This window comes from Mustela nigripes, chromosome 7 (genome assembly GCF_022355385.1).
Source record: "Mustela nigripes isolate SB6536 chromosome 7, MUSNIG.SB6536, whole genome shotgun sequence".
Classification (NCBI taxonomy): domain Eukaryota; kingdom Metazoa; phylum Chordata; class Mammalia; order Carnivora; family Mustelidae; genus Mustela; species Mustela nigripes.
This window is the reverse complement of record NC_081563.1, coordinates 139,815,833-139,882,649: the sequence shown is the minus strand read 5'-3', so window position 1 is coordinate 139,882,649 and position 66,817 is coordinate 139,815,833. Positions and strand designations below refer to the sequence as shown.

The 66,817-nt window shown below is 65.5% G+C and overlaps 3 protein-coding genes and 1 long non-coding RNA gene across 11 annotated transcripts; 2 read left to right on the top strand and 2 right to left on the bottom strand.

The window, feature by feature from the left end:
- Window positions 1-1,953: 1,953 nt before the first annotated feature.
- CHRNA4 (cholinergic receptor nicotinic alpha 4 subunit) lies at window positions 1,954-15,268 on the top strand. The gene is made up of 6 exons (XM_059408037.1): window positions 1,954-2,118; window positions 3,479-3,630; window positions 6,366-6,410; window positions 6,504-6,613; window positions 10,594-11,962; window positions 14,809-15,268. The coding sequence occupies exons 1-6, from the start codon at window positions 2,037-2,039 to the stop codon at window positions 14,932-14,934; spliced, it is 1,884 nt and encodes a 627-aa protein (XP_059264020.1). The 5' UTR covers window positions 1,954-2,036; the 3' UTR covers window positions 14,935-15,268.
- A 6,916-nt stretch (window positions 15,269-22,184) lies between these two features.
- On the bottom strand, window positions 22,185-38,392 carry COL20A1 (collagen type XX alpha 1 chain). The gene is given in 23 exon segments (XM_059407716.1): window positions 22,185-22,312; window positions 22,866-22,995; window positions 23,956-24,009; window positions 24,608-24,684; window positions 25,232-25,270; window positions 25,273-25,312; window positions 25,397-25,555; window positions 25,963-26,072; window positions 26,270-26,412; window positions 27,612-27,750; window positions 29,681-29,810; window positions 29,983-30,239; window positions 30,947-31,100; window positions 31,214-31,419; window positions 31,785-31,943; window positions 32,134-32,298; window positions 32,747-32,866; window positions 33,192-33,350; window positions 34,235-34,243; window positions 34,584-34,716; window positions 34,820-34,962; window positions 36,126-36,236; window positions 38,311-38,392. Coding segments are annotated over 23 exon segments (2,847 nt in total).
- Window positions 38,393-43,336: 4,944 nt separating this feature from the next.
- Window positions 43,337-55,448, bottom strand: ARFGAP1 (ADP ribosylation factor GTPase activating protein 1). 8 transcript variants are annotated; one of them, XM_059407393.1, is made up of 14 exons: window positions 55,346-55,448; window positions 52,485-52,548; window positions 52,207-52,316; window positions 51,843-52,014; window positions 51,294-51,394; window positions 50,485-50,571; window positions 49,936-50,032; window positions 48,395-48,451; window positions 47,218-47,250; window positions 46,796-46,825; window positions 45,922-45,978; window positions 45,434-45,493; window positions 44,776-44,852; window positions 43,337-43,990 (listed from the first exon to the last, which is right to left on the bottom strand). In XM_059407393.1, the coding sequence occupies exons 2-14, from the start codon at window positions 52,542-52,544 to the stop codon at window positions 43,648-43,650; spliced, it is 1,284 nt and encodes a 427-aa protein (XP_059263376.1). In that variant the 5' UTR covers window positions 52,545-52,548; window positions 55,346-55,448; the 3' UTR covers window positions 43,337-43,647. The 8 variants fall into 8 exon arrangements, with proteins under 8 accessions (XP_059263376.1, XP_059263377.1, XP_059263379.1 ...); XM_059407394.1 differs by having other exon boundaries at window positions 44,776-44,846; XM_059407396.1 differs by lacking the exon at window positions 45,434-45,493.
- Window positions 55,449-59,790: 4,342 nt separating this feature from the next.
- Window positions 59,791-63,367, top strand: LOC132022839 (uncharacterized). Its single transcript, XR_009405756.1, has 3 exons — window positions 59,791-60,073; window positions 60,801-61,259; window positions 63,100-63,367. It is a non-coding gene; the product is annotated as an uncharacterized LOC132022839 (long non-coding RNA).
- Window positions 63,368-66,817: the final 3,450 nt, after the last annotated feature.

The following is a 66,817-nucleotide window of genomic DNA, read 5'->3' as shown; positions in this document are numbered from 1 at the left end:
CTTGGGGGCCTTCTAGTGCTTCACCCAGAGCTGCTTGGGGAAGGGCCCAGTAAACACCAGAGAAATCCGGAGTCTGGCACTGCTGGGGGCGTGGGAGGGAGGACAGAGGGGTGAGGGTCCTGCCTGCGGAAACAGGACTGGGTCTGTCTGGGGGGGTCGTCGGAAGGAGAGCCATGTGCTGGTCTGGGCAGGCCAGGTTTCCCGGAGGGCAGGCTTCCCGGGGCTCCAGGAAATGGCAGACCATGGGGGTGCCACCAGGAGGCCACCTCTGTAGAGACACAGGCCAGTCCTGGGACACGCTCTGCTCAAGGCCTGAAGCCAGGTGGGCTGGACTGGAACCCCCCTCCCTGCTGTGTGACCTTGGGCACATGACCTAACCTCTCTGTGCTAGCACCTCCTCACAGGCATGCAGGGAAGACAAGGGCCCAGTTAAAGGGGTGCTGCCGGCCCTGCCCAGACTGGCTAAGGGCCAGGGCCGAGCATTCTAAAAGCTCTGGTGGTAGGACAGCAGTGAGAGAAGCCCCTGGAGGTCTCAAAGCAGGTGTAGGAGGTGTGCAGAGCTCAACCTGGAGCCAGAGGGCAGGTGGGCGGGGGTGGGGGGGTGGGTGCAGGAGAGATGGGGAGGGGAGGGGCAGAGGGCGATGGGGGCGGGGGCAGGAGCGAGGGGGGGGGGGGGCGAGGGGGGGGGGGCGCGGGGGAGGTGGGGAGGGGGGATGGGTTGAGAGAAATGGGGAGGGGTCGGGGGCCCTTGGGACTGATGCCTGTCACCCGGGAACATCCCCGGGGTCTGTCCGGGTGCCGAGCGAGGCAGGGGGCTCCAGACCCACGTTCTGCCCCTTCAAGGGCGCGCACTAGGCCGGGGAGCTCAGTGAAGTCTGCAGCGTCTTCTCCGCTGCCACCCCGGCCCGAGGTCCCCGCGTGGGGGCTCTGGAAACCCGGCGCGCCGGGAAGGCCGCGGGTGCGTTTCTGCGCAGCCCTCCCCTCACTGCAGACCGCGGTTGCGAGCACAAAGCGGCCACTCCCAGCCCTCCTCGGAGCCCCTGCTGCGGGGTCAGCGGCCACCTTGACCCACCCGGGGCAGAGCCCCTGCCAGGGCACCGAGCACGGTCGCGCCAGGCATCCCAGTTGCGGCGGACATGAGGCGTCCGCCCGCGCCGCTGGGCGCTTGGTTCTCCAGCCGCCCGGGCCGAGACACTCCGCCGCCGCCCCTCGGGTCCCCGCGCGCCTTCCAGGCCGGAGCGGACGCCGCAGAGCCGCTGCGCCCGGGGCGGGGGCTGTAGGGTTCTCTCCCCGGGAGGGCGGCCGCGACGCCTGGGCTCCCCCCAGGACGCTTTCCGGTCCGCGGGGGACGGGCCGGTAGAGGGTGGTCTTTCCGGAACGCCTCCCGGGGAAGTCGACGAGGGGCTAGTGATTTCCCAACTGCGGAGCGGGGCGGGGCTGATGGAGTTAACCAGGCGCGTGCGGGCCGGCCCCCGGGTGCGCGGTCCCCATCCTGGCAGGCGGTGGGGCGCCAGGACTGGGGACGGGGGTGGAGGTCAGTGTGTCGCGCTCCGAAAACCAGCCCGGCGCCAGGATCCCCCAGTCGTACGCAGTGACTACGGGCCCCCACCCCTGGCTCGGGCTCGTCCCCCGCCCCGGGGAGGACGAGGGAAACTTTACCCCGGCGCCGGCCGAGCGCCCCCTCCGCGCCCCCTCCCGGCTGGTGGTCCGCCCCCGGCCCGCCCCGCCCTCCTCGCCTCGCGTCCTCGCCCGCTTTCCCCTCCTCCCCTCTCCCCCTCCTCCCCTCTCCCTCCTCCGTCTCCTCCTCGCCGGCTGGAGGCGGGCAGGGCCGGGCGGGGCCGCGCCGTGGAGCCCACAGCCCCGAGCTCCCGGCCGGGTCGCCGCCGCCGCGCCCCGCGGGAGGAGCGGCGGAACCAGGCCCAGTGGACGGAGCGGCCCGCGCGCCGCGGGGGCATGAAGTTGGGCGCGCGCGGGCCTGGGAGCGGGGGCGCGGCGGAGACGGGAGCCGCCCGCGTCTAGAGCCCGCTCGGTGCGCCATGGAGCTCGGGGGCCCCGGGGCGCCGCCGCCGCCGCTGCTGCCGCCGCTGCTGCTGCTGCTGGGGGCCGGCTTCCTACCCGGTGAGTTTCGGGGCGCTAGACGGGGCCCCCTTTCGTCCAGTTCAGGAGGATTTGGACCTCCGGAGCCAGAGGAGGGGAGGCTCCTGGCTGCGGTCCCGAGCCGCGGGTGCGCGCAACGGGGCAGCCGCGGAGGCTCCCCCACCCCAGACGCAAAGGCTGTCCTGCGGTGCGGACTGAGCGGGGCAAGGAAGGAGTTAACTCGCCTTCGAATGCGGGAAAGGGGTTTGGGGAGAGGTGGGGTGGGGGCTGCTGTTTTGGGAGCTGGACCCAGAAGCTCCAACTTGGGTAGAGAGAGGCGGGGCCCACCGATCTCCGTCTTTATCCATCGGCCAAATTTCCCTGCAGACCCCCCCCCCCCCGCGCCTGCTCCAGGTTTGGGGGAGCAGAGGGGTGACTTCCGCCCTTGGCCGCGCCCCATCTACACCTTTTCTGCTCCCCCAGACTCCCTGGGACAGAAGTCTTAACCCCCTCGACCTCCCCCTCCCCCATCCCGGCGGCCGCCCGCGCTGTTCGTCGGTTGGGGAGGGAATTGCAGCCCCTCGCCTCCGGGTGGGGAGTGGGCTAACCCTTCCCGGTGCAGCCGGCCCGGAAGCATAAGGTTGGGAGGGGTCCCCGGACTCAGAGTGAAAGGTCCCTGAGAGGAGAGGTCTAAGACTGACCCCAGGGTGTTGTGAATCCTCTCTTAACGTTCGGTCCAGGACATAACAGGCGAGCGGACTGAGCTGCCTGCAGGCAGTGGGTCCCTTGTTCCCTCCCCAAGTCCCCTTATGATACAGTGAGCCCAGTGCAGGGGCAGAGGGGGACAGAGGCCCTTAGCCCACAGACTGCTCGATGGGGCGGGATCAGAGCGGCCCCTCCTCAGGAAGCAGAGCCTGTGTTTGGCAGGGGGTCACCCTCGTCTCATGGAAGGCTGTCTGTCCACGGCCCCAGGGTGCTGGAGTCAGCAGGGTCTGGTGAGAACTCAGGGCGCTGGCAGCCGTGGGGAGCCAGCTCTCCATCCCCAGGACAGTCTACCCGGCTGTCCTGCTGTCCCGGAGTTCTGTGGGTTACCCTCACCTTGTGCGTTGGGGGAGGTTTCTGGAGCTCAGCGGATGTTGGAGATGAAGCCCCACCTCCGCAGCCAGCTATTACCCTTTGTTTTTGCTTGGGGTTCAGTGCCTGAGGGGTCTGGGAAGGCTTCCCTGAGAAAGCTTCAATCCAGAGGGTAGGAGAGAAACCGAGGCCAGAAGTGGGGCAGGATGTGCAAATGTCCTGAGGTGGCTGGAACTGGAGGAGACCAGGACCTGGTGGGAGGCCCGAGGGGGCAGCCTGGAGGACTGTGCCCTCCGCTCCTGAGCAGCCCACCTTCCTGTCCCCGCAGCAAGCAGCCCGGTGGAGACGCGGGCCCACGCAGAGGAACGGTTGCTGAAGACACTCTTCTCCGGCTACAACAAGTGGTCCCGGCCCGTGGCCAACATCTCGGACGTGGTTCTGGTCCACTTCGGGCTGTCCATCGCCCAGCTCATTGATGTGGTAGGTGCCCAGGGTGGGGAGGGGGAGCTCTGAGCCTTGGCCCATGGCACACAGCCTTGGAGGCTCCTGCTGGAGGGAGCGGGCCCATCCGAGGGCAGGCTGCAGAGCTGGGGGAGCCTGGAGGGGTGGGGAAGCTGCCATTGGCCCTCCCAGAGCCCAGAGGACAGGGAGGCCACCCCCGTGGGAAAACTCAGATGCCGGATTTTCACCAGGTCAGGGCTGTCTCCTTCAGGAGCAAAGAGCCGAAAATGCCTCTATGGAGTCCCAAGACCCTTGGAGACCCAGCTTTGGCCCGGCCAGGAAGGGCCTTGGGAGCTTGGTTCATGCCTGTGAGGAGGTCCCCGGCCTGCTGGGTGGGGGAGGGCCCAAGTGGTCCACACTAGGGTCCAGTCAGCCCTGGTTGCTGGGAGGGAGGTGGAATTCATCCGACTGTGGGGGGCTGTAGGTCTCCCCAAATGCCCACCTCGCTCCCCTGCCAGGATCCCAGGCTTGAGTCTGCTTTAGGAGTGGGGGAGCTGCCCGGGATGGGGCGTGGGGGCCTGGACGCCAGACGCTGCTGCACACAGCCACTGCCCATGACCCCCGGAGTTTCCACCTGTGAAATGTGCTGTCAGATCCGAGGGGAGCTTCGGGGGAGCTTTGGGAGGCGGGAGGGACATATGTGCATGGGGGCACTGGTCAGTCTCATCTGTCCTCGGTCACCTTCAGGTGTCCTGGAACTGGGCCTTGGGTTTTTCCCTCAAGCGCTCCCAGTGCTCCTGGAGGCTTGTGAGCCGTGGTGGGCAGTGGCAGCCCTGGGGGCCTGTGGGGGTCCGCGGCAGCGCACTGTCTGGCCTTCCTGGGCTTCCAGGATTGCTCACTGCCGGACATGCCCGCGCGACCCATTGGCCCAGGAGGCTGAGGCTGGGAGCACATAGGCTCTGGCGCCATGACCAGGGCCGTGCCCAAGGCCCTGGGGCCACAGCAGGAGGGAGAGAGAGGCTCCCAGGCTCGGCATTCTGCCCCGGACATGCCTGCACATGCGTGTGTGTGGATGAGCAGTCCTGCTGGTGTCCTGGGCAGGGGTCTGAGGTTGGGGGCCGCGTGTACGGGCAGAAGGAGCCGCGCGCCCCGTCTGCGCTCTGCCCTGCCCTCTCCGGGGCTCAGTGTCGGGGGGCAGGTTCCCGTGTGCGAGCTCACACAGGCAGGGGAGCCCGAGGTGTCCTGGGGCTTTCTGGGCTCTGCCCCTCAAAGCTCATTCTGAGCCTGGGAAGTGATGGAGGAGGCAGGAAAGGCTGTGGCCGGCGGGGGTGTCGTGGGCAAGCAGCATGGGGCAGGACTGGGTCGTGGAGGTCACTCTGTGTCCAGCACCAGCCGTAGGGCCAGCTCAGGTCATATTTACTCCTTGGCATCCTTTGGGGGTTGGCCTGCCCTCAGTGCCCCGGGGAGAGCAGGACCAAGGGCAGTGCCTGGTGGCGGCGAGAGGCCCGGTTCCCTGTCCTGAACTAGCCGATGGGCATCTTGTCTCCTGGGGGAGGCAGGAGGGCAGGTGCCCAGGCCTGTGCCTTTGGGGCACGAGACGCCTCCCTGACCCAGTGTTGGCCCAGGGTCCCCCTCTGTTCGAGGACCCCGTGGATGTCTTTGGCTTCAGTGGGTTTTGCCAATGGCCTGTGTGTTCCTGGTCCTGGGTGGCTGAGGGGAAAGGTTAGGCCACGTCGGGGTCAGATGCTGCCCCCAGCCCTGTCTGGCCTCCCTCCCCTCAGGGGCAGGGCCCCGCCTGTCCGGACCCCACGGGCAGCCTGCACTCTGAGGGAGCCTTCCCACCGGTGGCTCAGGGCTCCTCCCCAAACCCTGGGCAAAGCGTGCACCGAGGCGTGCCCCCTCTCCAGACGGTGCCAGGGGGCTGGGCTGTGGCTGTGGCTCCCAGAGGCTGGTGGGATGTGTGGGTCTTCCTGTCCCCCCAGACCCCTGCGTCCCCACCTGGAATGTGGTGCCCTTCTCAAAAGGCTCCAGCATGTCCTGCCGGCTGACTGCCCAGGGGACCTGTCTGGCTTCCCAGGGGAAACGTCAGCTGGCCCGTCCTCGTGAACCAGTAGGGGAGAAAGGGATGGCGTGGGGTTGGGGATAGTGGCTGGAAAGGGCTTCCTGGGGTGCGTGGTCCAGCCTCCTCACCGGACAGGTGGCCGTACAGTGACCTTGGGAGGGACCCAGCCAGGTCTCCTGCTCCCACCTCCCCTGTTCCAGCCCCTTACCTGTCCATCTCAAGGTGCTGAGACCCTGGTCCTAAAGGGGCCGTCGGTCCCCAGCCTAGGGAGTGAGTGGGACCTTGTGCACACCTGCGCAAGCCTGCGGACAGGCTGCTGTGACCAGCCGGGAGGGTCGATGCAGGCTGGTGGGGGACCCGGGAGGAGCTTCTGCTCCAGCAGCCTGGGAGCCCTCGGACATCCCCACACCTGGCCCTGGCCACCTGCCAAGCCAGACCAGCTTTGTCCCCATGCTCCTTCGGGAGAGGTTCAGGGGCCATGTCCCCATCTAATATCCTCAGGCTGACCACCCTGGCCTTAGTTGCCTCCGGGGATGAGATCCTCACTCCTCCCTGAGGTTACCTGCTTCCCTTGTCCATCTCAGGCCTGTCTTCGTGGGCCAGGAGACTCAGGGCCAAGAGAGAGCAAGGGAGGGACACACAGGCGCGCGCACACGTCCAAACCAAGTCTGTCCCCCGGAGGTCACAGCTGTTCTTTCCCTTTGTGTCCCAGGATGAGAAGAACCAGATGATGACAACGAACGTGTGGGTGAAGCAGGTGAGTGACGGGAGCCCGACCCCGGGGTCCTCCCCTGCGCCGCGCCCGCGCCCTCCTCGCCTCACTCGCCGCCTGTGGCTTCCTCCTCCCCAGGAATGGTATGACTACAAGCTGCGTTGGGACCCCGCGGACTACGAGAATGTCACCTCCATCCGCATTCCCTCCGAGCTCATCTGGCGGCCGGACATTGTCCTCTACAACAAGTGAGCCCCGGGAGGTCAGCGGGCAGGGGCGGCGGGCACCTGTGTCCAGGTGTGAGTGACCCGGGGGGTCCCGAGGTGAGCAGGACGCAGGGGCCTGTGTGGGCCTGTCCTCGGGAGCCAGTGCTGAAGCCTCTGGGAGGCAGAGGAGGGAACAGAGGCGGGGGTGGAGGGTCCGGGGGTAAGCAAAGCAGGGGACAGGGGCCCCGGGTACAGCGTGGGTCCCTCCCCACTTGGACCAGCCAGCCCCGTGCAGGCATCAGTCCCTCTCCCCACAGGGGCAAGGGGACCTCGGGCCTAGAGCGGCTCTCGTGTTTTCGGGATCAGCCCCTGACTGAGCAGGTGGTCCTCCCTGCCCTGGGGGCAGGAAGCCCCCAGACGCCTCACCCCATTCCTGCCCCATTCCTGCCCGCTGCCCTTGGCCCTTCCGTGCGTCTGCTCCTGGGCGCTCGGCCCCTCCCCAGCCCCGATGCCATCACAGTCCCAAGCCAGCAGCCTATGGGGCCGGACGCCGCCCGGGATCTGCTCACGGACGCCATCACTGTGCCGGAAGCCAGTGTTTGCAAGGCTTGGTGGTGGCAGAGATCAGGGTCCCAGCTGTCCTTCGCCGGGACCCTTGCTGGGGGCTCCTGAGCCCGGGGCAGCCTGACGTCCTCCCGGGTCCCCACGTCACTGCCGGGTCCCAGCTGGGATGTGGATTCCCGGTCTTAGGCTCAGCGGTGCCGCAGCTCCCGCAGTGTTTACAGATGAATCGAAGGGAAGCACTTAGCTCCCTGTGGACCCCTGCCCTCCCCATGCCAGACCCCGATGGGCTCTGGTACAAAGCCCCTTCCAGGGCCCCGGGCGCTGGGCCTGACCTATAAAACGTTGCTATTTGATTAAGGACGATTGGGCTCCTCTTCCAACTTAATTGATTCCAGTAATGGCAGCGGGAAGAGCTTGACGGTGTTCGGGGATGCATTAGGTGGGGGTCGGCTCCGTGAGCAGGAACTGGTGCTGCTGCTCTGCCCGCGGGGCAGGATCCCGGCTCTCCACAGCCAGCCCCGACTGAGCGACCAGCCCGGGGTTCCCGGGGTTCCCTGGCCTTCCTGGGGTCCGCACCCGGCTCCCCGTGACCCCACCGAGCTCGTCTCCTGGGCTATTTGATTCAGAGAACGTGTTGTCTGCTTCCTGGGTCCAGGGGAGCGTTTCTGTTGTGGGGACAGCTCTGTCCTCCCTGGGCAGGATGGTTCCAGCTGAGAAGCAGCTCCGGGGGCTGCTGTGCAGACCCCCCAGGACTGCGGCCGGGGAGCCTGGGGCCACTGCCTCAAAGTCTCTTCTCTCTCCTCTTCCAGGTCCTGGGGGAGGGGGCCTCTGGCCTCTTCGTGGGGCTGTGGTCGGCATAGAGGCTCTTTCAGGAAGGGGCCACGGGGTGCCTGATGCTGGCCATGGCGGTGTGTCCTGGAGTGGTCAGCCTGGGCTACTGGGCAAGGACGGAGATGGGCAGCTTTTCTCGTAGTTTTGGGGAGCCCCTGCCTGGGAGGCCGTGTGGTCCACTTGGGGGCTTCTCCATGGTGGCGTTTGGAGCGGAGGCCTCTCCCCCACACGGATGGGGATTCAGGGGGCCCCGCTGCTCTGCTCTGCTGGGGCCACAGCGCCGACGCGGCAAGGCCAGAGCGCACTCACCATCTGACCGTCGGGTCCCAACATCCGTCCGGAGCCCCCTGGCTTCCTGGAGGGGGGACATGGGGCAGGATATGGGGCGGTGCTTCCTCTCCCCTACACGGGGCCCTGCCCTTCACAGCCGGGGGGCCCGAGGCTGGGTTAGGGACTCCGCTCAGCTGCCTTCTGAGAGTCTCTGCCTCCTCGAGACCTGGGCTGTGGAAGTGAGAGTCTGCCTACGGGGACCTTGTCTGCCCGCAGGTCCAGACCCTGTGTCCCAAGGGGGCCTCCTGGGAGCCAGATCTGCGCCGGGCAAGGACACAGCAGACCCCAGGCGGGGGCACAGGGTGCAGTTGTGCCCAGCTATGGGGGGCCATGGTCTGTGCACCAGGACAACACTTGGACCCTGTTTGTGAGCATCAAAACCCGGAGGTCTGGCGCACACTCCTGGGCCCTGGGGCTGTTTTCCGTGAACTTCTGGAACATTCCCTGCACTTCCTGGGGGGTCAGGACCGCCCGGGCTCCTGCCGCTGACCAGAGCCTCAAACCTGCCTGCAGAGTGCTTCTGAGCCGTGTTTGCATGTGTGCTCGGTGCCTCCGAGGATGGGGCTCTGGGTTGTAGGTCGAGGTTGCTGAGGGAGGACAGCCCGGGCCACCCCGCCCCGGAGAAAGCCGCGGCCCCCGCTGGAGTCTAGGCCTTGGGTCCCACGTGCAGACCCCCACCACTCTCCTGGCAGATGTGTTTGTGGGTCTCCACCTGCTGCTGACCTTAGACATCGGCCCAGAAGGGTGCCTAGAGATCGTAGGACCGGACTGGCACCACCCGAGACCGTTGGGGGCCTCGGAGCTGGATGTCTGGGGGCTTTAGGCCCGGGTGGGTGTGGGCAGGCACAAAGGCCACGCTCTGAGCCCGGGGCGGGGCACCTGACTCAGCCCAGGGCCGGCGGCTTCTCTTACTCAGCTGCTGTGTCAGCTCGTTGTGCGGTGACCCTGTCCGCAGGGTCATGGTAGCATGGGGCCCATGGGTGCTGTCCCTGGGGCTCCGTGCGGCCGTGGGGAGGATGGGGCCAGCCACGGCCACCATCTGTCCATATAGTGGACAGCCCAGCCCGGGGGGAGACTGAGGCCCGGAGAGCAGTATGCACGCAGCTCAGGTTGCACCTGCTGGGGACCCGGGCCGGCATCCAGGGTCTTCCATCGGCATCCAGAGCACGGCCGACGCCAGGAGCCGCTGAGGGCTCAGGGTGGGGGCTGCTAGCCAGTGTCCCCGGGCTCCCACGGGCACGCTGCCTCACTCCACAGGGCACCAACGTGGCGCACCCCACGCACGTGCATCCTTGTGGAGACACCAGGGCGGATGTCGCTGTCTGGGAGTCCGGGGCCAGAGCCTGGACTTCGAGGCCAGTGGGTCTTCATTCCTTCACCCGCCCGGCCATGGACAGGTGCCAACACTCTTGAGGCTGAGGGCAAGGCCGGAGGACGGATGGCCAGGGGTGGGCCCTGTCCCCTCCTGCTCCGGTGGCCTGGGGTCCTCACCTGGGCAGGAAGGGGGATCCGTGCCTGTGAGTCGGGGTAACGGAGAGAAAGCAGTGACATGCTCCGTGGTATCGGCACACCCCTTCTTGGCAGGAGACAGTGGCTGGGCAGGCCCTCACCCCAAGTTTGGCCTGTCCCCCAGGGTCACCTTCAGGGGACTCAGCTTGGTCCCAGGAGGCCTTGCAGAATTCCGTGGTGTGGTGCCTGGCAGCCAGTGTCGCACCGTGCCCTTGTCCTTAGGGGAAGGACGGCCAGGTGCGCAGTGATGGGCCCAGCGGGGCTGCTTGGCCCTCAGTCCGCCTGTGTGCGGATCCGTGCGGGGTATGAGCGGGAGCTGGGACCATCCATCCCCTCCGCCCTCTGCTGTGGGCCCAGGGGCGGGAGAGCGTGGACCTCTGTTCTTCAGGGTCAGGCCCCACTTGCCTTCACACCACAGACTAGAGCTCCTGGCCTGGGGCCCCTGCAGCAACATGATCCCCTCCAGGCGGCCCGCTCACTCGCAGCACGGACGGCGCACAGCCGCAGGACCGAGCCGGACCTGGTGCCCCTCCCCCGGTGTGGGCAGGTGCGGGCCCCGGGTGATGGCCATCGTCACCAGGAAGTGTGCGTGTCAGGCCCGGCGTGGGCCGCTTGGAGGTCCTCCCAGCCGCGCGTCCCCCAGGGTAGGCACGCTGAGCTAAGGCAGATGAGTGACGCGCCCGGTGCCCGGCTGGGCCGCCCGCCCCTCTCTGCTCACCCGTGAGGCCAGACGCACCGGAGGGCCGCCGCGGTTCTGGTGGGTCTCACGCCCCTCTCTCCCCGCACAGTGCGGACGGGGACTTCGCGATCACCCACCTGACCAAGGCCCACCTCTTCCACGACGGGCGGGTCCAGTGGACGCCCCCCGCCATCTACAAGAGCTCGTGCAGCATCGACGTCACCTTCTTCCCGTTCGACCAGCAGAACTGCACCATGAAGTTCGGCTCCTGGACGTACGACAAGGCCAAGATCGACCTGGTGAGCATGCAGAGCCACGTGGACCAGCTGGGCCTGTGGGAGAGCGGCGAGTGGGTCATCGTGGACGCGGCGGGCACCTACAACACGCGCAAGTACGAGTGCTGCGCGGAGGTGTACCCTGACATCACCTACGCCTTCGTCATCCGCCGCCTGCCGCTCTTCTACACCATCAACCTCATCGTGCCCTGCCTGCTCATCTCCTGCCTCACCGTGCTCGTCTTCTACCTGCCGTCCGACTGCGGCGAGAAGGTCACGCTCTGCATCTCCGTGCTGCTCTCGCTCACCGTCTTCCTGCTGCTCATCACCGAGATCATCCCGTCCACCTCGCTGGTCATCCCGCTCATCGGCGAGTACCTGCTGTTCACGATGGTCTTCGTCACGCTGTCCATCGTCATCACCGTCTTCGTGCTCAACGTGCACCACCGCTCCCCGCGCACGCACACCATGCCCGCCTGGGTGCGCCGGGTCTTCCTGGACGTGGTGCCGCGCCTGCTGCTCATGAAGCGGCCCTCCGTGGTCAAGGACAACTGCAGGCGGCTCATCGAGTCCATGCACAAGGTGGCCAGCGCCCCCGGCTTCTGGCCCGAGCCCGAGGGGGAGCCTGGCGTCGTGGGCGGAGAGCGGAGCCGGGGCCCCTCGTGCTCCGCGTCCTTCCGCGGCCCCCGGGACGAGCCGGCCGAGCCCCAGCCGGCCTGCGCATCGCCCTCAGACCGGGTCCCTGCGCCGCAGCCCTCGGAGGGTGACCCCGGGAGCCCCTGTCCCTTGCCCGACTCCTGCCGCCCACCCCCCAGCACCCGGGCCCCGGGGCTCACTGAAGCCCGGTCCCTGAGCTTCCAGCACGTGTCTAGCGCGGCTGAAAGAGTGGAGGGCGGCGTTCGGTGCCGGTCTTGGAGCATCCAGGGCTGTGCTCCCCAAGACGAGGCTGCCTCCGTGGCCGGGGGCCCCGTGACCAGCTCCCCTGCCTTCCCGAAGGCCAGTGCCGCCGAGCTCCTGCCCCCAGACCAGCCCTCTCCATGCAGGTGCAGGTGCAGGAAGGAGCCGTCCCCAAATGCCGTGCGCAAAGCCTGTGGCACCCGAGTGCCGGCCCGGCACCTGCCCCTGTCTCCGGCCCTGGCGCGGGCGGTGGAGGGTGTCCAGTACATTGCTGACCATCTGAAAGCTGAGGACACGGACTTCTCGGTGAGTTTCTGCCCGCGGCTGGGCACGCTCTGATCGCTCCCCTTCTTCCCTCCCCGGAGGACGGGGTGGCTGGTGAAAAATCCAGAATCCAGGCCCCGGACCTGGGCCGCTGAGCTCTGCGGGGCACGCAGCCCCGTCCCTCCCCTGCGCTCTCTGCCGGAGCGCCTGGTTCTGGCAGGTGGCCGGAGTGGCGAGTGAGAGCGTACCGCAGGGGTGTCCTCTGTGTCGTCCGGGCGGCGGGAGCCCATAGGCGTCAGGGAGGCCTTCCCCGGGGAAGTCTGGGCTCTGCTGCTGGCCCCGGGGAAGGCCCAGGACTGGGGCCAGGAGTGGGCCTTGGCGGGGGGCCTGGGGGGCACTGGGCCCCGGTGCACGAGTGGAAGGGTGGTAAGAGGGACTGAAAGGCCTGATGGGGAGGGCAGGGTTGGGGTTTGGGGCGCAGCCCACATCTGTCAGGCAGGGAGAAGGAACAGGGAGTGGTGGGTGTCTGGGCAGTAATGCTTGCCCAGCCTCAGGGACCTGGGGACCCGGGAGCCGGTCCTCCTGTGGGGCTTCTGGGCCACCAGCAGGGATCAAAGGAGCCCGGACAGGGTCCCCAGTCTCCCGGCTGAGTGCTGAGACAGGAGCTCCTGCTCTTCCCGGGTCCTGGAGGAAAGGTCACCGGGCAGTGGGCAGTGGGCAGGGGACTGCCTGCCACTAAGGGAATGTCTTCCTTCCTTCTGCTGATGTCTGCCTGCCGGTCACAGGGTTGCGGTGGGGATGGGGGCCCCGAGGGCCAGGATTCCCAGCGCAGACTGGCGGACACTCAGGTCCCCATGGAGCCAGGAGAGAGAGAGGGGTGTCTACCAGGGTCCAGGCTGACGGGGGACCCTCAGGTCAGAGCACGGGTAGAAGTGGGGGTGGGGACTGTCCTCAGTCTGTGGGGCCGTCCCTTGCCGGCAGCCTGGGCCTGGCAGCTGTCCTGCAGCATCGCCCTTGCCCTTGCCCGCTGTGTCCTGCCTGGTGATGCCCGCTGCTGCTGCTGCTGTGGGCGTGGGTCCTCCCTGTCTCTCCTGCCTGCACCCTGGGTCATGGCCCCTGATTACCGGGGGGACACGTGTGGCCCCAGGACCACTGGGTTTGTGGCTGAGCGAGCCCTGGACGGGACGGGGGCCCTGGGCCCGTGCAACACACCCCTGAGAGGACCTCCTGTAGAATCCAGGCTGGGAAGCCATTCGGGAGGTTTCCGGAAGCTTCTGCCTGGGAGACCCTGCTCCTGGGACCCCATTTAGCCGCAGCAGACGGGTCCCTGACTCGACGTGTAGGTCTGAGCCCCGCTGAGGAGGGACAGACGCCCTTGGGAGTGTGCAGAGTCCTGACGGGCTCTGGCGGCCGTGCGCACCTGCCCGGCGGGGGCCCAGCCCCACGCTTGTCTGCGTGGCGTGATGGAGCACCACGACCTGGTTCTGGCTTCGGAGTGACGCCAGGCTCTGGGGGGCCCAGCTGCCTTGACGCGGGTGGACCTTGGATGCTCTGCGCGGCTTTGTCCGCGAGGCCTTTCATCCAGGATGGGGGACGCGCCCGGGGGATCAAAGACAAAGCAGGGAAAGAGGCCGCGGGCCGCTGCTCAGCCTTCCTGGAACGGAGGGTCCTGGAGGGACTTTTTATTTATAAGTGACCTTGCTTGCTCCCCGTTTTCAGTTTGGTTTAGAACCGTTGGAAAGCATCAGGGTGCCTGTGAGTTCTTGGGAAATCAGAGCAGAGAAGGACAGCAGGACAGCGGACAGCCCTCTGTACCCTTGACACACCCCCCGGGCGCGCTGGGCTTGCCCCCGCCTCGGCTGTCCTGCCTCGGTGCCCCGCTGGCTGGAACCTGCGGGCCACACCCTTTCCTGTCCCTCAGACATGGACGGGCTGCCCATCCAGGACGAGCTTGTGGCCACAGCCTCCACGCCGAGCCCGTGCCCTGGGGGAGCAGAGGAGGGGGTCGGGAGACAGGACGGCAGTGCGGCCGGCCTGGGCTGGGAGCTGGGATGTGTTACTGAGGCTGTCCCCTGCCCTGTCCCGCAGGGTCCCCATCTGCATGTGGACAGACCCAATGCCTCTCTTTAGGCGGGTGACCCCAGGGGACACGGGCCCCGCCCACCCTCTGGCCTTGGGGGTGCAGGCCCCCTCCTCCAGCCGGGACCTCTCTGCAGCCCTGCTGAGGGCCCTGTGCCCCTGGCAGCTCTGCCACTTGGAGTCGGCCGCTGCGCCCGGGTCTGTGGCTGCCTCGAGGGGCTTCAGGGACAGAGCTAAGAGACCCCGATGACCCAGGACAGCAGCTGGCCTGTGAGATCTGGCCCTGGGGCAGGGGGGGCAGGAGCAGGAGCAGACGGGTCTCAGCCGTCGCTGCCTGGGTGCCATCCGCTGTGACGTCCCCTCCAGGATGGTCCTGGCCCTGAATAGCCGAGGGGTGGCCGCCCCGTCTGGGCCCTCGGTCCTCACCTGCTCGTGCAGGTGAGGTGTGCTTGGAGGCCCGCGTCCCCCAGCTTCGTGAGGCGAGAGCGGGCGTCCCTGGGAAGCAGCCCAGACCCCGTGTCCCCACAGGCCCTCTCTGTTTCCCCCTCCCTGGCGCCGGGGGTCCTTGCAAGCCTCTCGCGGTGGCTTTGCTGCCCTCCCACTCTTAGAGGGGGTTGTCCCTGGGGCAGAGGCCACGTGTCTGAGCCCCTCCTGCCGGGCACCTTGGGGCAAGTGGTCACCTCGCACGGCGGCCTTGGTGTCAGGGGGGCCGAAGAACCTGCCCCAGGAAGCTTCATGTTCTGGAAGGTGTTCGTGGCCCGGGGCGCGAGGGCAGTGGGCCGGGCGTGAGCGCGCGTCTGTGTTTGCAGGTCAAGGAGGACTGGAAGTACGTGGCCATGGTCATCGACCGCATCTTCCTCTGGGTGTTCGTCATCGTCTGCTTGCTGGGCACCGCGGGCCTCTTCCTGCCACCCTGGCTGGCCGGCATGATCTAGCAGGGAGGGCCCTGCCACCTGCGGGATGCCGGCGGCACCCCCGGGCCTCTCGCCGGGGCCTGTGCCCGGCCGTCCGAGGGACTCCTGCATTCTCCTGCCATTTGCTAAATCGTCCCCCTGTTTTCCGTCGACTGCAAGATGGCCTGGGGAAGGGCCGCCGCCTCTGGGCGAGCTGGTGCCGGCAGGGTCGTGCTGAGACGTGCAGGGGGGCGGCCAGGCCAGAAAGGACAGCGGGTAAACGCCTGTTCTCGTCTGGAGGCCGGGGTCACCGCCCGCGTCTTATTAAAGTTTATCTGGAGCATGGTGACACGCGGGCTTCCTGCCGGGACGCGCGTCTGGCCACTCAGGAGGAGGCTGGTGGTCTCACCCGTCCCAGGGCCATGACCTCCGGCCCCGCCCAGCCCCGCATGCCCCTCGTCCCTGTGGGATCGTGAAAGCAGCCTCCGGCCGGCTGCAAACCCTCAACGCTCACTAGCCGGCGGGGGGGGGGGGGCGGCCCAAGCGGGAATTGCCTTGTTTCGTTTTCTTCCGGGTAAGTTCACGTTGGAGCAGGCTTGTGCCCAGCCTCTTGATGATTGTGTTGGACTGGGCCTGCTTGTGGCGGGGTCCACAGACGCGCCCCATGGTGAGGGCACCCTTGGCCCCAGGGAGTCTGGATGTCTGTCTTGCTGAGGTCCTGGGATGTCCTGAGTCCCAGCAGGCACTGGGAGCTCGTCTGGGCCCCGGAGCAGCGTCCAGACCAGGGGCTCTGACCCTTGTCCAGGTTCTCCCCGACCTCCCGTGGGACCCCCTCTGGTCACAGCCCCTTGGGACACCCTGTCTAATGCACAGACGTGGTCGACCTGTGAGGGGTGGCTACGGGCAGCTCAGCCAGGCTGGCCCCGGGGCCCCCTGGAGTGTGGTCCCTGCGGCTGGCGTGGGGGTGGGGGACCAGCAGAGCCGAGGAGGCCCAGGAGCCCCGCCTGGGGGACCTGGTGTCATCCTCTGCGAGGCGGCCCTCACAGTGTCCCCGTGCTCCTGCGGCGGCTGGGGGTGGGCACGTGCAGCCTCCAGGTTCTCCCTGAATCGTCAGAGCCCCTGGGCCGCAAGCGCCAGGGAAGGGGTGAGGGCGGTGTTCAGAGCATGAGGCCCAGGACGCTAAGGAGCCTGTGCCCCTACCGACGGTCAAAATCCCACCTCCCCAGAGCCCTTAATTCAGGGGTGCCACGGGGCAGGTAGGAGCTGCCCGGGTCAGGAGAGGGGAGCACAGAGGGACCTGACGGGCCTTGCTGCTGCCTGGCCCGATCGCTGGTCCCCGTCTTCAGCAACGCTGCGGTGGACGAGAGTCAGGGCAGTAGGGAGCCCTTCCCCTCCCCTGAGCCCCCGTCTGTGACACAGGACCCCGACCGGGGCCTGGCCGGTCCCCGTGCTCAGGACTGGGATGCAGAGACCCAGGGTCTAAGTCCAGGCTTTTGGGGCCCCATTGGGCCTGCTGTGACCTGCAGCTGCTTCCTGGGGCAGTCGTCCCTGCGTGGTGGGCAGGACACAGATTCCAATATGAGCGCCCAGTCTTTATGTAAGCTGGTCCAGCCGTGCCGTGGCTGCGGGGAGGCCCCTGGTGCTGGCCCAGCGTGGATGCTCTTTTCTGGGTCGGGAGAGAACACCAAGCGGCCGGCGCCAAGACTCTCCCCAGTCCCATTCTTGGCTTTGGTTATTGTGCTTTAAGACAGAGAACAGCGCGTCAGAAGATCCACGCGGGATCACTCAGTGCCGTGCTCCCCTCACGCCAGGCGAGCCACAGTCATGGTCTCGGATTTGCCTCCAGGACTCTGTTCCCACCGAGGTAACACTTCCCCGTGACCAGGTCAGCGAGGCTGACGACACAAGACACCGAGGACCCAGGACCCCGGTGCACACACGGACGCCACGGTTCCCAGGGAGCCCGCCCGGCCTGTTCTGGTGGTCGGGGTGTGGGGGGAGCCCGATGGGGCGGGTCCCTCTCGTCCCCCGCCCTGCCAGGGTGGCATCGCCAAGACCCATCATGGTCTTCTGTCTGCCCGTGAACTGGCAGCGGTCGCCGCCGAGGGGCGTTCTCCGTCTACGCGAACGGAAGCGTGGGGGCTTCTGGGTCCCTTGCCCACGACCTTCGCTCCCAGTCCCGGGGTCTGGCTCAGTGGCCATGAGGGCCGCCTGGTCTTTGTGCGGGACACGCTCTCGTTTCCTGTCGTGTTAACCTGGTTTCTGTGGTCGGTATCTTGGGATGTTAGGACATCTTGGGGGCCTTACAGGCCTGGCGAGGGGAGGGCCCCAGAGCTAGGGAGGTCGTGGGGTGGGGGGTGGGCGTTTGCCTGGAGCCTGCCAGGCGTGTGCCTCCCCTCCGGCTCGCAGCCTGGCCCCACCCCTGCGTGCCCTGCTCTCCTTGTCCCCCAGCCACCAGTCCCGGCCTCACACACCCAGGGCCAGGCGCCGGCCATCCGCCCTGCCCTGCCCCAGAGGCCCCAGCAAGGCCGTGGTCTGGGCCTTCCTCTCACCCCGTCCTGTGGCCCTGGGGGGCACGGCGTGGGAATGAAGTCACAGGTCCTCCGTTCAGTGGCACTGGCCTCTCCATGGCCTCGCTGGGCCACTTGTGTGAGTGGAGACGGGCACGGAGCACGGTGGTCGGGCTTCTCCGTCACGGGGGTCGGCTGGTGCCCGGATTCCCAGAGTCCCCACGCGCCTCGGCTCCCTTGCCACCAGTGGACTCGGTTCCGGCGTTCCCCACCCTCGACGACCCCCAGCCCAGCGGGCCATGCCGGCCATGGCCTACGGCAGCAGGCCTGCTGCTTCCACAGAGACCTTGCGACCCCCAGAGTGGAACCGGCTTCCCACCGGAGCCCCCACAGGGCAAGCCCATGATCCCGGTGTGCGTTCCCCTGGCGGTGACCGTTACCCTGACCGTGGTCCTGGGACCCGGTCCTTCCTAGTCCACAGTCTCTCAGTCTGAGTAAAAATGCTACAGCAGACGGCCCTGCGTGCCCCTGAATGTGGGGCTCAGCCGAGACGGCGGGGCCCATCCCTGCCTCCTGCCGGCGCACCCGGACGTCCGTCTGTCTCCCCAGCTCACCCATCAAGCGCACAGCTTGGCCGGCCTTCCCTCGCAGACCGGATGGGCCGCGCCCCGGGCCTCAGCCTGCGGCCGTCCTCCGGTCTCCCCGGTGTTCGTGTTCCGTCCACACGCCGCGCGCAGCCCGCGCCGCAGCCCCGTGGCTCTGCAGCGTCCCGAGTGCGGCTCCCCCAGCCTTAGCTGACCCGCCCTGCACGGCCCGGCCTCAGGGCTGTTTCCAGTGCGGGGCTGTTAGACACAATTCTGCTGCGGACATCTCCGGTGTGTTTTGGGGTGTTTGTGCGTTTCTGTTGGAGCGACTGCCCCGAGGCGGGACGTGTGCGCGCTCGCGTCCCTTCGCCTCCCGGTCCCTCCATGCCCGGGCTTCCCGCCGGGACCGCCTGCCCGGCTCTTCCCGAATGCACCTCAGCGGCTGCGGGAACCGGCTGCCCCAGTGCCCAGCGTGGGTTTCTGATTTAACCCCGTTGCGGGCAGTTTGATTTTTCCGTGACAAGCGCTTCTTTGGGGCCCAGCGTGTGGTTGATTATGGCCCATGGTCCGTGTATCCTTTACAGGGAGGTGTGGCTGGCCGTGGGGAATGTTCCAGAAGTGCCGGCCAGGTCGGTCAGGGGCGAGGTCTGCCTGGGCTCAGCAGACCACTGGCCTCCGTCTGTTTTCCCTCCCGACTCCCGAGCGGGTATCGCTGAGAACCGCTGCGGGCTTGCTGGCTTCTGCCCTGCTGTCGCGTTGGGGCTGTCGTCCTCCTGAGGACCGGCCTAGTGCCCCCTCACCGCACGCCCCCGTCTGTCTGGGCAGAGTTCCGGGTGTTGCGCTCCCCCTTCCCCGACAGCAACATAGCCCGTCAGCTTCCTTCAGGGGTGTTTCCGCCTTGAACCGCGAACCTGACTCCTGTTCCTGCTGACGCGGGTGCCGTGTGCACAGTCAATGCAGCATTGTGTCACCCCAGGATGCACCCCCCTGCCGTGCCCCGGGACGCACCGCCACAACCGCCGCTGCTACAGTGGCTCCGTGTGTTCTAGAACCTCGCGGAAACGGAGGCTACTCCTTTGAGGATGGATGGCCTCCTGGGCTCCGCGTGTGGCGGCTGCCCGCTCACAGTCTGTGCCCTTGGCTGGTGTCCGCGGACGTGCCACCGTGTGTGCTCACTGCTGGACGTTTGGGTCGTTCTGCTGTGCTGGGTGGGGCCACTTCGCACACTCAGTCATGGGTCTGTGTGGACACGGTTTCGCGTCTTTGGGGCAAATAGCTAGAATTCTGGGGCCGTAGGAAGCTGCTGCTGTATTCATAAGGAGCTGAGAAACTTCCTGGCCGGGTGCCCCTGCGACACTTGGCTGCGGTCACACAGCTGCGAGCTGCTCACGGGAGCTCGCGCTTCCCGTCCGCTTCTCAGGCCCCGCGGCGCTGGGCTGTGCGTGGCGTCTCACTCAGTCGACCGTGGATGGAGTCTCATTACCTACCCCTTTCTTTCAGTGAGCAACTATTTCTTCCCACCTGGGACTGTATTTTTCATCTTCTGAGTGGTGTCTTGAAGAGAAGGTTTTAAGCTCGACGGAGGGCGGTTTGTTACTGCTCCCGGCGATGGTTCTTGCTTACAGAGCCTTTCTGAGAAATCTGCGTATCCCGAGGCTGTGCACATCTGTATTTCCTTCCGGAAAGCTGTGTTCTCGTTTCTGTGTTTCGGTTTATTGTTTTAAAGATTGTATTTGCGGGAGAGAAAGAGAATGAGCACGAGAGAGAGAGTGAGCTCACCCGCCGGAGCAGCAGAGGCAGAGGCAGAGGGAGAAGCAGGTTCCCGGCCGAGCAGGGAGCCCCACGCGGGGCTCGATCCCAGGACCCTGAGATCATGACCCAAGCCGAAGGCAGCGGCTTAACCCACTGAGCCACCCAGGCGCCCCTGGGCTTTGTCTTTCAACACAGCTTGGAGAGCTCATCTTCTGATGAGTTAAACTCACTTCTATTTATTGTAATTTCTGCTACACTGGGGTATGTTTGAGCTGTTTTTCTGGTTTCTCTGTTTACTCGTTCTATCCCATCCCAGAAAAGAAAACTTGACCTCGCTGACTCATCTTGAGGGTTATACGTTCTACTTTTTTCCTCCTGGTGGCTGCTCCCAACTTAAGACCAAGGTTTATATGTTTTAAGAGTTTAATAAATTAATATCCCGCCACCCACCACCAAATAAAGCAAGGGCTTTGGGTGTCTTCAGGAACCTGCCCTGCTACACACCAGCCACCGCAGAAGGATCTAGAATTGCAGTGACTTGTCCGTGTGGAGGGCTTCATTATTCAGTCGGTAGCAGATCTCATTAGGCCTTCCAGTGACTGTGGGGTTTCCCGCGCGTAGCCTCTAATTTCTCCCTTTTCTGCCCCGCCCAGCTGGGGTGCCAGAGGATCTCCTGTCCCTTCCGAGACTCTGTGGACTCGGAGCATGTTTTTCCCCATTGATGTCAGTGATAGTTCCACTGGATGTAAAATTTGAGTATTTTTTCTTCAACACTTTGGGTCATCACACTCCTGTCTTCTGACGCTGACCTGACTTCTCAGGAGAATTTTCATTGTCTTTGTCATGTTTTGCATTAAAGAATCTAATTTTTTGGTTTTTTTTAGACAGGGGAGGGGAGGGTCAGTGGGAGAGTGGGGGGGGTGGCGGGAATCTGCAGAGGCCCCCGCTGAGCGCAGAGTGGGGCTCCGCCGTAGGGCTCTGTCTGCCCGTCTCCAGACCCAGGGAGCATGACCTGAGCAGAAACCGACCCAGACCCGTAACCAGCTGAGCCCCAGATGCCCTCTAAGCTTGCATTTTAGAAAGTCAATCCCGTTTGGGTTTCGAGCCTACAGTGCGAGGTCTCAGGTCTCCTCGAATTCTCGGATTTTTCTTTTTTTTTTTTTTTTTTAAGATTTTATTTATTTGACAGATCACAAGTAGGCAGAGAGGCAGGCAGAGAGAGAGAGGAGGAAGCAGGCTCCCTGCAGAGCAGAGAGCCCGATGTGGGGCTCAATCCCAGGACCCTGGGATCATGACCTGAGCCGAAGGCAGAGGCTTTAACCCACTGAGCCACCCAGGCGCCCCGGATTCTCGGATTTCTAACACGACGCGATTTCCGCGCTCCGCAGCCCTCGTCCTCTTGCCCCCGTTTCGTCGTGGGACCCGCCGTGACACCGACACTCACATTCTTTCTCGTGCCATCTGAGCCCCGGGAGACACCTCCCCACGGATGGTGCCGCCCGGGTTCCGGGGTGTCCGAGACCGCCCGGCCGCCGGCCTCTTGTCTCGCACGGGGCTGCGCGCCGCCCCTGCCTTACCGCTGCGAGCCCCGGCCCCGCGGCGCTCCATCCACGCTCCCCTCTCTGGAGGCGCCGTGACCCTGGTGAACAGGGAGAGCGCGCGTGTGCGTGGCGGTCTGGAGGCCGCGCCGTCGGCCCAGTCGGCCGCTCGGCTCCCCGACGCTTCGTCTCCCCGACCCGGCGGCCGTGGGCGCGTGTCTGTGTCCGGGAGCGCATGAGTGGGAAGGTGAGCGTGAGCCCGCGCGTGTGTGGAGGCTCTGGGTGCTACCGTGGCCTCACGTGGACTCGTGCAGTCAGCCACAGGGGAGGGCGTGGGATCGCTGTCCCCAGCCCGCCGAGCTGGGTCGGAGGCGGCAGGCTGGGCCGCGGCAGATCAGGGCGGGCGGGGCGGGGAGCCGGTGCCCTCTCCTGCCTCCTGGACCGAGCAGCCCAGGGCGGGTGCCTCATGTCTGCCCCCCACCCCGACAGGGTCCCCCTGGCCGAGACTTCACACCCGGGGAGCCAGCCGCATGGCTTCTACTCACGGTGAGACGGCGGCCCCCACACTTCTGTCCTCAGAACCTGCCCTCCCCCGCCCAGACCGCTCCCCATAGGGCTCAGCCTCCTGCGGGCAGCTCCGACCTCTGCCCACCCTCATCACCTCTGTCTCCGTCCACGGAGGAGGTCCCTGAGGTCTCCCCCACAGCCCGTGTAAGAAGCTCAGCAGCCCCAGAGGCCTCCTAAGTCGAGGTCCAGACCCCAGCCCACCTAGCCCTGGCCCTGGGCTCCACTTTCTCTGTCCCCCGCCGTTCCTGGGGTGCCGCGGTCCAGGCCTCCACGCTGCGTCCCTGCTAGAGCCTTCTGCCAGCGTCCACTTCCCTCGGGTTTGTCTCTGCTCAAATGTCCCCTCAGAAGCCTTTGTGGGCCTCCACATCTAAAGGAGGCCTGCCCTGAGCTCTCCCGAGCACCGGGAACGGGGCGGCCTTGACAGGCTGTGGCGGGTGTGGCCCCAGACCCTCTGCTGGGAAGGTCTCTCCTTGAGCAAAAGTGGGACATGGCTGGGGTGGGGCACGGCACCAGCTGCCCTATCCAGGCCGCTGGGCGGGAGCGGGGGGCACTGGCCTGACAAGGCATGGGGCCAGCCGGTCAGGGTCCCCATGAGGCCCGAGCACAGAAGAGGTGAGCTAGCCGCTCCGGTGTCAGAGATGGCCTGCTTAGGGAGGTGAGGAGCCCCCAAGACTGTCCAAACCCCACACCTGGCTGGGCCCAGGAGGCCAATCAGCCAGGGTCGGGGGGGGCTGGGCACCGCGTTTGAAGACCCCCCACCCACCGTAGCTCGGAGTGCAGCTGAGAAGTTGTGTCCCGGGGCACGGAGTCACGCCATAATGGAGACGGTGGGACAGGGGTCCTCAAGCCATGGAAGGGTGACACTTATCTCTGAGGGCCCAGGGTGGGGAGCCCTGGCCTCGCCCCGGCAGGGATGGGCTCCAGGCCCCAGGGACACCCCTCCCTGGAGTGAGCAGCCCCCCTTGGCCAGCGCGATGCCATTCCTCTGAGTGCGGAAAACAGTACAAAGGAAAGGCTCCCACCACCCCCTTCGGCCCCCAGGTCCCCACCAGGACTCGCTGCTCCTGCCTCTTCCTCCCGCCCGCACAGCCGTTCTCGATGCCGAGTCTGGGGGGGGGGTGCAGGGTCACTGTGGGCAGCATGGGGGCCATCCTGGCAGGAGAGAAGGGGGGACAGGTCTGAAGGAGGTGGCAGGCCACAGACACCCAGCCCACCGGGCACCGCAGACTCGAGCCCCCCGGGTCTCGGCGGGGCCAGCGGGGCCAGAGGGTCTGCTTCTCATGGCACCACTTGGACGTGTCCCCCACCCAGGGCCCTTCACCCACTTGGGTCAGGTGCCCACTGCCGGGCACGGGTGGTCTGCACTCCTGACATGCTAGACTCAGGCCTGGCTGGAGCATCCTTCCCAGACTCTGAGGGACACGGGGACACCCACTGCTTCCACTGCTTGACATTGCGGGGCTGGTGAGAGGACGCTCTCAGGTAACGCTCGTGAGCCAAGCGTGGAAGGTACCGACCTCCGCAAAAAAAAAACGGCGGCATGAGCTTGTGCGCACGCAAGGCAGCCCAGGATCCGGCAGGACACTCAGATCAGTCACCAAACTAGCAGCTCCAGGACGAGAGGTCGTCGGGCTGTGTCCACAGCAGCGAACCTGATTTAGCACCCACACTCGAGTTCCAGTCTAGTAAGACAAGACGTGCAGACGGGGCAGCCACACCCCAAAGCCTCAGTGCCCGCCCCGCACTGGGTCTGCACAGCCACGGGCGGTTAAACGTGGTCAGGACTCAGGCACGTGGTAGTATCCACAGAGCGTGAACGCCCCCAAGAATTAGTAAGAAAAGCGACCCGGTGGAAAGGGTTCAAAGGACATTTGTCTGACAAGAAAATTCCAGCAACTTCCACAGGGAGCTGGAGCTGCTTTAGGAGAAAAGCCTGTTAAACCAGCAGCAACAGGGTCCCCTGGTCAGAGCGCTCAGGGTCAGGGTCATTTCTGGGGCTGGGGTGGGGAGCTGGCCCCTCCCTGGGGAGGGCACCTAGCTTCTAGCTGTGGGGCTCCCTCTGCATTCTCAGGAAAGGTAGGGTCCGGCCCTATGGGACTCCCCACTGCTCACCCTGGGCCCTGGGAAGCCCTGCTCTCCTGGGGCTCCGTTCCTTCCAGGGAGGCCCTGCAGGGGCACGGTAAGGGCTCAGCGCAGTCCCCCCAAGGGCCCCACAGTATTGGCCTGGGCTGCAGTCCCCAAGTTTAGGTGGAGAAGGGGAAGTGTCTTCCAGGACAAGAGAACCCCAGCCTATCCTTCCCTCCTACAGCCTCTGCGTAGAGCAGGCTCCCGTTCTGGCAGGTCCTGTTTCAAATCCTGACCCCGTCTGGTATGGGCCACAGAGCCCAGAGCCAGTGCCTGTCCACCAACAGTCTCACTGCAGGCTCCGCCCAGTGGGGGATGGTCCAGGGCCTAGAGAGTGGCCTCCCAGGGTCCCCCAGCCAGAGTACCCAGGACAGAGGCCGCCCACATGGCTGTGATGCATGGCCAGGCCTTGTCACACTCACTGGTCCCCAGCAGCACAGTGCTGCAGCCCCACGGGGAAATTGGGGATATGCTGGCCCCCACACCAGAGAGGGCTCAGCTCAGGGGAGGGCAGCTGGGGAGGGGTCGCATGAGGCGACTGGGGGGCGTGAGAGCGCGTGCGGCCGGCTGGGGCCGCTGCTCGGTGCTGTGACCATGGAATGTTGCCAGGAGCCCCTGGTCACCCCAGGGGAGGACTCACTGGAGGCCCTGGGGGCCCAGGGGTCTGCGAGGAACAGGTGCAGGCAGAAGAGAAGGCAAGGCAGTCTCTCCATCCTTCTGGGAGAAAGGAGACGCCACTCATTAAGAGCGTCCCCAGCTGTTCTCGTCTGAGCTAGAGCTCAGAGTAGCCACAGACTCTGGGGTTCTAGGACGCCTGGCAGGCTGGGAATGAAGGGCAGGGACCCCATCCTGGGCGCCACCCTTCAAGGCTTCCCTGCCTGGGCCATCTCACAGTCCCTCCTAAGTCCCAAGCATGGCCAAGCCCAGGGTGGGTCCAAAGCGAGGAACCCGGCCACACTTGCAAGGTGTAGAGGCCGACCAAGTCTCTGGTGGTCCCTCTGGCTTTGCTGGCTGAGCCCCTTCCTGGCCCGCAGCGTACACCCCAGCTGTGCCTGCAGGAAAGGGCAGTGGGCACCCCTGCAGCCGGGGACTTCCTGACACATTCCAGCCTGCCTGGCCCCCAGGGCCTCGGGCTGCCCAGGGTGCCGGCTCTGGCCCAGAGGCCACCTCCTCCAGGAAGCCTGTCCTGCTCTCCCCCAGCCCCATGGTGATGGACATGCTGTCTACCCCCAGACTCTAGGAGCCTCGGCAGGCGTGGGCCCACCCACCGCCGCAGGGAGCTCGCAGCACACGCCCTTCCCTGCCAGGAGTCCCTGCGCACGAAGTGCAGCAGCTGGAGCTGTAACTACAACAGAGAGGGTCAGCCAGACCAGGCCGGGTTTCCGTGGCCCCCTCCGGCCTGGCCCGGCAGGACAAGTCCCGTGCTCACTGTGGCTGAGCTGCTCCGGGGGCCCCGGGCCTTGGCCAGCCTCCCCAGCATCACGAAGCCCGTGGCAGGTGGGCTGCCGGCCTCCCCAATTGGCCTCTCGGCCACCTTCTGGCAGTCCACGTAGAGCCTGACCTTGGAGTGGCCCACGGCCACGTGCACCTGCCGGACACCAGCACGGGTTCCCCTACGGCCCCAGCCAGCCAGGGGGAGCAAGGGCCCGTCACGAGGGTGGCAGGACCCTGACTCCACTTCAGGTCTCATGGGACACCCCCTCATGGGGCCTCAGTTTCCCCTTTATAAAGGAGACTGAATCGCACCGTCCCAAGGGCTGGGATGCTCTCGGACCCACGTGAAGACATCTGTCGAGAGGGGAGTGCGGGGCAGAGGCTCAGACAGGACTTTTCAGGAAAACGGGGGACGCAGGGGCGGGCCGCGGTGTGTGACGGGGGCTGCGGGTGGCAGGCAGTCACGTCCTGTGTGTCCTGGGGGGGCCTGTCCCCAAACTCAGGGACTGGAGGAGGGTCTTGGGGGAGGCACACTCCAGTCGTTCAGGAACCTTCCAGGACCTTGTGGAAGCTTCCAAAGAAAATCTTCTTCACTTCGGGCAGGTCAAAGGTCACCTCTTGCAGGGTGGCCCTGGGGTCATGGTTGAAGTAGGTCAGAGACTTCCTGCCAGCTGCAGGGGAGGGGGAGGAGCGCATGGGACCCCCAGAGCAGAGTGGGGCGGCCCCAGGCAGGACAGCACGCCGATGCACCCCAAGCCTCAGGGGCCCGAGCATGGACGTGGCTCTGCCTGGGGCATCCTGGGCTGGTGCGGCACAGAGCTCCTCTGGATGCACAGACCTGGGCCCGGCACCCTCCCCACGGACTGACCGTCCAGCAGGACCCCCAGGATGGGCTGCAGGTCCTCAGCCTTCATCTGCCGTAAAGCAAAGGCCTCACGGGGAGTCTCGGGCAGCGCGCGCAGCAGGAAGACCACCGTGTGCTCCGGTGGGGGTGCAGCCAGCTGGGAGCCGCTGTGGGGGCACAGGTGGGGGTGACTGCAGGGCCAGGAGAAGTGGGGAGGGGGTCCCACCATCCCCCAGACCCACGGCGCTGCAGTGCGGGGGTCCGTGACCACGCTGGGCCTCTCCTGCTCCATCCCCAACAGTAACATGCGGTCTGTGGGGGACAGAAGCGCCCCAGGCTGGTGGGGGTTCAGCCACACATGCTCTGTGGCCGGGACCAAAGCTCACCCTACCAGAGTCAGTGTTGACGACACTCCTGGGCAGGGTCCTCCAAGACCCCATTCCCTGGGGGCGCTACAGGGGCAGAAGGGGGCAGGTCACGGGGGCCTGGCAGGAGGGTCTCTGCCTGTGTCCTGGGGTTAGGAGCCCACAAGCCCACAGGTGGCTCCGCCCTCAGGAGTCGCCCCCGCTGACCCGAGCTTGTTGGTGTGCTCAGAACAGGCAGACAGGGGGTGTGTCTGTGCCAGCGCCCAGTGGCGCCCGCTGAGGGGTGGGAAGGGCAGGGAGCAGGGTGTTAGGTCACCCAGTAGCATTGTTCCTGCAGGCCTACAGCTTCACTCTCTGCCCTTCGTTTGCTCTTAGGATGACCAAGAGCCCAAAGAGCCAGCCCTGCACATTCTTGAGGTTCTCTGAGTAAGCGGATCCCAGGGCCTTGGCACAGGCTGCTCCTTCTTCCTCAGTGCTTTTCCCCTTCCCTGTTGTCTCCCCGGTGGCTCTTACTTGTCTGCCACTTCCTTGGCAGGCCTTCCTGACCCTTCAACTCTTCGCAGCCTGGAGCCCCACTCTGGCAGCTATCACGGCAGGGGGCACTTGGCGCTGGGTGACCTCCCCTGGGGTGGGGGCCACACCGGCAGAACCGTGAGCTCCGGAGGGTGGATAGTGAGGGCCTGAGACAGTCTGTCGCTTGCAGAAAAGGGACAAGGATGGCAGACCAGGCGTCGTCCAGGGAGGACAGCCTCAGGGTTCCGGACACTCCGAGCAGCCCGCCCTGATAGAGACCCCAGATTCAAGCTCGGACGGGAGGAAGGGGCCACTGAGAAAGAGACCGGCTTCAGCCACCCACACGCAGAGGGAAGACCTGTCACCCCCTGAAAGAAATGTTAGTGCGGGAGCAGGTTGGGGTGGGTGGGAGTCAGCGGGCGCTGAGGGAGCGCGAGCTCAGAGCCGGCAGAGCCGCACCTTCCGCAGCCGCTCCCGGGCCCCCCCACCTGGCCCAGCGGGTCAGCCGAGCGTCCTTCAAGAGCGTGAAGGTCCGGGTGCAGCCGGACGCCGCACGCTCCATGGCAACGCCTCGGAGGGACGCATGCTCCTGCTCCACCAGCCCGAAGCCGGCCACGAGGTGGAAGCCTGGGTGGGCGTGATCAGAGACTCGGGAAGGAGAGAAAACACCAGGGGTCCAGGGAGGGCGGAGAGGAGCAGCCCAGGGCACACAGACGGGAAGACGGTGATTGCGAAGACCATGGACCGACGCACCCTTGGGGCCCGCGGTGGGTGGGAGTCGGGCTGGGTGACGCCAGGGTGACGCCACCCCTGGTAGCGGCAAGGGTGCCCCCCCACCGCACCTGGGCTGACTCAGCTCACGGCGTCTGCGCCTGCTCTGATGTCAGGGGCACGAGTGAATGTGACCTTGCCTCCCTGGGTGTCCAGTGTGGCCCTGGGCCCGGGGCGGGAGCAGGGGGAGGTGGGAGAAGCCACACCTTACTGCGGGCAGATCTGCCACTCACATGTCAGCCCCGTGTCAGGGCCCGTCCCTGGGTGACCCCAGCCTTGGCCCCTCTCCCAGCTCCCAGTTAGCAGAGAGCCTGCGGGAGGCCGAGCAGGACCCACGGCCCCGGCCTGGTCTCTGCATGGCCACGTCCTCTCTATAACCTCCATAGTGACGTGAGAAGAGAACACCAGCTCATGGGGACCCCCTGCCTGACTGCTTCTAGTGACCCCATGACCTGGTGCAGCCACTGCCCCTTCATGGCAGGTGGGGGTCCCCGGCTGCCTTCCCTATGAGGACGCAACAGGAGGGACAGGTGGGACATGGGAGGGTCCCTACCTGGGCGGGGCCGGCGGGGCTGAGGATGGGGCAGGCTGCCGGGAGGGAGTCAGGATCAGTGGCAGATTCGACTCCATCCGGGGCCCCTGGTGGTCACCCTGTCCTCAAGTCCACAGTGCATGGGAGCCACAGCCTCATCCATACCAGCTTGCTGCTCTCCAGGCCTGGGGGCCCCACACCACGGGGGCGGGACAGAGAAGGGACAGGGATGGTATCCTGCTCCCCTGGTGGCCACAATTCCAGCCCCGGAAGACAGTACCCGGCCATGGGGGCTCCGACTGGGTGCTGCACCCTGACACTGGCCACCCAAGGTGCCAAGGGGCCAGGAAGATGCGTGGCTGTGGGTATGTGCTAACCTGGCCACGCAGGCTTCCTCCACAGCCAGGGGCACAGGAGGTGCTCTGAAGTGGTCCGCGGGCCGGTAAAGGCACCACAGAGGGAGGACCCAATCCCCAGAGGCATTCAAGCGAAAACTGGACGGCCCTGTGGAGGGCCACAGAAGGAAGCTGCAGCGGCCGAGCTGAATGGCCTCTGAGGGTCCTCTGTTCTGAGTGTCTGTCTAATTTTCCAAGGAAACCAGCAACAAACCAGAACCAGCAGGGTCCTTGCCTGCGGGTGGCAGTCCCCCAGGGACCACTGAGGCCTTGTCCATGAACTTGATACATCAAGGGAGGTCAGCCTGGGCCTCCGCAAGTAGTGCCCCTGTGACCATCACCTGCCCTCTCTGTGATCTGCATTCAGCTGGCCCAGGACTCCTGCCGGGCTGGATGTCTGCCCTGACCTCCTGGACACACGTACAGAACCACGAGCCCACTCCGCAGTTCCGAGTAGCTGCGGGCAAGGGCTCCATCCGGCCCCCAGCCGCACCACGCCGCACCCGTTATATTGGACTGATACGGTCTTAACCGTGGGCTTTCTGTCCGCGCTGCACAACAGGGAAGGTTTCCATGAAAACCCCGGAGCGCCCTTCTGCTCCCTCTGTGCTGCTGGGTGACGTGCGGAGTGCAGCAGACAGCACACCCTGCTGGCAGGTCCCCAGGGCCCAGGCGTCCAGGTGCCTGGCTGGGTCTGGGGCCTGCCTAGGTCTGGGGTCTCGTTGGGTCTGACTGGGGGCTGCCTGGGCATGAGGGTCTGGGGTCCAGCTGGGGTCTGGATGGGTCTGGGCCTGGCTGGGGCCTGGAGAGGTGTGAGTGTGGGGTCTGTCTGGGTCTGGTGGTCTTGGTGCCCACTCACTCATCCGGCCTGTAGCAGACACTGGCGCGCTCTCCCTTGCTCCGTAGACCGCCGAGACCTGGACCCTATATTTGGTGGCTGCCAGCAGGTCGGGGAGCGTCAGGTGGTTCCTGGGTCCTGGGTCAGAGATCTGGGAGGGGACACGTCCCCGGAGCCCCTCACCCCAGACCATCTCTGCTCTCATTTGTCTGTGTTCTGCCACGGAAGTGTTGCCCCTCCACAGACGGGGTGGGCTCGCTCCCCGCCACGGCGCCCGGGACCTGGGGGCCCATGAGGAGCCTCCCTGCTCCGCCAAGACCCACCGACTTCTCCGGCCCTTGCAAGCTCTGCACCTGGACGTCGTAGTCCGTGCCAGGCTTCAGGCCATCCAGCAGCACCTCTGGCTGCCCCACCTGCACCTGCTGGCAAGCACCCTCCTCTGCCTCCCCTCCTGGTGGCTCGGGGAGGCTGGCGAGCAGGCACCAGGTACTGCGTGGCCTCGCCAATGGCCGCCAGGTGAGGCGGACGGTGGTGGGTGTCCCTGCAGCCAGGGTCAGTGCCTGGGGCAGAGGCAGAGGTGCTGGGGGCGGGGGCCACTTTAGGGACGCAGCACCCCGCAGAAAGCGTACGCACACACACGGAGGGGCCTCACTCAAGTGACAGAGGGCCCCGGGCCATGCCGACCTTGCGGTGGGTCTCAGTGGAGATGGAGGCGGGAGGGTGGGGGTCACCCACACACCCCTCCGACTCTGTCCCCAGACTTCGCTTTGGGCCGCGTTTCCAGTGGACAGCTCTGCGGGTTTCTGTTGAAGACTGCCTGCCCTGAGGGTGGGCGTGCCCGGCCCCCAGGTGAGAAGCCCCTCGGAGAAGCCACACGGCGTAGGGTCCAGAAACGGCAAATCTACGCGGACTGCCGCAGACAGGGGAGTGCCAGGGGCTGAGGGGCTGGGGGGCCGGCGGCAGCAGCTTGGGGGTGAGGAGCTACTCTGGTGAGGAGCTACTCCACAGCCAACTGTGGACAACGGCAGGACCCACGGCCGCGGAGCCTCACACCACACGGCTGAGTTGTTGTAACATGGGAATTACGTCTTGAGAAAGCTTCTAAGGGGGCTCGTGGCCACCCGAGAGGGCAGGAGACCCACAGCAGGCGCAAGCAACTCAGAAGAGGACACCGAGGGTCAGGAAGGCCCAGTGACACCGCGGGTGGGCTGAGACCAGGCCAGGCTCTGCACCACCCCTGCTGGCGGGCGTGACCCCCAAACCCCAGCATGATGCCACCCCACCCACCTGTGGTCACAAGGCCCCCCAGACCCTTGCCGACCCCGGCCTCGCCGACAGGGAGCACAGACACCAAGTACTCGGGGCCAACGGTCAGGTTGTGAAGCGTCATGGACAAGGCAGGCCTGTCCAGCACCACCCGGAACAGGAGCCACAGTTGAGCCTGTGGGGTGGGCAGCGCAGGGGTGTGGGGCACAGGGTTGCGGGGCAGCGCAGGGGTGTGGGGCAGGCACACGATCAGCTCTGGTGGGGCTGAGGTCAGTCCTTGCTTCCCACGGTGACCTCGGCCACCACACAGCCACAGGTGGCGCGAGGACGCACGCCCACTCCCCCTTTCCACTCGCGCTTGCGGACCACCCTCACCGCGCCCTCCGTCCTGCAGGACGGCTGCACACGCGTGGCCCCGACGCTGTCCACGGCCGGCAGAGAGCCCCTCACCTCCTGTGGGGGGCCACCCCGGAAGGCCGCCACGTGACCAGATACTTGAGCGACAGCTGGGGGTCTGGGGTCCAGGACAAGTGGATGCTGGAGGGGGTCGCCTGGGTCAAGGTGAGTCTGGCGGGAGTGAAGACGTGTCCGGGGCCGGGGTGGCCACAGCTGGTGTGACTGTGGGAGGGAAGGAGGCCGGTCAATGGCCCAGCAGGTGGCCTGCATTAGCAGCTGCCCTGCTCTCCCCAGTGGCCACTTCCCGGAGGGACAGGTGTCCCCCAGGCTGCAGATACCCTCAGATCCCTGGGAGCCAAGGGGAGGGGGGCTCAGGGCGTCCCATCTGGGGGCCACAACCACCCTCTCCCTCTGCCTAGGGGGGCCAGGCAGGACTGTGGCCAGTGAGGGGGACTCTGCTCACCAGGGCCCCGGCTCCCGCCTTGGACCTTCTGGCAGATGAGGCGGCTGAGCAAGCCGGCCAGGGTGCCAAGCTGGGGGAAGTCCCGCACGCTGTGGACGGTGATGTCTAGCGGGGGGGACTCCAGGAGCCGCAGCTCGGCCTCGTCTGCGTTCTGCCCACCTGCTCACAGGGTACAGCAGCGAGGACTCCCCCGGCCCCACCCACCACGCATCTGTCCCATCTGGCTAGCACGACCAGGGGTCCCTGGCCTGAGTCACCCAGCGGTCTCCTCCAGCCCAGGGCGGAGGGGTGGGAATGGAAGCTGCCCGCCCGGCCATGAGAAACCCAGCCGAGGATGGGGGCTGCTCACCTACAGCAAAGACAGCGACACCCAGGTCCTTGAGGACGCGGCCAGCAGCATGGGCATCGTCCTGGGATTTGCCGTCCGTCACTAGGACCACCACCTTGGCTGCCTCTGGGCGGGGCCCCGCTCCCGGCTTCAGGTTCTGCTCCCACACGTGAGTCAGGGCCAGGCCTTGGGCAGTCAAGAGTAAAGGCGTGTGGCCCAAGCGACCCTCCTGCCCGACACCGTTCCGCCGGCCCCTGACCCCAGCACAGGGCCCACCGAGTCTGTCCCGCCACGCCAGTGGGGGCTCCAGAGGCAGGACCCACCACAAGACCCAGGGGGCTGCCTGCGGGACACGCTGCTTGGGGGCTGCTTCCACGGGCGGCCCCTCCCGGGAGCTTGCACCCATCAGAGGAGCCACTCGCTTCCAGCAAGGCCGGCTGACAGGAAGCCCCGTGTTCACCCGAGGTCATTAAGGGATGATCTGCTCTCTATGAAGGTGTGAGTCAGACTCAGCACCCACATTGCCCTCGGCTTCAAGTCTGGGAGGCTGCCCTGTGGGATGGAGTCGGGGGGACTCTGGGACAGAGACCTGGACAGACCCCCAAGGCTGGGACTGCTGGGGGCCCAGGCACACCCGTGAACGTGTTTCCCCCTTTATAGCGGAGGCTACAGACAGCTGCCAGCACCTTGTCCTTGCTGCGGAAGGCGCTGAGGTCCCACTCGGTCTGGGGGTCTCCACTGTACTGAGTCAGGCCTGGGCAGGGGCAGTTCTGGGTGCTGAGCTGCCCAGTGCACACACGGCCTCACCGGGACACCAGGCAGGGTACACGTTTGCACCCGGACAGGTCACCAGATCGTCCCCCAGCCCCTGCAGGAGCCCCCACCTGCCCGGCCTGGGGGGGGGCTCAGCCTGTGGGTGGCCAGGGACCACAATCGGCAGGGCTGTCCTCCGGGTTCCCCAGGAGGCTCTGTGCCTCCTCCCCAACTTGCCGTTTCTCAGAATTGGGCCTCCCCTGGGTGGGGGTAGGATTTGTGGGGACACCTCGGGCAGGGCGGTGGGGCAGGGGGTTGGTACCCACCGACTTGGACTTTATTTGGCCCGATCTCAAAGGGCTCAATGATGCTGGCCAGGAAATCTTTGACCTGCTGGAAATGACTATGGCCAACACTCCAGGACCCGTCCACCAGGAAGAGCATGTCCCCGGGTGTGGGGGGTGTGCCGCAGAACTGGGGGTTGGCTGGGAGGGAGGAGCTGGGCCAGGGCCACACCACTCTAAAGCCCCTCCCGAACGGCTCCAGGCTGTGCTTCAGCCCCCAGGGTCTCCTTTCCTGTGTTGGTGGACAGAGAGGGGCCATGGGGCTCTGGCCTCAAGTAAGGCAAGTGGCCAGGTCTTGGGGACCCTCACTGGACTCAGAACACCCTATGTGAACCCTGGTCTATGGTGTCAGCCCTCTGAGTGCCCTCAGGAAGGGCTAATGAGACCCCTAGGTGCCCCAGCACCTCTGCCTTCCAGTGGCCTCGGCAGGGCTGGTCCCCAGGTGCGGCTGTCGATGTGGGGACCAGCGGACAGAGACCAGCCAAGGGGTGTCGACTGCGGGGTGGTCAGCATGGCCGGCAGCTCTGGCCTCAGGCCTCACTGGCTGGGACAGTGGCTTGTCCTGATGGCCTAGGAGCTCTTTGGACACAAAGTCTATAAACTCGGTGCCTCCAGGCCGAGCCTCGGACCCAGGCCAGACCCCTTGTGAGGACTCCTGGGTAGGGTGAGTACAAGGAAATCCCATCTGATGTGGGGCACAGCCCTGCTCAAAGCACTATGTGGCTGTGGAGACTGTCCCAGCAGTCACCAAGCCCACTGGGAGACAGCGAGGGCGCGAGAGGGGACGTGTCCACCTGAGGAGAGAGATACCTCTTTCTGTCCCTACTGTGACTGGTGGGGACACAAATTCAGGGACATCCTGGTCTGGTGGAGGAGGCTTGGCTGGCAGAAACACCACAGCTGTCTGCCCTGGGTCACACAGCACCCCCCCCCCCCCCGCCCCCCCCCCCCCCCCCCGGCCAACCCCCCGGCCCCCACCCCTGGCCCACAGAACCAGGTGTCCCGGCAGCTGTCCCGGCATTTACCTGGCGTCTCTGTCGTTCCCGCAGAGCCCCGGGCCTGGCTCTCCCACTCCGGGTCTGCGGAGGGCTGGGAAGGGGTCTTGCCCCCTAAGCCCCTGGCTGGGCGCTGCTCCTCGCCAGACAGCCCTGCCGAGGTCACAGCCGGGTCACTTCCCACCTGCCACACTCAGGTGTGGGGCAGCAAGGGGCATGGGTGCCCGAGTGCACTCACCGGCCTGTCCCCGTGAGCTGGGGTGAGTGCCGGAGGGCGGCCGGCTGGCTCAAGGAGAAGCTGGGACGGGAGGGCCGACCCGCGGGAGAGCGGGAGCCGCGGAGGGTGACCCTCCCTCTCCCCATTCTGCACCACCAAGACTGGGGGAGTCTTGACCTGGGGAGGGGGCAACTCGGGGCTCAGGGCCTGGGCTCCCCGCATGGGAGGGTGTGGGCTCCGCGGCCGCCTCCGGGGGCTTCCGGCTGCTCCCGCTTGTCGCGTGACTCTTCAGGTCCTGGGCTTCAGGGGGACGTGTGGGGCCGAGAGCGTCCCCCACCCCCGGGGCCTGCTCCTCCCACACAGCCCCGCTCCGCGGCCAGGTCCCCTGTGCAGGTCACAGACTTCGGCACAAACTCCCTCTGCGCCAGCAGGGCGTTCCCGGAGCCGGTGAGCTTGAAGATCTGCACGGTGTAGCCCTTGGAGGGGCTCAAGCGCCCCACTGGGGCCTTGGTGGTCAGAACCACCTCCTGCTCTGCGTCCCCTGGGGCGGGGGTGGGGAGGGAGACCGAGGCCGGGCGTGCGTCCAGGCGCACGTGTGTTCGTGGCCGTGCACATTGCGGAGTGGGGAGGGCCTTCAACCTCTAAATTTAAAAAGATTCCCCACGACTGCTAGTTCACGTCGCCTCCGTCAGAAACCAACACAAGCTTTTTCTGAAGGAAGACAATGTCACGTCAGGTCCTCAGCACAGCGGCTGCCGCCCAGCGACGGGCGACCGGGCGTGCAAGGAACAAGGGGAAGTGAGGAGAAACAGCAGGGGGTGGGAAGAGACCCACTGGGCGTCCAGACAACGGCGCGCAGGGCTTTAAGTGAGCTGTGCTACCCACTTAGGAGACCTAGAGATGAGCCTATGGATTCAGGCATCAAACTAGAAACAACCAAAAAGAAATCCTAGAATGTAAAAACCAAACGGACATTTTCCAGATGGAAATTCTAGAATGGGAGAACGAAACCTGAACCACCTCTTAAATGTCCATGAGGACAAGCAGGGGTACAGGTCAGGATGGAAGACGAGAAATACGGCGTCTGCGGGGCTCAGCAGCGAAGCGTCTGCCTTCGGCTCAGGTCATGACCTCGGAGTCCTGGGATCGAGCCCGCAAAGGGCGCCCCGCTCAGCAGGGATTCTGCCCCTCCCCCTCCATCTGCTGCTCCCCCTACTTGTGCACACTCTAATAAATAAATAAATCTTCTTTAAAAATGGAGAAATAGGGCGCCTGGGTGGCTCAGTGGGTTAAGCCGCTGCCTTCGGCTCAGGTCATGATCTCAGGGTCCTGGGATCGAGTCCCGCATCGGGCTTTCTGCTCAGCAGGGAGCCTGCTTCCCTCTCTCTCTCTCTCTCTCTGCCTGCTTCTCCATCTACTTGTGATTTCTCTCTGTCAAATAAATAAATAAAATCTTTAAAAAAAATAAATAAATAAATAAAAATGGAGAAATAAAGGAATTAAAAACACAGGAGAATGAACCAGAGGCAACGGAGCAGGGAGAGCCTTCGGTGCGAGCTGACGAGGGGAGCAGTGGCGCCTCACGGACCTCACCTCCCGCTCCTGTCCACGCTGTCCTTCCTTCCCGTGGACACACGGGTGCTGGGCTGGAGGAGCTGGGCCCAGAGCGGGGTGCCAGCCGCTGGCCCTGCCGGAGCCCCGTACCTGCCGCGGGCTTCACCTGCCCCAGGAAGCCGAAGCCGCTTCCCTCCGCCTCCCTCCACTTCGTCTGCAGCCGGTGCTCGGGCAGCACGGCCAGCCTCAGGCAGCTGCTCGCTGGGGAGACAAGACCGGGGGATCAGCGCTGACCCCTGCACAGCACCTGGCAGCCGTGGGGGCCCAGCCCCACCCACCGGGGGACACCGGAGAACCTGAGGCCTTATCTGGGACTGGAGGGGGACTGGGCCCTCCGAGGGTCCCAGGTGCCAAGGCCGCATGGTGTGTCCAGTGAAGAGACGGCCCCCTCCCAGGGAGGCCCGCACGGCTCTGTGAGGGGCGCCCCTGCCCTGCTGACCGGGGCCCAGACCAGCATCCAGGATCAGTAGGAAGAGCCCTGCTGGGGTGCCGTGCCTGTCCTGGGAGGAAGAGGGGGTGTGGGGGCCTGAGGCCTGGGGCACGGCCTGGCCATCAGGGAAGCTTCCGGGAGGTCCGTGGCAGGGTGGGTATTTTTGGAACAGGGGGACAGAGATGGGCTTCTTCTGGCTGCCCCAGTGAGAGCTGGGTCATGAGAGCAGGGTTGGGGGCGCCCAGGGCAGACACAATGACCAATGGTTCAGAGGGATGTGCCCAGCGGCTCCCAGGAGCACCAGGCTGAAAGGCGGGAACGTCTCATGGTGGAGCCATGAAAAGCCACTTGTAAGCAGGACCCTCCCAAGTCTGTCTCACAGTGCCTCTGACATGTTGGGGGAGACATTCCCAGCTGCCTTGGGGCTCTGCATGTTAAGGGGCCTCAGTGGGGCACAGGGCAGACGGCCGGGGGCCTGCTGGTGGGAAGCCTCCCAGGAACGCCTCCTCAGCAGGGCCATCCCCAGGGAAGGCAGCCCGGACCTGAAGGACCCCATCCTCCACCCTCCCAGGGTCCCGGAGACCCAGGTCTGCCCAGAGTCTGCAGGGGCCCTGCTGAACCCGGAGCACAGGCTGTCCGTGGGCTCACGAGCGACTTGGCCCCACCATCGCGTGAACCTGTCAGAGCCACGGGGACCCGGGGACATGCCCCACGACCACGGCCAGTCTGCATGCCAAGCCAGCACCAAGGAAGAGTGGTCAGCAGACCTGTGCCTCCCACCACGCGAGGTGTGGCCACACGGTGCGCCCCTCGGGCCGGGCACACGTTCTCAACAGAGACTGGGAGTCAGACACAGCAAGACTCCGGCGGTGGCCCAGGAGTGGCATCTTCCAACGGGGGAGTCGCAGTCTCCTGCCCTCACAGGACTCGCTGGGAGTCGCCCGGGCTGGGGGCCAAGCCAGGGCGCTGGCAGCCACCTTCCCAGAACAGTGCAGGCCGGTGCCCCTCGTGGGGAGCTCAGCGAGGACGCAGCCACGTTCCGCAGCCGCGTCCCTTTTGGGCTATTCCGAAGACACGGTGATGAGTGTCCATAGGTAAGGGCCGTCAGTTAGACGAGTCCCTCAGCCAGCCCGGTAGGAAGCCCTCAGTGTGGGCCGTAAGGCACTGCAGGGAGGGCCGGGCAGCCTGTTCTCCCTGTGCCTCAGAGTGAGCAGGGAAAGGGCGAGAGCAGGCGGCGGAGAACGCTGCTCTGCTGGGAGACCAGGAGGGAAAGGGGGTTTTCCTGGTTTTACTCTGGCTTTCTGCTGCTTGGAAATTTTACACTGAAGAGGTGTCCTGATGGGGCGCCTGGGGGGCTCAGTCACTATGCGTCTGCCTTCGGTCCAGGTCCCGGGGTCGAGCCCACATCGGGCTCCCTGCTCCGTGGGAAGCCTGCTTCTGCCTCTCCCACGCCCCCTGCTTGTGTTCCCTCTCGCGCTTGCTCTCTCTGTCAAATAAATAAAATCTTAAAAAAAAAAAAAAAAAAGTGGTGTCCTGAAATAGTGCAAGATAAAGCATGGACATAAGACAGAATTCAGGGCCGCGTGTGCTAGTAAGTGTCAGAAAGCACATAGCAGTGTCCCCACACGGGCCCGACAGATAGCGAGTCTGAAGGTCCAGCAAAAGCCGCGGGTAGCACTTGGGGCAGAGGACACAGGTCCTCGAGCACACATTCAACTCAGAACTCCAGGGGAGTCAGGAGTAGGCGGCGGAGACCCCTCGAGTGGGGCCTGTGCCCTGCCCTGGGGTGGGGCCGGGCACTGACCGGTGCCACATCCCCAGGAAGCGCCACCCCCACGTCCTTACCTTGTCCCTGGCCAAGTCCCAAGGCGACACCCAGCCACAGCCAGAGGCAAAGCCCAAGATGGGGGCGTGTGAGGGCACTCATGGAGCACGGCCTGTGGGAAGAGTCCGTCCACCATCCGCCCATCAGTCCAGCCAGCCAGCCACCCGTACCAGGCATCCCACATGCCGTGATCTGGAGCTGCCCCCTACAGTGGACCTGTGTCCCGCACAGCCCGTGCAGGTGTTTCCCTGGGTGAGTGCTCAGCTGCCCTTCCCCTGCACACCCCGGAGGCATCAGGCTGTCGCAGCCTCTGGTCCTGCATCCCGCTCTCAGGACATTCTCACGGGCCGGCCCAGGCCCTGACTGCTGACCCGGCCACGCAATCGTCGTTAGGACGGACTGGGACAGCTTCTGCCAGGGCCACGGGGCCTGGGGAGGGAACAGAGCCATGTAGGGCCAAACCCTGTCTGCAGCCCGAGGGGCATCAGAGCTGGGACCTCAGTTTGGGCACAACCCGTTGGGGGCAGCGCAGTAAGCCCTCTGCCAGCCCCAGGAGGGTGTGTCCTGCCTGAGGACTGGCCCCAGTCGGCCTCTCGGCTGGGAAGTCCTTGCACACAGGTTCAAGCCCCACATAGCCTGGGGGGCTGCCTCTGTGGACAGTGCAGAAGGGACGCCCAGCACAGAGGCTCAGGACCCCAGCCACACCCAGGGAGGGGGGCATCAGCCCTACAGAGTCGAGCTGCTGAGCTTGCAGGCATCTTCAGGGCTGCGAAGGGCTGGGGGCCGGTGCATGGGCTCTGGACTCCCCCGGGCCCGAGTCCCCTCCTGATCCACATTCTGAAGCCAGACCCCCCTGCTCCCCAGAAACTGGGCTTGGTGGGACCCTCGCGGGCAGCCCTCTGCACTCTGCTCTCCCTGCCCCAGTCCTCCTGGAAAAGGCAAGATCATTCTCTGATCGCGGACCTGGGCAGACCCTGGTGGCTCTCCTTGTCCACCACCAGCCCCCCAGGACCACAGGTGAGTCACTAACCTCCTCCTGGGCGCGGGTGGCATCCCTGGGCCCCCATGCACTCCCCCACTCCGGTCCTGCTGCAGCCACGAGAGCCAGGGTTTATTAAGGTCCCCATCCCTCCTCCCCTCCACGTCACTGCCCACCCCTGGCCTCCTCCCCTCGCGGGGCTCTCTCCCCGTTCCCAGCTACAGCCCCAGAGTAGGGGTATAGAGTTCCTGCGTGAAGGAGAGTTGCCTCAGGGTGGGGATCCCACAGCACCAAACACGTTCGTCCCTCACTCCACATGGTCGGCCCCAAAGCGGAGATCACGGGGCAGGCACCTCAGGGACCAAGGCCACTGTGTGCGGACAGATGACGGGCCGGTGCCTCTGGTGGCCAGTGGCGGGGAACACTTCCTTCGGGCTCCCCTATCTTTGGCCCAGTGCCCAGGCCCACACTGGCCCCGCCAGGAACCCTTCCTTGCAGTAACGGCGTCTCCACTGCCCTCTGGGTCTACAGAGCCACACAAGTGTGCAGCCCCTCCCAGCCACCAGGACAGCCCAAAGCCTGATGCTTAGGCGGGGACACTGGCCAGACCAGACCCCATTCCAGCCCCAGCCCTGGACCTACCTGACCTGGGATCATCCACCCAAGGTCACTGAGGGGTGAGGGGAGCTGACTACCAGGAAACCCACAGGGCTGGTAGCCTGTGCTGACCCCAGATTCTGGAGACAGGGGCACTTTGGAGGGGCTGGCACAGCAGGGGCTCTCGGGCTGGGAGGCCACAGTTGGAGACACGGTGCATGCTGGAGGCTGGCAGACTTCAGTGGGCAGAGGTCTGGGTCCGGATGCTGCTGGGGGAGGAGGGCCCTTACCTGACTCCCACGGGAGCTCAGCACCCTCCCCACACTCTTGTCCATAGGGAGGACACTGCCTCGCCACTGACAGTCTACCAGCCCCAGACCTGGTAACACTGCTGGGCGGTGAGGGTGCACGGTCCCGGACCTGGGCCAGAAGACCAAGATGGCCCTGCTGTAGGTGCCACAGCGCCCCTCTGTGCATCCCGCTAGCCCGCCCCGCTAGCCCTGTCCTGACCGCTTCGTGAGCCCTGCTCTCTCCTGGGCAGACAGTGCTCCTGTGGCCAGGAAGGGCCTCAGGCCTAGGCCAGCTGGGTCTCCGTGACTTGCCAGAGCCTGAGGACCCATGACTGGACACCAGGACACCAGTGCTGATGGACGCAGAGCTCGGGGTGCTGGGCACCTCCTGCCCGACCCTGGGACCTACACCGCAGCCAAGCCCCACATGCTCGTGTGCACCAGCAGAGAGGACTGGATGTAGTAGCCACAGACAGACACTGGACACACCGCGTCCACCTGTGGCTCGTGGGCACTCGGGACACACACGCAAACACTCACACGCACCCCACTGGGGTGCCACCCTCCACACACATAAGTCAGTCAACTCAGCACCCCTGGCTGGGCACGGTCCACCCTCCCGTGCGTGCTCACCCTGGAATCCTGCAGAGCCTCAGAAGCCCCAGAGACTCATTAGCAACGTCAGGGCTGCCCCGGGTCACTGAGAAAGAACAGGACAGCCGCACGTGCTGGCTGGCCTTCAGCCAGCGTGCAGGCAGGGACCCCGTGTGCACCCCAAGCACAGGTCCCACTTCCCCAGCTGATGCAGGGGGGTGAGCCCCCTTGACCGTATCAGTTGGGTCAGACCCAGCAGGACCGGTGGGATGGGGGTAGTGCACCCCAGACCGTGCAGAGGGGAGGGCCCCAGGAAGGCCCCAGCTCCGGGCGTGAGGTGCCAGGACAGTCACAGCACCGGGGCTTGGAGGCACAGCAGCTTGCTGGACGACTGAACGGGGTGGCAGAGGCCGACCTGTGTTAGGGGCATGGCCCAGAGAAAGTGCAGAAGCTCACGGGGAGGCCCAGAGAGAGCAGGGCCAGCCTTCTAGCACCTGCCGGCCGGCCCGTGCCAGCACCCTCCACGAGGGGTCTGCAGCAACCAGCGACCCTCGCCGTATGGTGGTCAAACAAGTCCCTGGTCGGCCCAGTATCCTGGAGCCGGGGTCTGGGTGGAACTGCATGCAGGAGGCCAGAGGGCTTGAGGGCAGCCTCTTGGTCACTGGCCCAACTCCCCGCCAAGCTGGCCAGAAAAGCAGAGGGCTGTCCTCACCGACCCGTGCTCCAGCCTGAACTGACCCTGGGACTGTCCCGTGTAGGACCCAGCCCCCTTGGGCCCACGCCCCACCCAGATCTGCCTCCCGAGACCAGATGACCCACGGGAGACCATCCAGAAGAGAGCTCTGGAAAGTGCACTCAGCGTCCCTTCGCTCTGCGTCTGACCGCTCCCCCGCGGGGGCCTTCAGCAGCGCGCGCAGGCTGAAATGGACGGCGTGGGGCTGCCGAGCATTTCTGCCCAGGGCCAGGTGAGCTGCTGTGGGCACTGGGTCCCAGGCAGACACCCGCTGGAGACCTCCTTGCCCTCCTGCCCGCATCTCCGGGAACCCCCTGCCCCTGCAACTGCGCTGGAAGCTCACCTGCATCACTGCGTCGCTCTGTCATGACCCTGCCCAGGAGAGGACCAGGGAGATGCTCGAGCCCCAGCTCCCCACGCGGGGCCCCACCCTGGACCCCACCTGCACAGGAGCACCTGTCTTTGTCTGCGAGGGGCCTCGGAATGCCACGTCCCGGCACCCCAGAAGAGGGCGCGGAGCACAGTACCCCTGCCCGCAGACATCTGAACACTCCACCACCCTGGCTACTGCATTTGGTATTGAAGGGGGCTCCCAGGCCAAAGGCAGCTCACTCCCAATGTACCACGGCCTCCAGGACGAGAGACTACAGAAGAGAACGCAGCCGGGGCCCCACTGAACCCACCAGAGCTGCAGGCAGAGCCAGAACTCCCAACCCGACGGGGGAGGGCCCCGGAGTAGAAACCAAGCCCTGACTGATTGGGGGCGGACACCTGATGCTCCTGCATGCACCGTCACCCTGGGATGCTCGGCCACGGGCTGGCAGACTGACCTTGGGCTCAGCTCTCTGTCTGCCCTGGGGGCCTCTCCCTCGAGACCAGCAGGCTGCCAGCTCAGTGACCGAGACTCTCAGGCAGCAAACGTGCAGCTGCTCCACGCTGGGTGTCCCTGTTCCTCCGGGGTGTCCTCCAGGCAGAGCTGTGGGCTACTGCACTGGTCTGGACAGCCCCTTGGTGACGGCCAGCTCAGACACACCGCAGACTGACCCTTCTGCTGCTGGCACCCATGCTGGGAGGGCCTGTCCTGGGACGTGAACGGCTGGTGGCAGCGGAGCTCGTGGTGGGCACATCTGGCACCTATCACCCGGTAGGACCCAGGCACACGCACTGCCTGGTCCAAGAGCAGCTGACAGTAATGCAGGGACCAGAGAGAGGGGTGTGGGGATGGAGGACCCAGCACGGCTGCGGCTTGCGAGCAAGTCCATCAGACTGGTGGGGGAAAGGCACCTTGTCCATACTGGACTGAGACTGTGAACAAGGGGGTGGTGGCACGGGGGGCGCCAGGTGGTCTCTGGGCACATGAGGAGACCCACGTCACCACGAGCCAAGCCCTGGGAGCAGAGCACAGTGCTGGCAGAGACGCAGGGGTGGCAACCCAGCCCGACGGAAACGTTCCTCTCTCTAGGCTGGTGGGAAGGCCTGGACACCATGGGGCTCCTCAATGAACCCTGGGGAGACCACCCCGCGGACCCGCGCCCTGACCTGGGCTCAGGAGACACGTGCTGGCCGGCCACCCCTCCTGTTTCACTTTACGCCCCCACTTCTCAGCTGTCTGTGGTGTCCTCGGCGAGCCACCTTGGCTCCGGTAGGCCCGTGCTTGCACGGACAGAGGGCCCAGGCGTCAGGGGCCTTGTATGGCCCTGCGCGATCTGGAAAGGCAACACAGGAGAGCAGCCCGGCGGTGACACAGAGCCAGGAGGGCCCCGGGCACATCCCTCACGCAGAAAAGCTGGCCCGGGATGAGCCTGGGCCTGACCTATCAGAGCACACGTGCCTCACACCCAACACAGCATGGCTGCGCGGCGACCACTCGGAGGGTTTATTAGGGAGAGCATCACGGGAGCGATGGCTTAGGAGCAGACCTGGTCCCCCACCCCGTGTCACCCCGGCCAGGCTTCCGCAGGGGAGCTGGGACATGGACCGCGGGGCAGCATGAGGCCTCCGCTGCACCGTGGCCTTGCAAGGCCGGTGTCCGTGCGAGCTGGCACCCTCCCCCCAACCCCCACAGGTCCCACCCAAGTGCCGTCTTCACGCGACGGCTGGTTTCTGGGGTCGGACGGGAGGAGGTGGGGCCAAGTGCAGACGCAGGGGCCGGGGCGCCGCAGGCCTACCAGTCCTGGGTGTCCCAGCCCTCGTCCACCGGCAGGACAGGCGGTGTGGCCTTCTTGGCCGTCTTGGCTCTGCCCTCCCCGCTGCCCGCCCAGGCCTCCCCGAGATCACTGTGGTCACTGTTCTTATTGGTGGACGCAGAGCCCGAGCCCCACACATCCCAGCTGTCCGAGCTCCTCTTCTCGGCAGAGGCGTCCGCGCATGTCCAGCTGTCGCTGCTTGGGGACCTGTGGCCCTTGGTGGACTCGGCACTCCCGAAGGTCTCCCAGAAGCTCTGGTCCACGGTGCGGTTCAGGGCATGGTCCCCACCGCTGTTCTGGTAGCTCTGGCCCTCCAGGGGTCTTGGGAAGACAGAAGGACACTGAACCACAGCCCGAGCCACCAGGCTGTCCCTCGGTGTTCTCCCCCGACCCTGACGCCCACGGGGCTGGGAGATGCTGTCTGCTTGGGCTCCATGCCACTCCTCCTCAGAGCCAAGGGGCACAGAACCTGCTGGAAGCACTTGGGCCTCCTGCCACCCTAGTCTGGTGGGGTCAGTCCCACCCCAAAAAGAGCTTGTCGTGAAGACAATGTACGAGGCCGGTTTTCTGCAGTGACTAAGGGAAAAGGGAGCCCTGAGCGCGTGGGCCCTGCCTGCGCTGAGACAGAGGGGGCCCCGCAGAGCCCCTCAGTGGAGCCGTGCCCCGGCCAGTGCAGCCACATGGCGTGAACCACTAAATGCTGTGCCAGGAAGCCGTGGGGCTCCCTGAGCACAAGAAATGTGTCCCCACCCCACCCATGCTGCAGCTGGTAACGGCAAACAGCCAGACCAGGCTTCCCGCAGACAAGCCAGGAGGCAAGCCCAGAGCGGACGGTTAGCGTGAGCGAGGGGACAGGGCTGCTGAGGGCCCCGCGGGCCCCACCCGCCCAGACCGGAGACAGGGATCGGTGCAGGCACCCCTCCTTCCCAGGCCTCCTCCCTCCCTCCCTGCCCTGGGCAGCAGCAGTTACCACAGAGTTGGCATCTCCAGGGTTCTGGGGGCTGCGGGGATCCCTGTTCCCCAAAGGGAGGACATGCCTGTCCCCAGGGGGGATGCCAACTGCCTCCCAGAGACCTCGTGTGAGGAAACCCAGGAAAACGGCGTACCTGTCTGAAGGGTCCTCTGCTCTCCCAGAAAAAAAAGTGGTGACGTCCCGCCATCCCCTGCTGCCTACCCCCTGGACCTAGAAGGGGACAGGAGGCGGCAGCTCAGGCCGGGTTCTCACACGCGGCACACACACGGGGTCCCGCGCCAGACCCGGCAGAGCTGAGACATGAACAGCACGGCCGGGCTCAGGCACGCGGCCTTTACAGTTTTCCCTCCCTGTGTGCACGCGGCCGCGGCGGCAAGAGGCTCTGGGACTTAGTAGCTCGAGGAAACAGCTTGTGTGCGAAGCCCCTGCAGGCTTCCCCACGCAGACAGGACGGGCTGGGCTGCAGGGGCCCGCGCACACCCAAACCCGCCTGGAGGAAGACAGCAGCCGAAGCCCGGCCACCCCCCGCTCGTCAGAAGGCGGCACTCACCAGGGAAGAGCAGCGGCAACAGAACGAGGGCAGAAGAAAAAGAAGCGACAGTTAGCAGACGGGACAGACCCCGGCCAGCTGTCCTCACATTCCCCAGGCGCCCACGGCAGCGTCTCACGGCACCTCCTCGCCACTCTGCGGGCCCTGTGGCCACACGAGCGCGTGGGGACGGAGAGCCCGGGCCCTGGAATGTGGAGACTGGCTTCCGGCCGCGCCCGAGCGCCAGGCGGGCCTGCCCTACCTTGGACGCCAGCTGAGAGACCCCACTGGACACATCGTCAAAAAGCCTCCCCTCTTTCACCTGCGTGGGTTGGAACAGCGCCGTCAGCCGAGCGGCAGAAAGCCCCCGTGGCCCGTCGACAGAGGCCAGCGCTCGCCGCACAGACCCGCGGCAGCAGCTATGTGCAAGCCCGTCGCCCCGCGAGAGAAGAGGGGCCGCCGACACCAGCCGGGGCTACTGTAGTGCGGCATCCTCCGCGGGGGTGGGCACCACCTCCTGAGGCCACGGCCCGCCGGGGGTCCTCCCTGGCCCCGCCAGCCACCTCCACGCTGCCCACACCAGCCCCACCCCGAGGGACAGAGCGCAAGGCTGGGCCTCCCAGAGCCAGGGGCGGGGGCCCTGCGGGATGCACAGCCCTGGCGGGACTTGGAGCTGCACCAGCTGCTCCCCTGGAGCGCGCGCCTGCGGGGGTGGGGGGAAGAGAGGGGCACGGCATGGGGCTGCATCACCTTCTCCTGCGCAGGTTTGAGGACGTTCTCGTTCAGACTCTGGCCCAGCTCTGAAGCCTGTGCGAGGAGACGGAAGTCAGGCAAGCCCGAGCGGCATGTCGCCCAGGATGCCGGTCAGCACGGTGGCTGCGAGCTTGGCCGAGCAAGGGAAGGCGGGAGACGGTGAGCAGCCCACTGGCACCCCTTCACCCCCTGCGCTCAAGGCAGCCGCGGCACCCAAGGCCCCTGGCTGTGGGGTGGCTGGAGCCGTAGTCTCCGGAAGGAAGGAGCCCAGAGCGGCAGTGGACCCGGCGGCCATCTGCCAGTCTTCCCGTCAGCGCCCACGCAAGCGCATCGCACGAGCACAGCCACGTGCCGGCAGGGCACATGCCACCCCCCTTAGCTAGGGCGCAGGCAGCTGCATCCCCGGCTGCCGGAGGCAGTGGGAGCCCAGCTGCCCTCCAGCAGGCACCTGCCTCAGAGAGGAGAGGACAGAGCCGAGGGCTGGGGCAGCGGCAGGACAATGGGGCGGCTGAGGAGGAAAGTGCCGAGCAGCAGCCTCAACGGACGGGGTGTCCGCACCTTCTGGCGCCACGCCACAGGGATGACCCTCCGTCCTCTTACTCAGCCCGAGCTGACGGAGCCGGGAAATGAACCTCCTGCCCAGCAGGAGCCGTGCCCCCCGGTTCTGGACCCCGGGCCCCTCGTCAGGGTCTCAGGTCCCCGAGCAGCACAGATGGGCCGGGTGGGAGCCCAGCGGGCTGGCGAGGCGCTCTGAGGGGGAACGCACGTAAGCGAGGCACACACAGGCCACGGTCCAGGGAAGCTCAGGGCAAAGCATGTGGTCGGCACAGAGACAGGGAAAGGCATGCACGAGAGCAGACCTGGGCCTTACCAGCTCGGGCTGCTGCTTGGAGCCCCAAAACTTTACCCAGACAGCAAGGGAGCAGGTTGGGGCGGAGGAGGGAGAGACTGAGTGAGAGAGGGCACGAGTACAGACAGCGGGAGCAGCGGCGGGCGGTAGCTTCGTTAGCCTCACGCTCCCGTGGCATCACCCCAGCAGGTGTCCTCAAAAGGGACCTCAGGTGTCCGCTTACTGCCACGCCTCACTGCTTTCCACTCCCAACGTACAACTTCCAAAACCACACACACGAGCAAGTCAGGGGCCCGAGACAGGGACAGGCCAGGCTCGCACACCAGCTGCCACCCCCACCCCGGGACAGCCTCCAGGGCTTCTGCCTCTGGCCTTAGCCCAAACACCGACAGGGCAGGACTAGAAGTTCCCACAGCACGAGACACGAAAGCTTCCTCTGTTACCTTCTGACTTGCTTGAGATCCAAATTTGGTTGCCTGGAAAGAAACATGAGGCTTTGAGATCACCAGTCCCGACGCCGGACCCCTGGCTGCACATCCCCAGACCCCGACAAATGCTGGGCCCTAGGCCCGTCCCCTGCCAGCCACCCCCTCCCAGCAGCTCCGAGGGGCCCAGGGAGCTGCACACGAGGCCACACCCACTGGAGGAGCAGCCCCATGGCACACAGGCCCGGGGGAGCAGGTCCAGCATCAGGGGCAGCCACCCGGCGGCCCAGACCACACCACCTGCTCGGTGCCCAGCAGGTCCCCACCCCACAGCTCCCTGTAGCACAGCACCCCCAGACACTTTCAGAACCGAGGAAGAAAGCCCACCCACAGGTGCTCCTGCGGAAAGGCGCCTGGACCTCCTGGCTGGGGCCCTGCAGAGATGAGGCCCAGAGAGAGCCAGCAGATGCCATGTGCCAGAGTGGTGGTGCCACTGGGCCTGGTGCCCAAGGCCGGGCTCCTCCGGGCTGGCAGGGGAGGATGCAGGGGACCAGGGCCCACGGAGCGCACGGAGAGACGTCCACAGCGCCTTTGTTCCCGCCTGGAGCCGGCCCCGGGCCCTCCCTGCTCCAGGTCACCTTCCTCACCAAGGCCACCCAGGCCTGGAAACCTGCTGGACGTCCCCGACAGGGTCCCTCCAAGCTGACGTCCCCAGACAGGCTCTGCCTCTTCCTTTCCAAGGTTCACACCCCACCTCTGTGTCCCGACTAAGCCCCCGACCCTCCCTCGCCTGGGCGGAGGAGGCGAGGGGCAGAGAGCAGTCCGACTGCCTGACCCCTGCCCCATGCCCAGCAGCAGAACCGGAGGGCCACGGGACCACTCAGCCTGCAGGACCGACAGGCCACACCCAGGCACAGCCAAGCTCTCCTCTCAGGAGCCGGCCCTCTGCACAGCGCTCGTCTCCAACACGAACACGGACGCCCAGCATGGAAGCAGCGCGGGCTGCCCTGAGATCTGCCGCAGCCTCGGGGACTTAGGGGAAGCAGTGCACGGCCCGGGCCCAGGAGGAAGCCCTGAGGCTGGGAATGGCCTCCACCCTTCGTTAGAGCCCCTTCAAGACCCGTCTGGCCCCGGAGCCCTGAGCAGCACAGCCCATGTGGGCCGCGCGGGCAGGCTGCTGGACTGGGCTACTCACCCCCTCCTTAGCGGCGGAGGCAAACTTGCTGGCTCCGGTGGTGAAACTGCTCCAGCCCTGAGAAGAAGCCACAGAGAGGCCACGTCGAGGGTCCATGGGTGACCATCCAGGCAGGCCCTGCCTACCGTGCCGTCTGCCGCTCAGTGAGAGGCTGACGGGTTCTGCACCCACGCGCTGCAGAAAGGCCACCTCCGGAGTCCCTTCCCACAGTGGCAACCCCACCTCCCAAGGAGAACGGGCCCCCCTGCCGTGGGCACATCCGAACGCTGTGGCAGCTGGGACAGCACGCGCATCCATGCCGTGCTCTGCCTGACCACACAGCTGGCCCCACGTGCACGCTCCCGCTCGTTCCTTCGCCCTGGGCCCTCCACCTCCCCTTGGAGGAGTTGGGGCTTGACACCTAATCTGCAGGCAGACCTATTCTGAATTTGAGATCTTCCCCTAAGCCCCCAAAGCCAACGGAAACTACGAACACCCATACACATCTCGCTCAGAGCCCAGCTTCCCAACACAGCCCCCACACCCACGACGAAGCAGAGGAACCTTTATGCTTAGCAGACAACCACGTTCGGCTTTTTCGGTGAATTAAAGACCCACAGGAGGGGAAGACCAACACAAACTCGCTGTGTTTGGTGGCACCTGACTTCATAAACTCCCAGGCAGCAGGCTCTGGGCTGGAGGCGAGCCCTTCCTCCCTGGAGAGGGGAGCCTGGCGGTCCGGGGCCTCAGGAGGCCTTCCAGCAGCCGCCACCACGTGGCTCTGGAGTCACGGCCGTAGCTTCTGACGAAGTCCCAGCACTTCGGGAATAGCGCGTGGGCACGGATTAGAAGGGACAGCCGACAGTGGTGCTCAGTAGATCCCCTAACCCGCACTGGGGATGCAGAACCCTACAGCAACAGCGGACACACGGGCACTCCCAGTGCTTCCTGTTTCCACCCTCCCGTCTGCTCCGTCTGCATGTGCGTCCCCACAGTGCCCCGCAGACCCTGTCCTGTGAGCGCGGACGACGTCTCCTCGCCTTCTCACAGGCGCAGCACACGGCCGGGACCGCTGCCGGACGTCGCCGGCCACAGCCCTGGGGCTGCAGCGGGCCCCACAGACAGCACAGCAGTGAGCGCACGTCGTCTAAGGCCATAGTAAGTTGCCTTGGAAAACAGTGGTTTCACCTGAAGTGCTGGGGGCAGAGGGTGGACGGGGGACAAAGCGCAGGGCCGCGAGCGCCAAACCCAGAGGGTGTGACAGCCCAAGCGAGCAGCTTCGAGAGCTCGCCGGCACGGAGCTGGCGGGCAGAGGGCCCGGATCGGCTGTGCCCAGTGCTCTCGCAGGACGGGAGGGCCGGGCAGGTCCCGCACAGGAGTCGTGCTTGGAGGACATGGGCCCGGTTAACCGGCAACCCACGCTCTATACTGAGGTCACTGAACAAGTACACGTGCGGGGGCCAAGCGAGCGCGTGGGTCGCAGAGACAACTTCCTGAGGGATGGGGAGGCGTCCCGCAGGCGGCCAGCTGGCATGGGCTTGTGGGGCAGGCGCGGTCCTCACCGAGCACAGGGAGGACACAGCGCTGCTGAGGAAGTCCTCTTCCCTCTTTGGGGGCGGCACCGTGTTCCCAAACCCCACGTAGCGGTTCTCCTGGGCCCTGCAGGGGGACAAAGAGCAGCTCCTGAAAGCCTCACGGCGGGAGGCCCCCAGATCCCGGGCCGAGCTGCGAGGGCCCCGGGGAGGACGTGCGGCCACAGCAAGGCGGGCACACAGGTCAGGCTCTCCTCCGGGAGCTCTGCGTTTACCCAGGGAACCCCGGCAGGGCCCAAAGCCGACAGCCGGCTACCATGAAAAACGTCAGAGATCCAGTCTGACGGCTCTGGGAACAAAACCCGCTTGCAGGTCAGGCTGGTCCCAAGAAGGAACACTATTCTTTCTTCCCCTAAACGTTAGGTTTCTTACCACTTAAAACCACTCCGCAAACCTGGGCTGGCTCAGGGATGCCACAACCAGCCCCGCGTGACGCACGTGGGCTCCACGCGTCCTGCTCACAGAAAGCAGGAGACCCCCGCCCCGAGGGCCCGAGCCCCCTGCTGCCCGTGGGCTCACCCCTGATAGGAGCCCAGGTCATCGTTAAGCCAGTCTTCAAACGCCTTGTCTGAGGAGGAGGTCGAGGTCTGCGGGTGGCCAGGGGCTCTGAAAGGGAGAGTCAGACGTCAGGGAGGCCAGCGGAGGACGGACGGGTGCCCGAGGGAGCCGTGCGGGCCTGTACGCTGTCACGTCCCCCTGGTCACACCTGGGCTCCTCCAAGAACAGAGAACTAAGGGCAGCGGCCTCCAGGTCTGTCTGAAAGGTGGCTTAGGCTTGGCTGGCGACAAGCGCCTGCCCAGGCTGGCAGGGAGGCAGCGGAGAGGCTGGAGGCACGGAGGCTGAAGCCGGCACACGAAACACACGGTGCAGGGGTGCGGCGGGGTTCCCTGGGCACCCATCGTGCACACAGGGAGTCTTCTCCAGACCAGTCACCCCAGAACACCAGCCTCTGACACGCAAGAGGATGCAGGACGTCCGGCACGGGGGTCAGCCAGTCCCCATCATACCTGTGGCAGCCCCGGGAGCGGGCAGCACTCGAGAGGACGGGGGGTGAGCGACGCTCGGCCAGAGCGTTTCCTACAGAGACGCATGCGTGTCACGGGGCTGGTCTGGAAGGACCTGCACCGACGGGGCTCTGGAGGAACGGGGCGGCCCTTCAACTCAGATGCAACTTACAGGCAGCATTTTTACGGAGAGCCTGTACTGCTCCAATGACCTAGAGAGCTGTTTCCGTGCCAGCACGAGGGTCCTGAGCTATGGCTAAGATCAAGGACAGGGCCAGGCCCAGAATGGTCTGGGACCAGACTAGAAGCTAGAGGAGTAGCTACCGGTGGGCAGTGGACGACAGCGTCTTGGGTTGAGGTGGGGTCCAGTTCTGGGCGGGCGAGGACTCAAGAGACCATTCTTTGCCTTCAGCCAGAGTGGCCACCTGCCAAGGGGACACAGCCATCAGACGGCCCGGGACTGTGAGGAACCATCAGTGCTGTCACCCACCCTAGGGCCCCTAGGCTCAGAGGCCACGGGCTGGGGGCTCTTTGCCACAAGTCAAACCCGAGACAGGGTGTCACTCTGAACAGCAGGGCTGGTGAGTTCCCGGTCAGCGGTTCCAACCCCGTCCTCGGTGCAGGACGCCAGCCGCCAGCCACAAGGAAGCCGGCACGCGACACCTCCCGGGGGGGCACGCCTGCTCTTCAACCCCGCTAACCCAGTGCCCACCTGCTTCCCCCCCAGTGGGACAAGACGGCCCGTGTGTCCCATCTGGGGACAGACTGCACAGCCCTGCGAGCATGTCAGAGCCCAAAGGAGAAAGCCAGCTCCCAAAGCCCTCGGCACCGCCAACGGGCAACGCCTTGGCACCACCGCTCAGCCAGTCCCACCTTGTCCCTGAAGAGTGCCGCGGCCTTGCTGTTGTACTTGTCCTGCAGGGACCAGCAGGGGTCGTAGTCCTCCTGAGACTCCAGGAACTCCCGGAACTTCGCGTTGCCTCCAGCCTTCATCTTCTCCAGCTCCGCGTCCTTCCACTTGTCCATGGTCACAGAGCGCACGAAGCTAGAGGCCAGAGCGCCAACTACGGATCAGCACCGGGTGTCCGAGAGCCCCCTCTCCAAGCAGGCCGTGACTCCGGCGCATGCACTGCCCGCGACATCCCTGTGGGCACGCCGAGCTGACACAGCAGCATGTGTCACCCTGTCACCGTGCCCTGACAGGAGGACCTCAAGGCACGGGGGGCAGGGCACTGACCTGAGGTGCACCCCAAGCCCGCGGTGCTTCCCTGAGCACTCCAGGCAGATCCAGATGCCATAGGTCACGCTGACCCACTGAGGGTTGAAGGCGCCACACTCGAAACACACCTGTGGGGAGAGCCACGTGCGACTCACCCAGGCACTCGGGCCCAGGGACCCCAAAGACCTGACGGGTAGCCCCAAGAGGGAGCAAAGGAGAGGCTGGACCCAGACTAAGGGCACAGGGAGGGGTCTCGGCGGTCTGCAGAGTCTCAAACCAGCCGAGCCGACGCTTACGTTGTTCTCATCCTGCACTCGGACTTCTTTCAGAACTTTCCTCGTCCTGGGGCTGGCCATGACACTGCAGAGGAGAAACACAAAGTTGTAAAACTCACCGGTAGGCTACTTCACAAGAACACAGAGCGCAAACGCACGACCGCACAGAGTCTCAGGGGAATCCCCCGCGGCAGCCTGGAAGCTGGGGGGTCGCGCCGCAGCTCACTACGCAGCACCGGGGAGCCGCTCACGGGAGGCCTCTGCCTGGGCCCCTGGGGGCTCAGTCATTGAGCGTCTGCCTTTGGCTCAGGGCATGATCCCACAGTCTTGGGACCGAGCCCCGCATCGGGCTCCCTGCTTGGCTGGAGGCCTGTGTCTCCCCCTGCCACTCCCTCCGCTTGTGCTACCGCTCTCGCTGTGGCTCTCTTTGTCAAATAAATAAAATCTTAAGAGGAAGAAGAAATCTCCCCTCCGTGTGCTAAGAAAAACCCAGAACCATCTGCATGGTTCCAGCCAAAGGCAATGCAGAAGTTAGGAACATCGTAACTACTGGTGTCCCCTTCGTGCAGGCCTCCTGCGCCACCTGCACCGCACAACTGACAAGACGTCCCAGTGCGTGACGAAGCCTGCAGCAAGAGGCGGTCTTTCTACAATGTACACAGACTGGCCGCTCAACCTCACTGCCCATCTGGGAGGCCAACACGTCAGACTGGGGCCAATAAACTTGGAAGACACGGAACCCCAGTTCTCTGCACGCTACTCCTTCCTTCCACTCTGCAGCCTGTGGCATGGGGACAAAGTAGTAGCCCCGACCGCTACGTGCAGAGGCTGGTCTGTGAGAGGGTCTGCGGGGCGGCCTCCGTGGGGCCATCCTGGAGGGGGAGGTGGCAGACAGCATGAGCACAGCAGGGCACACCTGCCACCATGCCTCACAGGGACACTGCTGGGGCACCACAGCCCCTAACTCAGGCTTAGGAGAAACACCACTTCTGTCCTTACAGAGCTCCCAGTTTTGGCAAAGCTCAAGTTCAACCAACAGCCCACTGGAGTCACGACCAGGAAAACCGATACAGTGGACTGAAGCTGGAGGAGGGGGTGGGAGGCAGCACGGGGCTGTCCTGTGCACACTGCCGCCACTCGGCCCAGGACCCCAGGTCACTCTACCGCCACAAGGACACAACCGCGCACGTGCCCCTTGGGACCCTGCCCTTCCCTCACTGATGAACAGAGCCCGTGAGCTGCAGCCCCTGGCTCTCATGGCAACAAGCGCCTGCTACACGACACGCGGGGACCCTGTAAGCGGCTCAGGACTGGGTGCCCGCCTGGCTGCTGAACACCTCATGGGGCCAGCCTCTCCGCGGAGTGAAGCTGGAGCCTTCTGTTGACGTGCAGCGTGAATGTTCCCAGAGGATCTCTGTGCTGCACCCCACCTGCAACCTCAGTCCCCAGAAGGAAGTCGCGGGCAGAAGCCCTGACTCTCGGCACAACCAAACTTTCTCCGTCTGGAAGGCCAGGACTCCTGCGTTCATCAGCCCACACGGAAGCTAGCTGGAGGAAACGACACATAAACGTCGGCTCGGTTTTCTATAACTGAGGGACCAAACCCGGAGTTCACCCGCACCTCCTCTGTGCTCTGCAGTTTTCTGGGCTACGTGTGACCGTCCACCCAAACCCCCGGATCTCCAGGGCAAACACCTGAACACAACACCCTGGCCAGACACCGTCTAGCGGGACAGTTTCATCACACTGAGGTCCGTGCCCACACGTGAAAGGCATCAACAGGTGCACACACACGTGCAGACGTGGGGCTGGGTCTGAATTCACAGAGCACTCCGCACACGCTCCTCTGCCCGCGGCCACCGGAGAGCCCCCCGGGGGCTGCTGGGCGGCCCCGCTGCCTCTCCAGAGAACTGTGCCTTCCCTCCGAGGTTCACATCCCGGTCAAAGGGCGCAGGCAAACAGAAGTCAGAACGGGGCTGAGCATGCTCTGAATTTATGATTGCGTCAAATGAAATCAGGCAGACCGGCGGTTTGCAGGAGCAACAAAGTAACGTGGGGCAAAGAACCCCCTGGGGACCAGCGTCCGGCCTCTCCGAGATGCTGCCGGGGAGACGCGCCGCGCATCTTCCATCTCACAGCCACAGGTAACGGTCTGTCGTGAAAAACCACCCAAGAACGCTTCGGCGCTTGAAACCGAGATGCAACAACGCGCCTCGGGCGGCTGGGGCGCATCTTCTTGGTTCACCGCCTAAGCCCCCTGTCAACCGCGCGGCGCTCGGCCCTGACCGGGGCTCTGTCCGCGCCTGGGCCGGGTACCGGGGACGGCTGACGGGCTGCCCCAGTGGGGAGGGCGTCGGCAGCCGCGGAGCCCCCAGAGCACCGCCCTCCTGCGCGGACGCGCGGAGCTGCGGGGAGCCTGGGCGGGCGCGTTCCGGAAAGCAGCCCGAAGCCCGGCACCCCGGGCCAGCACCGCGGGCGCACGGTCGCGGCCCGGGAGCGGCAGGAGGCTCAGGCCCACCCCGAGCGAGCCCCACGCCCTCGCCGCGCCCTGGTCTGCGGGGGGGCCCCGACCGGGGACCGAGAAGGGCCGCTCGAGCCGCTGCCTCTCCGACGGGATCGCCCACCGCGCCGGCCGCCCCCGCCCCCGCCGGACCGAGCCCTCGCTTCCCAGGGCGGGGGCCCCTCGGCCTGCAGCCCCGGGCCGTCGGTCTGGTCGCCGCGCCCCTGCCGCCCGCGGAGCGGCGCGGCGCGCGGGGCCGCGGGCGCCAGACGCTTCCAGGCACCGAGGTGGGGGCGGCCGCCGAGGGGAGAGGCCGGGGGTCCGGGGGTCCGGGCGGGGGTGTCCGCCCCAGCGGGCCGGGGGCCTGGGGCCACGCGCTTACCCGGCAGGGCCCGGACTCGAGCCCGCGCGCCGAGGTCCGCCGGGGTCCGCCGGGGTCCGCGGGGGGTCGGCCGGGCTCGGGCGCGCCGCGAGCTGCTCCGGGGACGCGCGCCGGCCGCCCGCCCCGCCGCCACCAGCTTCCGGCTACGTTGCGCCTCGCGGGGCATCCCGGGAAGCCGGGGTGGGGCGGGCGGCGGGGGCGGGACTTCCGCCTTCGCGCGTCGGCGGGAGCGCGGCCCGCGCCGGGGGCGGGGGGGGCGGGGGGGGCGGGGCCGGCGGGCGCGAAGGATGCACCTGCTGCCGAGGGCACGGCTCCGGGCTGGCTCGGCCACCGGGGGCGGATCAGGAAGGCGCGGCCGGGACCGGCTCCCAGGGCGGGGGAGCTGGCCGAGTCCGGTGTGCGGTGGGGGCGACCCGGCAGGGGAGGGACCGCCGCCCCCCACCGCACGCCGCCCTGTGCGGGGGCCGAGCCCTCGGGGCAGGCCGCCGGGGAGCGCGGGGAGCGGGTGTGCGGGACGGGCGGGGCGCGCCGGCCGCAGAGTGGGACTCGCGGGTCCCGGGCCTGACCGCGCCTGCTGCGGGGACGCAGTTCGCGGGGCTGCCCGGCGCGACGGCGGTCGCGGTGGTGGACGGGCCGCTGGGCGCTCTCCGGGCGGTCTGTTCCGGTGCAGCTGCGGGAGCGGCCTCGTGGGACGTGCTTGAGGAGCAACGCGGCGTCCGTCGAACGTCCCGCTGACCGGTGCAGCCCCCGCAGCCCTGCCCCCGAGCCAGCGCCATCCGGCCTGGTCCTCCGGGAAGTGCGTGCGAGGGAGCGCCGCGGGGGTCTGTCTCGCTACAGTGTCCGGAGGGCCCCACGCTGGGTGCCGACCGGCCGCGCCCTTCCCTCGGCGCCCTGTTCTCCGCGGCCGTCAGCAGGGGAGCCTCGTGACCGCGGACGACACCCGCTCGTGCAGGGCCCGCCTGGCCGGACGCTGGAGCCACTTTGAAGGTGTGGACGCCGGGAAGGAAGCGGCCTTGAAACCCGGGCGCCAGTCTCGGGGCGCATTGTTCGCTTCTCTCGCTCCGGCGCCAGGAAGTTAGGCGGCTGTGCGGAGGGTGGGTGTCCTCTGGACTCCATGCAGAGCTGCCCAGCGGCCCTCCAAACGGTGGTGCGGCTTCCTGCTTCTGCCCTCAGAGAGTTCCAGTTGCTCCACAGCCTTCGACACTGGGGACTGCCAGTCCCTTCAGGGCAGCCGACACGGTGGGCACAGGTGGGGTCTCTCTGCGTTTCCCTCCATCCTTGGCTGAAAGTGCCCTGCGGGCTCATCTGAACTTCCACCACGTCCAGCCTGCCTGGTGTCCGGCTGGCCGTGAGGACCGTCTTGCAGCCGGAGGGAACCCTCAGGAAGGAGCTGCTGGCGTTCACAGAAGGAATGGGCACCTCTAGGGTCTACACGGTGGTAATGAGACTAGATTTCAGCACAAGAGCCTGTGGTCAGAACTGTAGGCTCCACAGGTTCACACAGAGAGAGCTGTGTGCTGGATTTCCAGTGGGCTTCTTGGAGGAGGTGGGCTGGGAGGGGCAGAGGATGTTTAAAAGGAGAAGAGAAGGGAAGGCCCTCCTGGGAGGCAGAACTGGAGCCAGGGACGGCGGAATGTTCAGGTGCCTGATCACCAAGCAGAAGAGTTAACCACCTGCCCTGCCCCCACTCTGGGAGGCCTGGGGCTGTGGTCATCCCCAGAGCAAGGCAGGTCCGCGGAGCCGAGACCAGAGGAGTGGCCTTCCAAGGTCAGGGCTAACACATTCCCTCCCGGAGTCTGGAGCTGTGGCCTCTTCCCGCGATCTGAAGGCTCTTGCAGTGTCCACGCAACAGGAGAAGACACGGACAGCAGCAGAGTCTGGGCAGGGGAGTGGTGACGCAGAGCTGCACACTGACTGTGTTCTGTTACTCCGTCGGCACTGTTCAGACTTGTTCCTTTGGGGCTGCTGGCATCGGTTAACTTTCAGTCGCAGTAATACGGTGTTGGCTGTGGTTTCCTCCCCAGGCTGGGAAGCTCTGGATGGGAATAGAACTGGAGGGAACTCCTGGGGCAGTGCAGTGAAAGCCCCACAAAGCTGCAGGGCATCAGGCTGCCACACAAGCTGGGCAGAAAGGAAGTCACTGCGAGCCAGGCAGGAGGGCAGGTCACCTGTGAGGCCGCTGTGGGCCCGGGGCCCCATCTCCCCGCTGATGAACAGTCTGTGATTTCCCTGCAGGCCAGGAGCCCCCCACTTCCTGAACACTCTCCAGAGGCCAGGCCCTGGGTTTGTTCAGGACCTTGAAAGTGGCATAGCCCCCATGCTCTGTCGTTAATCCATTGTTCAGATGAAGAAACCAAGGTGTGGGGGCACCTGGGGGGCTCCGTTGGTTAAGTGACTGCCTTTGGCTCAGGTCATGATCCAGGAGACCCGGGATGGAGTTGGGCATCAGCTTCCTGCTTGGCAGGGAGTCTGCTGCTCTCTTTAGCCCTCCCCCCACAGCGTGTTCTCTCTCTCATTCTCTCTCTTGCAAATAAAATCTTTTTAAAAAGTGAAAAAAGAAACTGAGGTGCAGAACAAAGAAGCCATTTGCTCCCGGTCCAAAAGGCAGTTTACGGGTGACACGGTGCGCACCTCACTTTTGTGCCACCCTCCTCCGCGTGCAAGAAGGCAGGGGTGCGGAGCTGGGTATCTCCAGGGGGCAACCAGGTGTGTCTTTGGATCAGGACGCTGAGCACCAGTCTCGGACGCCTTGTCTGGACCCCAGAACGGGGTCTCCAGCCAGTGGCCCGCAGGAAAGGCAGGAAGGAAACAGCTGGAGCTCCGCAGGGCCAGTGTGGGCCACACATGTGCACGTGCATAAGTGTAAGCGTCTGTGAGCGTGTCTGCGTTTGCATGTGTGCGCGCCGTGCACCCGTGTTCGTGGGACGTGCATGTTGCCGTATGTTCCCTCGGAGCTGTGTCGTGGAAGTGCCCATGGACGTGTGTGCCGGCGCGTACGCACTTGTACGCATGTGTATGTGCACACGTGAGTGGGGCAAAGGTGTGCGCAGGCAGGCTGAGCGAGGGTCTGTGTCCGAAGGCCGGGTGGGCTCAGGTTCTCCGTAGCGAGCCACCCAGCTGCAAAGCGACAACAGGTGCGGCTTGGGGAGACGGCCAGGGCAGGGGCCACAACCAGGGCTTCCTTGAGAGGCAGGCCCCGCTGTGTCCGCGCTGCACAGCTGCCCAGGCTGTGACGCAGTGCCCAACCCCGGCCCGCGGCGGCAGCTGGCGGACACGGTCCCAGGCCGCTCGGACCCCAGGGGCCCCGAGCTCAGCCGCAGTGGAGCGCCGGCCGCTGAGCCCGGCGGCAGCCCCAGCCGCAGGCGCACCCCCGCAGCACTCGCCCAGGGCTCCCGACCAAGGCGGGAAGTAAAGGCTGCCTCAACCCTCCCTCGGAGCGCGTCCCCGCAGCGCGTCCCCGGGTGCAGACCCGCGCGTCCCTGTGCCGGACGCCCCGCGCGGACCAGGCGCTTCCCGCTCGCGGCCGCCGGGAGGCGGTGTGGAGCGGCGCGCGCTCCCGCGCCAGCCCGGACGCCCGCCCTGCCCTCCGCGTGAGCGCCGGCCTCCTGGGAAGCTCACTGCCCGCGGGCGCGACGGCCCGGAGCGTCGGGGAGGGGCGGGAGCAATGCGCATCCTGGAATGACGTTCTGATCCCATCAACGGGGTGGGGGGGGCTCCAGCCACACACACACACACACACACACACCCCGAGGTAGTGCCGGCCTCGGGGGTTCCAGAGCCCACAGTATCACTCACTCTCCACTCGCCTTATCTTGGAAACCTCCTGGGTCGGGCCCAGCTGGGGCGCAGGGGTGTTTCCCACACCTGCAGGGGAGCCTCTGGGCCCGCAGGCCCTCCCCGGCCTCCAGCTCAAGCCCATCTTGAGGGCACCAGGGCCCTTGCTTGTTCACCGGAACTGTTTTTGAGGAAACATGGCCGGAGGCTGAAGCTCAGGGGTTCCCGGGAAGGCCTGGGGCCGGGACCCCCTGGGCTTCGACACAGGGAGTCTCCCGTTGAGCAGGGCGGCGTGGAGTGGGGAGCGGGGCCCTGCGCAGGCCGCGCTGTGGCCTCTCAGTGGAGGCAAGGGGAGGAAGACAGGCCCAGCAGTTTCTCCTCTCTCACCTCTCCCGTGCTCTCAGTCACCACCTGTGGGTCACACCTTGTCACTCTGACCCCAGCCAGGAAGAGCCCCACACCATGGTGGGCCAGTCCGGGGCTCGAGAAGGGGCGCAAGGCACCGTTCCCTGTGGGGGCCGGGCCGCTGCCCTGTGGTGCTCCCTTCTGGCCCCGGAGTGGGAACCATTCAGGGGAGAAGGCAGAGGCTCAGCGTCACACGAGGTCAAACAGCTTGTGCTCAGGGCCATGGGACGAGACCCGGGTTTATCTGGCATAGAACCATGTGCCCTTTGTCCTCTGGGCTCACTTACTGCTGTCAGGGATTCACTCACCACTTCCTGCCCAGGCCCTCCCAGGCACCGTGAGTCTCCGGGATAAAGTCCAGTTGTCTGGACTTGGCACTGCTGGCCTCCCAGGAGCTTGGGCTCTGGTCTGGTGACTGCCGTGCCACCTGTTCCTCTGCTCTCTGCTCGCGGGGATCACACCCACTCTTCTGCGTCCTCCTTCCGGCTCTGCCCGGCCCACGCCCTCCTCCTCTCCCCGTCAGTGTCCCTCACCCAGAGGCGACTGGAGGTAAGCTCCTGAGGCCCAACTGCCGGGTCCCACTTTGCCACCAAGAACACAACAGGTTCAAACCACAGTGGGCAGGAAGGGGCTGAGGCTGGCGGGGTGGGGTCCATTCACCCACGCGGCCAGGCAGGGACATGCGGAGCTGGAAGGATGCACCCCTTGCCCCAGGATGCCGTTCAGGGCCTCTTGGGTCCCGGGGCTGGCCCCTCCAGCGGGTTTCCCAAACCAGCCTACGAGCGGCACCTCCCTCTGTGGCACTTCTCCCTCATCTGCCTTTGCAGCAGGACCTCATTCCTCCGCAGTGCAGACCCACGGTAGAACTCCTCTAACCAGCCCCATACTGCAAACCGAGTTCTGTTGTCACCACAATTGCTTTGTCAGTATTCTGCTTCACCCTCATGGTTTACTGGATGTCCGTGTACAATGGCCTCTCCGCGGCTGCGTCCGTGTTTTTATGGCACACATCTCTGGATCTGCAAGCCCTGGGGAATTCTGACAGATTCTAGCCAGTCGCTCCCGCTCCCAGAATCTTCGCACCGAGCGCCCTGCCGTGAGCGCCTGTTTGTCACGCCCTCTCCCTGCTGCGTTCACGGCGCTGCTCACCTCCGTCCTGCTGGAAGCATTTGCACTGTCCCTGCTGTGCTGGGTGGCCAGACCAAGCCCAGGTGCGTCGGACAGGGTGCATCTCCTCCCAAGGACTCCCTGTCTGTTTTCTCTTCTCCACCACCAGGTGCTTCCTGGAATGGCTTCATCCTGCATCTGCACAGAACACCATGAGCTGGATTTGGGGCTGCTGGGCTCTGGCTTCTGGCCTGTCGGTGGCAGGACTCAGTCCCAAGGGGAGAAGGGCCTGGCGGACCCAGCCCCAACAGACTTCCTGGCATTGCCTCTGAATGATGCATGGGAGGCACTGGGGCTGGGTTCTGAGTGGAGCACGGGAGGAGCTGGGGCTGGGGGCACAAGGAAACAGAGGGGACGGCAGAGCGCATGGCTGTGCAGATCTGAGACGCTGTGTGTCACAGCAGAGGTGCCCCTGTTCCCAAAAGCCCGGAGCAACCCTTCCATTCCCAATTCAAGGAGCCTGCAGCTGCATGGAAGCACACGTATCTACACGGGATGAGGAATCACAGCTAAGAGTGTGTTGAGATGGGGCCAGCACCTCGGCTTGCCCAGTTCCTGGAGCCAGACAGTAAGGACCCCACGCTCTGCCTGAGCCTCTTCCATGCCTAGCTCAGTCAAGAATCTTTCTAGATGCTAGTTGCTAGACACAGGAAATCCAACAGCAAATGGTTTAACAACAAAGCAGGGTTATTGGTTCATGCGATGAAATGCCCAGTGGTGAACTGGCTTTCAGGCAAGGCTCGATCCAGCTGCTCAACAACACTGTTGAGAACTGGGTTTTTTTTTTATTAGTTTTTTTTATTATTAGTTTTTTATTAGTTTTTATTAGTTTTTATTAGTTTTTTTTATTAGTTTATAAACCCAGTTTATAAACCAATTTATAATAAACTGGGTTTATTGCCCTGCAGTCCCTTTTTTATCCTAGGGTCCCAAGATGCAGCTTCCAAGGCTGCAAACTCCCTGGTTCACATCCACCTTTGTACCAGCATCCCAGCAAAAAGCCTGGCATTCCCTTGGATTGGACCACCTTGGGTCATGCGTCCACTTCTAAGCTACTCAGAGGCCCAGAGGATGGTCTTTCCAGCCTGTGGCATCGGAGCCCCAAGCTCTGGCCCTGGAGCCTTGGGGAGGTGGGTTCCCCAGGACCAGAAACCTGAGGAGGCAAGACATGGGAGAGCGACCAGTCCATGTACCCGCACCGCCATGCAGCCCACCTCAGGGCCCACAGGGGACCAGGCCAGCTGCCCCCAGGAGAGGTAGAGGCAGGATGTCATGCTCCCCTCCGTGTGTCTAGGGTGCAGCGTGAAGCGGGAGGGGACGGCAGCCCCAGCGACAGGGCGGTGTTGACATTGCCAGCCTCATCCTGAGGACTGAGTCCTTTGGGTAGGTGTTGGGCTCCTGGCCACCCCTTGCCCCTTACCCCTTGCAGAGGCTGGGGGGGTCTGCAGGCAGCCTGTCTCTGTGCTTTGGTTACAACTCACCGTAGTGCACTTTCTGGCCGCCCTAATCTGGCAGGGCAAGGCAGGCCAGGGGCTGGGACAGGTGTGTTCACCTTGGGCGTCCGTGCGGAATGAGGCTTGGCACCACTCAGCTTTCCGGAACTGTGGAGCTCAGCCAGCAGCACGTGGAGTGAGGAGCGAAATCTCACCGCCTCACGGTGGCTGGGTCCCAACACTGCACGGCACTGCCCACTGTGTGACCGGGCTGCGTCGCAGCATTCTTGTCCATGGGATGGGTGACTCTGCGCCCTGGGGGTCCCACTGCCTGCCGCAGCAGGGGGCACACCATCAATCCCAGGCAGACCCCACACGTCCGAGCTCAGGGTCCCAGGGGCTTGGGCCAACCGCCAGTCCCTCCACTGAGGACTTGGACTCTGGAACAGGGTGACGGCTGCCAGCTCTGACACTCTGTGGTGCTGCCAGGAGGAGGCTGGCCTGGTCCCACCCTCGCCTGGTGCCTGATTCCAGGCGGAAGGGCAGACACTCGTCGTGATGGTCTCACTTGGTGTGATGCCGTCGGTGTCCGTGCACAGTGCTGCGTGCATCAGGGCTCGATTCCTATGGACACCCGAGCTGCGCTCCATCATATGGCCACACCACACTTGTAGAGACCTGTTAACCTCTTCAAGGACATGTGGGTTGTTTCCTCTTTGGGCTCTTCCAAATGACGCTGCTGTAAAAACGGGTGCACACGCTTTCCTCCGGCTGTTCCGTTTCTTCTGAGCGTGTGTTGGCACTGCTGGTTCCCATGGTAACCCTACAGTCAACGTCTCAAGGAGCTTGCCAGACAGCCTCCCGTGCGGCTGCACCGTTCATGTCCCCAGCAGCATGTGGAAGGTGGTCTCCGGCCACGCTGGTGGGTGTGAAGCCGAGTCCCCTTGTGGTTTTGACTTGCATTTCTATCTCCAGGTGACTCGTAACTCCAGATACATCGTGGTCTCCTGCGTGGGCCTGGGGCTGTCCTGTCTTCCGTCTGCTGATGGGACGGGGTCAGCCCTCGCCCACACGTCCTGGTGCAGACAGGAGAATGTATCTGGGAGAAATATTCTGGGAAGCCACGGAGCCAAGGGCTCCCACGCTGCCAGCTGGTGACCTGGTCTGCCACCCTGTCCCCAGGAGCATCCAAGACACTTTCCTTTTGATAAAACCGAAGCCACACTTCACGGCAGTGAGGGCTGTCCCAGGCGACGTTTGTCCATGTCTGGAAACATTTTTGATTGTTGTGACCGGTGGGGATGCCATGTGTCTAGTGGAAGAGCCCAGGGATGCTGCCAGACTCCCAGAGTGCCCAGGCCCCGGAGCAGAGCCACTGGCCCCTCGTGCGTGGGATACTGGTTTTGAGAGGCTCCATTGCCTGTAACATCAACCCACCTATTTTTTTCATTGAACATCTTCCTAGGAAGTCCCTTTCCGGGTGTTCTAAGGGTCAAGATTTGCAAAGAAGATCAAAAACCTTGGGTGGTGAGTCCAAGTTCCCATGTGTGACCCTGTCACTGAAGCGCCCCTCCCCCCCAGCCTGCTGAATCATCCCCAACAGGAACTGGACTTCCCATGGGGGGTGCTTCTAGAGGCCCCTTCTTCTCCCTGGCCCCCCACAAAGGCCATCGGATTGAGCTCCAGGGACCTCCCTGTACCCCACTCTGCCTGTCCCTCCCTCCTGCCCATCAGCAAACACCCTCTGAGAACACTCCCCCTTCGACCAAACCCGGTTGTCCCAACCTTTCTACTTACTGGGGTCTGAGAGCCGCACACCTCCGCAGACCCCGGGTTAGAGCTCTGCTGTGGCTTTCTCTCTACTTTGCTAGGGACTCTAGACCTTGGCCTTGCTCTTTTGTTAAGTGGACAGTGGGACCTTTAGCCAATATTGTATTGGTGAAAACTCTTGGTGCTTTGTAAATCCCACAGGTGGGGTCAGGGATTGAGGTCACCATGGGAACCTGATTTCAGATCACCTGCCTGTGAAGGGGCCGGTGACCATGGGGTGCTCAGCGTGTGTGTGGTGAGCACGGGTGCCCCTTTGCCCGGCTGAACGGCTCAGCCATGGAAGCCATCACCAGCAGGGCTTGCACTCTGACCCTGGACTACTGGAGCCAAGAGCAATGGCTTGAGGCTGTGCGACCCTCGTCCCTACGTGCTCTGCTCAGGAACCACCTGCTGGCTCCCCATGTAGGACTCACTTCCCGAGGACCAGCCTGATCATGGCTCCCACTGATGGAGAACTCCGGGGCTCTCTATGACTCAAGGATAAAAGCAAAGCCTCTGTACGCCCCTCACCGGTCTCCCTTTTCCCATCCGCCCCAACCCTGCTCAGTCCCACCAGGCCTTCGCATGGCAGGGTTTTCCCCCAGCCCTGCCTCAGGGGTACAAAACCTATGCCTCGAGCCTGTGATGCTGGGGGCTCCCTAGTGACCCTACCCCCAGACCTGACCCTGCCCTGGCACAGACACAGTTGGAACAGACTTGCCCCCCCCCCATCTCCCCACATTCTCTGGGCCTGTGAGCCCTTGGTAGACCACCCCGCCCTCCTCCTGAGTCCTCAGACCTGGGAGAGGACCTCTGGGCTGTGAACCCTGGCTGGAGCCCGGGAAGCTATTGAGGAGGTTGATGGGGGCAGATGAAGGGGTGCTCGGTGGGAGGCGACAGGCAGGCAGGGGAGGAGGGCTGCTGCTTCCTCCCACTGGTCTGGGGCAGGCTCCGGGAGCTCCGGTTCTGCGCTGGGGCGGCCGCGCGGCCGGTCTCCTCTCCAAGCCTCCTGACGACTAAGAAGCGGTCCCGCGTCCCTCCCCAGCTCGCGCGAAGGCCCCGGAGGGAAGGAGGGAGAGGCGGCGCGGCTGTTCCTCCGAGCGGAGCTGGGCCAGGGGGTCCGAGGAGCCCGGGACTGAGGGGCGGGGGGCTGCGGGGTGGGACCCGGCTGGCGGTCCGGAGTCTGTGGGGCGGGGGCGGGGGCCGCCTCGGGGTGGAGCCGGGGGCCGCGGGGCGGAACGGGAATGGGGGGCGGCGGGGGCCGCGGGCAGAGGCGCCCGGCAGCGGGTGCGCGGGGGTGGCCCAGGTCCAGACTCGCGGCCGGCGCGGACACGGTGGGCTGCTGCTCCGGCCGCCGCGCGCTCATCTTCCTCCGCGCTTTCCAGCTGGTGAGTGGCCGCTACTGCCCGGGTCCCGCGGTCCCAGCGCGCGGGGTGCGGGGAGGGCGGGGGCCCCCGCTGGGGACGGTCGGAGCCGCGGGCTTCTGGGGCCAAAGTTCGCCGCGGCCCTGGAGGGGTAGGGAGCCAGCGACCCGCGCGCGACCCCGCTGGCCCCTGAGGCCAACCTCCGTGCCCCGCTGGGCGTGGGCGCCTGTAGGGAAGGGGGGGGCCGCCGCGGGGACCCGAGAGCCTGGGACAGGTGCCGCCCGGGCAGGTGCCAGGGAGCGGCTGGAAAGGTCCCAGGCGGAGCAGAAGCCTCCGGACGGGGCTCCCGAGCGAGCGTGAGCGCGCGCTCCCTTTCCAATGCCAGCGCCAGGCCCTGGGTGAGCGGTGTCGGCCCATTTCTAAGGCCCGGGAGCCTGGGGGTGGGGGTGTGCTTGCCCGAGTGTATGTTAAGGGTGTGTGAGCGCGGCCCTGTCCCCTTTGGCGCGGGAAGATGGGGCCCCCTCGCCCTTTCTTTGTCCTGGAGAGATGGGGAGGACAAAAGACCAGCAGCTGCGCCCAGAGCTGCACCCGGGACCCTTCTGTGTTGGGGATTATCCGCCCCCCTGTATCCAGAGCTTTGCCAGAGAACTTGGGCACCCCCCACCCCCCACCCCTTCCCCGGCCAAGTTTCCATTTTGCCCCAGCCGCTCCCAGTCGTTCTGGAGCCGGAGGCATGGCGTGGGGGTGATGGAGTGCTAAACCGAGGTCCCAGGCCGCAGACCCGAGGAGAAGATGCCCAGGAGCCCTGGGGTCGCCCATCTTAGACAGGAAATGGTGTTTTGTTGAGGCCAGGCTGTGGGCTTCTGGCTCGGCAGGGCAGGGGCCTTCCTCCCCCCTGGAAGCTCGGAGACCCAGGGAGCATGACGTTTGAAGCAGAAAGTCCTCGAACGCATGGCATCCTGTCCTTTGGCTGTCCTTTGCGTGGGGGTGAGGGTTGGGGCAGAACCGGCAGGGGGCTTTGAAACAACCAGGAGGCCTCTATGGAGCCAGCGCCCACGCTGGGCACACGCCTGAGCTGTAGGGTCTGTGCCAGGAGCTGAGCCGCGCGCAGCCGCACACCTCCAGTCCGGGCGTGGGCCAGGACCCTGGAGAGCACGGCCAGCGGTGGCCTGCTGCAGGGGCTGGGAGTTGCTGGCAGGCAGCCCGGAGTCTCCCCTGAGTGCGTGGCACTGGCGGGGGGTGCTGGGGAGGGGCATGAACCCCAGCCCCTGGATGAGGGTCATGTAGTCAGGAGAGGAGGCTGGGGCTCAGGATGTCACGTCACTCTTGTCGAGAGCAGGTGGGGCTGGCGGGCTGTGCCCGGGAAGGCTGTGGCATGCACGCGCGTGTGCACGGCTCATTCTCCTTGTGTGGCAGGGTCCCCCATCACAGTGCAGGCCCTTTGTGCTTGGGCCCCCCTCCCTGCCAGAGCTTTGCCTCTCTTGCGGATTGCTCCACTCTCCCCCTCCCCCACCACACGC

Coding starts and splice junctions, on each gene's coding strand:
- CHRNA4 (XM_059408037.1), top strand. CDS start 2,037: ATGGAGCTCGGGGGCCCCGGGGCGCCGCCGCCGCCGCTGCTGCCGCCG. Junction 2,119..3,478: donor GGGGGCCGGCTTCCTACCCG/GTGAGTTTCGGG, acceptor CTGTCCCCGCAG/CAAGCAGCCCGGTGGAGACG. Junction 3,631..6,365: donor TCGCCCAGCTCATTGATGTG/GTAGGTGCCCAG, acceptor TTTGTGTCCCAG/GATGAGAAGAACCAGATGAT.
- ARFGAP1 (XM_059407393.1), bottom strand. CDS start 52,544: ATGGCCAGCCCCAGGACGAGGAAAGTTCTGAAAGAAGTCCGAGTGCAG. Junction 50,033..50,484: donor GACCTGGGCTCCTATCAGGG/GTGAGCCCACGG, acceptor GTCCCCCTGCAG/GGCCCAGGAGAACCGCTACG. Junction 47,251..48,394: donor CCTCCGCCGCTAAGGAGGGG/GTGAGTAGCCCA, acceptor GTTTCTTTCCAG/GCAACCAAATTTGGATCTCA.